The sequence below is a fragment of the Aotus nancymaae genome, unplaced genomic scaffold, assembly GCF_030222135.1.
Source record: "Aotus nancymaae isolate 86718 unplaced genomic scaffold, 86718_ANA_hifiasm-v0.15.2.pri h1tg000020l, whole genome shotgun sequence".
Taxonomy (NCBI): domain Eukaryota; kingdom Metazoa; phylum Chordata; class Mammalia; order Primates; family Aotidae; genus Aotus; species Aotus nancymaae.
In genome coordinates, this window is record NW_026988432.1 from 49,203,662 (window position 1) to 49,275,750 (window position 72,089).

The 72,089-nt window shown below is 37.2% G+C and overlaps 1 pseudogene; it reads left to right on the top strand.

Annotated features, from left to right (window-relative positions):
• Window positions 1–34,382: 34,382 nt before the first annotated feature.
• Window positions 34,383–44,107, top strand: LOC105713464 (proliferation-associated protein 2G4-like; annotated as a pseudogene).
• Window positions 44,108–72,089: the final 27,982 nt, after the last annotated feature.

Here is a 72,089-nt window from a genome sequence, read left to right on the forward strand (position 1 = left end):
ATTCTGGTCCAGCCTTATCTCCTAAGAGAAAAAGAAAATTCTTCTGTCTTAACATAAGAACAGAAAAGGATCATAGAATAGTCGAACACTGTTAATATAAATGATACAGGACAGAAAGACACAGCTGCAGAGCAGTTAAAGTTCTGAGCCTAATATTTGAATATCCCATAAAAATTAAGGAAATGATAGATATAAAAACTTTGGATAAACAGAATAAATGACAATTAGAAAAGTTCAGAATACAATAATTTGGAAAAGAAAATTTTAAAGAGAGATCTGTCAAATCTCAAGGATGTAGAAATAAAAGAAAAAAGTCACATCAGAAATGATCAACGAACTGGAAAGGAACTCAGAACTGGACAAACTCCACAGATAATGCCTTAAGAAAAACTGATGATTGACAGAAAAAATTAAAACACAGTAAGTAAAGAGAAATACAAAGAATGAAAGAGAAAGTGAAAAACATAAAACACAAAGAACTCCTATGCATACAATAGAAATTGCCAAAGAATAATCAAAGCAAAGGAATAGAACAAACACTAGAAATCAATAAATATTTCCTGAGATAAAAAGACCAGAAGCCAGAAACTGAAAAGGGTTAGTGAATATCCAGGAAAATTGACCCAGAATGGTCAGCATTGATTCATATTCTAGTAAAGCTATTAGACTTTAAAGAAAAGGAATATAGAGTCTCCTTTGAACATGCAGTCAAAAGGACCAAGTAAATTATAAGGGAAAGAATATCAGAGTTTTTGGCTTTTATGCCAGAAAGCAGACTGAATAATATATGTAAGATACTCAGGAAAAAAGACATGACCCAAAATGATCTTTATCTTATAAAAGCTAAATGATTCTGAACTTCCAAAAATTCAAAAAATATTGTTCCTATGAGCATTCTCCAAAAAGTCTATTAGAAAAGAAACTTCAAACAGCCAAAATTGTTGGAGTGACATCTGCACAAGGAGTGGTGATGAGCATTAAATCTATGTTTTGTTGTAGAACTGGGACTAAATAATGCTTATAAAGAAAACTGTGTAGCATACAGGGATTGTATTCTCTGACAATCAATAAAATATGGAACAAGTCTGAAAAGATTATATGAAAAAATAGAGTAGGTTCACTAATAGTGTTACAGGTTTTAATAGGGAATAAGAGAATATGACCTGAAGATAGATGCTGGGAAAAGAATAGCATCTTTTCCCAGTGGGGAGGGGAGAAGGGAATACTGGATCATTTCACTGTTACTCATGATAGGAAACCAACAAAGAGAACCTTTGGGTTACCCCAAAAAGCTGGAACTAAGGATATTTCACAGTATAATGTATATCTTCAGAACAAAAACACAGTACTCTAAATACTCTAAGGTATACGATGCCAGTTTTAAGACTCCATCCCAAAGATATGCTGCCAGTACTAGAAAAAAATAAAAATCTACCCAAGGCCATTTATTGTAGCACAATTTGTAATGGCAAAGACCGTAAACAACCTAAATGATCATCAATAGGGAAGTAGTTGAATAACGGTGTACTTACACAATCAAATATTAAGCAGCTCTAAAAGGGAATATACATTAGTTTTTATACTTCTATACTTTATAATTCTATACTTCTTTAAAAATATTATGGGTGGGGCATGGAGGCTCATGCCTATAATCTCAGCACTTTGGGAGGCCGATGCAGGCAGTTCACAAGGTCAAGAGATTGAGAACAACCTGGCTAACATGGTGAAACCCTGTCTCTACTAAAAAATACAAAAATTAGCTGGGTGTGGTGGCACGTGCCTATAATCCCAGTTACTCAGGAGGCTGAGGCAGGAGAATCGCTTGAGCCCGGGAGGCAGAGGTGGCAGTAAGCCGAGATTGTGCCACTGCACTCCAGCCTGGTAACAAAGGGAGACTCCGTCTCAGGAAAAAAAAAAAAAAAAGTTATGATACGGTTTGGATTTGTGCCCCTGCCCAAATCTCATGTCAAATTAGAGGAAGGGCCTGGTGGGAGGTGACTGGACCATGGCAATGAATTTCCTTCTTGCTGTTCTCATGATAGTGAGTGAGTTCTCACGAAATCTGTTGGTTTAAAAGTGTGTGGCACTCCTCTCTTCACTCTCTTTCTCTCCTGCTTCACCATGGTAGGACAGGCATGCTTCTCCTTTGCTTTCTGCCATGATTGTAAATTTTCTAAGGCCTCCTAGCTATGCTTCCTGTGCAGCCTACAGAACTGTGAGTCAATTAAACTTCTTTTCTTTATAAATTATCCAGTCTCAGGTAGTTCTTTACAGCAGTGTCAGAACAGACTAATATAAGTTTAAAGACTAAACTATGGCCGGGTGCGGTGGCTCACACCTGTAATTCCAGCACTTTGAGAGGCTGAGGTGGGCAAATCTCAGGTCAAGAGATTGAGACTACCCTGGCTGACATAGTGAAACCCTATCTCTACTAAAAATACAAAAATTAGCCTGGTGTGGTGGCGGGCGTCTGTAGTCTCAGCTATTTGGGAGTCTGAGGCAGGAGAATTGCTTGAAGCCAAGATTGTGACACTGCACTTCAGCCTAGGCAACAGAGACAGACTCTGTCTCAAAAAAAAAAAAAAAAAGACTAAAATATAAAATAATTTTGTAGTCTAAAATCTATGCTAATAGAGACTGTTTATATCTATAATCCTGAAGGTTTTTGCACTAGTGCCCTCCCTTAATCTTCTAGGGTTTTCTCTCTGAATTCTAAAGTGTGTGAAAGTTGAGCTAAGGACCAATATATAAAAAAAAGTATTGGCTGAAGCAATTTACTGACACCAGTTTTAATAGCAATTGTGATAGTGCTATTGCCAATTGGCAGAACAACAATGAAATCCAGGGTAAACCTTTTCTTAAAAATAATTGTGTAGGATGTTGAAGTTCAAAAAGACTGTGGGTAACCTGAGGCCTTAGCCATACTTGGAAATTGAAAATGGCAGTTGTACTATGGGGGAAAACACGTTTGTGTAATTTTCAGGCTGTGAGAAAGCAATTATTTTTATTGGTCAGAAAGATTACACTCAATAGTTTTTCATTCCTATTTTTCAAGCTAATAGCTTCCAGGTTGTTTCACCAAGTCACCTAACTTTCAGGACAGCAGGCCTTAAAATACCATAATATTGTAATACTTAGTAGAGAGTGAAATGCTTGAAACTCTGGAACTCTCAGGAATATCCATTGGAAATATTTTAAGAACAAGGTTAAGTTATGAACAATTCGACCCTGCGACAGCACTTCTCAAAACAAGTTTCAAGAATCACCGAAGTCAGACTCTTTAGGGCTGGGTCCTAAGAAGGTAAATATTTAAGGAGATGCTGCTGCACACAGAAGTCAAAGTCTACTGATTACTTGTGTAAACATACAAAAGCAAGTGAATAGTATCATATCAGCTCTAATAAGAATGATACTGATAGTTTCCATTTACAAAATATCTTTTGTGTACCAGCTTTGCCCACGTTATTTCATTTAATACTTGTTACAGCTCTAAAAGGCAGGTGGCAATTCACTATTTTACAAATTTGGAAACTGAGAGGTAGAGACCCTGGGTAAATGGCAGAGTCAGGCTTTTTACTCATGTTGATTCTCATCGTAGTATATTCGATGGTCATTTAAAGTGGCTCATGTTTAATTTTAATGGTAATGCAGCTCTTCCAGTGATCAGATATTTATAAAAGCTACTTAAGTATTGAGTGATCAAGATCTCTAATGCCTAGATATGTTGGCCCTTTGAAGATAAATAGAAGTATAAAACATTATGCCTTTCTTCAATGAGCTTACAATTTAGAGTGAGAATGAAAACATAGGGCATAGATGTAAACCAACAACGTAGGATAGCTCGGAGGAGGAGGGACCCTTCGTAGTGCTGGACTTGGGAAGGTGTCCAGAAGACATCTACATGAAGAGTAAGTAGGAGGACATTCCAGACAGTTAATATTTAAGACAGTTAAATTTTGCAATCCTGCTTTAAGTCACTTATATTTAAATCATGAATCCATTTGTCATCCTAATCTTTAAGAGGTCTCCAATTAAAACTGTAATGTCATATACAATGGTGTATATAAATCTGTCCATAAGAAATTACCCGGCTCTATTTGCTTGACATTTTGGCGGATCTTAAAGGTGGGTGAGAGATTACCTTTTCCAACTCCATTTTTCACAGATGAAGAAACTCAAGTTTAAAAGGTAAAGGGACTGTCCAAGGTCATTCAATTTGCCTATCACAGTTCAGTGAAACAATGTTAGTTATTGTCAGCACTGGAATTGGTTTTCAACTTCTGCTCATTGCCCTTTAGCAAGAAAAACCGTAACGGATATATGCTTTAAAAGAAAACACATTCCTAAAGTCTTCCAGGAACACTCAGTGAAATGTGTTATATTTTTTTATCACTTCGGATTATAGATTGCTTTGTTGCTTCCAGGTCACAGTAGCATGGGATTTATAGTCACGACTAGGGAGAGAACAGAGATGTCACATTACTGTCTACATAACACAATTCCATAGCATCTTGATTTTGAAGAATTCAATAAGCTTTGCAAATATGGTTTAACTAAGCTTCATTGCAGAGCAATCTGAGGTAGAGGAAGGTGAGAAGGATTTTTAAAAAGAAACGTGATGTTTGGAAAATGAAATAGTTGAGGAACTTCTGGATTTCATTGTCATTTATTGATCTCGAAGGTGGGTTAGCATCCTTCTACAAGTGATGCATTTCACAAAAAATGACCTTTTTCTCAATGATGCCATAATATATATATATTTTTTTTTTTGAGACGGAGTTTTGCTCTTGTTACTCAGGCTGGAGTGCAATGGCGCGATCTCGGCTCACCACAACCTCCGCTTCCTGGGTTCAGGCAATTCTCCTGCCTCAGCCTCCTGAGTAGCTGGGATTACAGGCACGCACCACCATGCCCAGCTAATTTTTTGTATTTTTAGTAGTGACGGGGTTTCACCATGTTGACCAGGATGGTCTCGATCTCTTGACCTCGTGATCCACCCGCCTCGGCCTCCCAAAGTGCTGGGATTATAGGCATGAGCCACCGTGCCCGGCCGATGCCATAATATTTTTAAGTCAAAGATATGTCTTGTCTTTAAGTGATTGTTTCATTCTGTTAATTCAGAAAACATATACTAAGTGCATATATAAGGCACTTTGATACATATTGTGGATTAAATTAGTAAACTAAAAATGAATCTTATAGTTCCCGATAACAAGGAACCTACACTCTAGTAGGGAAATAAGAAAATGTGTGAAAATCACTGTCATTCACAGTATAGCATAAGTGTTATATTGACTCTATGAAAGAATAGTTAAAAGCTCTATAACAGAGTAACAACTTTAACAAAGAGCAATCATTTTTGGCCTTATGTCAATTAAATTCATAAGGTTGAAGCTTAGGAATCTTAATATTATCTTCTTTTTTTATCCTCTGTTTTTACAAATGACTTGGATAAAGATTTAGATTATATGACAATCAGAATTGTGAATAGTATGAGGCTTGGAGGGATAGAAGAGAAGTTGGATGATAAATTTGGGATCTAAAGTGATGTTAATAATGTGGAAAGATTAGCTACATTTAATAATAAGACGTGAAAATAAATGTAAAGTTCTGTATTTTATGCAAAAAAAATCAACACTATGAGTTTGCAAAGCTATAGCTTCATTTGGAAAAGAAAACTGTAGTAATAATAATAACTTGCATTTATTGAATTTAAAATATGTGCCAGACACTCTACTATATGCTTTATATATCATCTCACTTAATCTTTACAATAATCCTATGCAATGGGCCTGTTATTATCCTTGTTTGATAGATGAGATACTAAGCTTTGGATAAGTTAAATAATTGGCCCTAGGTCAACTTGGCCACTGTGTCTGTATTTGAAGTATGGTCTGATTTATAGCAGAGTGAGGACTTTCCTTAATTTCTCAGTTATGACAAGTAGGAGTATCCTCTGGGCACTCAATTATAAAATAATAATAATAATAATTTGATTCTGAGCTTCTTATACACCATTTTTGTGTAAAATGCTAGTTAATAACATACACATGAATAACTTTATGTGGTTTTTTAAAATAAATTGTAAGTACTTTATACAGAATCATGTATTTAATATGTTTCATGAGTTATGTTTTTCTAGATGTGTTTGATGGACAGAAAATTTTATGTCATTAACATTTTTAATGAACATGATCCTTGATAGAGTGTATTATGATTTTTAAGTAACCACTATTATTATTTCTGCTAAGTGACCCTAACATCTTCATTAGCTTGCATTGCATTTCTAGAGCTTTTACCTTCTCATCCATTTGTTCTTCTATCCATGGGACAATAAATCCTACTTAGGTTGCGTAACATCAAAATATGTTTTTATAAATCTCACTAAGAAATAGGATCTCTGCTTGGCACTGTGATCATAGAGTCAAATATATTTTAAAGTAGAATTTAAAATCACTTTCCTGTGTTAAAAATAGCATTTAAAATATCTAAGGACCAAGCATGTAAAATATTGCAATCTATTAATAACTTTCATGTGGTTATCTGTCTCTCCGTAGTAAGTCTTGCATTGCCTTCCTACTAATGAGCACATTTATGCTTCATTTGTATAAACAAATACTTGTTTAAACGTGACCTTGGAAAACAAGTTCAGGAAAGATGATACATCTTATGTGACAGCAAAACATAGACTTAAAAAAAACTTTAGTATAGTAAAACACAATCTACTAACTTTCAATGCCCAATTGAAATAAAGACTAACTCTTGTAAAAAAAAAAAAAAAAAGAAAAAAAAAGGGACACCAAACATCCCAGTTATAAAGCCACAGAAAACTAAGTTAGTAGCAACAGGTCCAAAGCAAAGACCTCTAAACTTTGCTGTCAGTAATGATAGCCCTGGAACACTCCACAACCCACTCTCTCAGGAAAGAAAGAGATGTTTATGGTGATAGTCTAAATCACCATTTGTCCTTCATTTTTCCTGCCTCATTCCAAACAGAGATTTGGGCCAAGGCCGAATTCTTAAGCTGTTGAAAAAGAATTTCCTTCCCAGATTTGGCTATCTAAAACTAGCACAGTCCCGAGAGAAAGAAAATATGAAACTATCTTAGATGGAGAACAGAGATCTTGAAGCCCTTGGATTGTGTTGCCCCATTTCTACACACATCCACAGGAATGTGGCAACATTCAGAGATGCCAGAAGAATGGTGTCTCTGTGAGGCAGGACCACATGCATTCATTCATCGAAACTTTCTATTTGCCAAGCACTGATATAGACACTTGAAATACATTACTACACAAATAAAATATCACTGCCTGTCAAGAATGTATACGCTAGTTAGAAAAGACAGTTAATAAACAATGATAGTCATAGATACAAATAGAGCATGTTCAAATGCAACAATTGCAATAACAAAAACAAGGTGATAGGGACTGACAGGGACAGCTGACAATTTCAAATAGAATCAATACAATAGGCCTCACTGAGCCTTCCTCTCTTTGAAAAGGTGAAACTTTAGTAAAGACGTTAAGGAGGCAAGTTGCTTAGCTATGGAGATGATCAGGAGGAAGAGTGATTAGGCAAAGGAAACAGCTAGCAAAAGGACCAAAGAAAGGAATGTTTTTGAAGTTGCTGGTTTTTTTTTTTTTTGGAGACAAAGTCTTGCTCTATCACCCAGGCTGGAGTGCAGTGGCATGATCTCGGCTCACTGCAACCTCTGCCTCCCAGATTCAAGTGATTCTCCTGCCTCAGCCTCCTGAGTAGCTGGTACTACAGGTACCTGCCACTATACCCAACTAATTTTTATATTTTTAGTAAAGATGGGTTTCAGAATGGTCTCAATCTCCTGACCTGAGCTGCCCAAAGTGCTGGGATTACAGGCACGAGCCACCATGCCCAGTCTGTTTTTGAAGTTTTTGAGGATGAAAAGGAGGCCTAAGTAGCAAAAGGAAGTGCATGTTTGTGGGAGAGAGTAGTGAGGCAATGCTGGTCTTGCTGCCATTGTAAAACTTGGTTTTTATTGAATGAAAGAGTTTAAAAGGGTTTTGACCCAAGGAGTGGTGACATAATCTTTGTTTTCAAAGGATCCCAGTGGTTACTGTTCTGAGAATAGACACTGGGAACATGGGGAAACAAGGGTCGAAACCAAAGGACTAATTAATAGATAAACCAGGGAATATATAATTGCAGCTTGAACCAGTCCATAGCAGTGACGGTAAAGAAAAATGGTTCAATTGCAGATCTAGATTGAAGGTAGAATATTGAAGGATTGCCTTGGATATGAGATGGGAGAGAAAGCCCACAATTGATAATAAAGACTCAAATATCTCCGCTATAGGGCTCTTAGTGTTGTAGAAAAACCATACCAGTTTCACATGCAAGTAGCAGTGCCTGAAAGGAATACGCTAATCCGGAAAATGAGGACGTCATTGGTAACAACCCAAAGATAAAAAGTCTCTTTTTGATTTTTCTGGGCACCATAGAAAGCCCTGAAATTTGTACATGACCCAAATGTGGGAGAGGAAGGAAACTTTAACAAATTAAATTGCCTTTCCCTATAAAATGTCTAATGTAAGTAGTCCAAGTAATACACACTTGCACGTGTCATAAAGGCACAATTTGTGAAAACATTCACAAACTGAGCACACCTGTGAAACATAAACAGCTCTTTGAAACCATTGCTTCATCTTCTCTTTCATTTACTACCCTGGTCGACTGTAACCACCAAACTGACTTCTAAGACCATAGCTGAATTTTGTATGTTTTTAATAGCAGGTATGCTTTGGGGTATCACTTCTTTGGTCAACATGTTGTTTGGGGATCTATCCATATTGTTGCTTGTCGTTATTGTTTATTCATTCTCTTTGCTGTACTCAGGGAGAGCAAACTTTTTTCTATAAAAATCCAGACAGTAAATATTTTAGAGTTTGCAGGCTGCATAGAGCCCTCGGTTTGCTGTTATTCTTGTTTGTTGGTTGTTTTTTGTTGTTGTTTTTAAAACCCTTTAAAAATGTAAAATTTATTCTTAGCTCTAGTGCCAGTAATAAAACAGGCTGTGAGCTGTATTTGACCAGCAGGCCATGGTTTGTCAACCCTGCTCCACAGCAGTGTGATGTGGCTACACTGCCATGTACTTATCCATTTAACTGTTGAAGGGCATTGGGAAAGCTTCCAGTTTGGGGCTTGGGAACATTTTAGTGCTTGCCTTTTGGTGCAAATATATACACATTCTTATTAAGTACATACCTAGAAATAGAATTGCTAGGTGTATAGTGGGATCTCATTGTGGTTTAATGTGCATCTTCTTAGTCATCAATGAAGTTAAGCACCTTCTCATACTATTTTGTTGGCCATTCATACATAAAAAACAAATGAAAGTAAATAAAAATATGAAAATTATGAAACATAATTTTTAATTTGGAGTGGCTCTGATTATTTAATGACATTCCAGTGGCTTCCATTTCACTTAGAATAAAATCCAAGCACCTTATTTTGGATTGGAAACCTTGACAGGATCTGATCCCAGTCCCTGCTGACCTCACAGACCTAATTTCATGTCAGTCTCCTTTAGATCAAAATCTTCAGCTATTATGACCTTTAAAAAATTCTTAAACATGTCATGTTCCTTCTTGTTTCAGGGCCTGTGCACTAGCTGTGTCCTCTGCCTGGAATAATCTTACCTTGATCTTCCTATGATTAGCTCCTTCTTTTCATTCAGGTGCCTGTTTAAATGTCACTCGTTCTGCAAATCCTTCTCTGTTCACCCCATCTAGCCAACCTGCCAGTCACTCTCCTTCCTGTCCATCTACTGTAATTCTCTGCCTGCCACTCATTATTACTGAAAAGTTTAGGAATCATATTTATCTTATTCACTAGAATAGTGCCTACACAGAGTATGCTCTCAATAAATGAGTGTGCATATGAGATATGTCAGTTATGAGTTTGAACCCTTCTCCAGCATTTATTAGAAAAGCATCTCTACCAATAGTCCCAGTGCATAGTCACCGGGTCTGAGATATGACTTGTTACCAAGGTGGACTGACTTGAAAAGATGACTTTGGCTTCTGATCAGGTTTCCTTCAGGAATCTAAGCCAGGAAACAGGGAAAGAATTGCCAAAAAACAGTGAAGTCTGCCTCTGAAAGATCATGAAGCAGGACTGTGGTTGGGGACACTGTGACAAGGAGTAAGGAGGGAAAAAACTAGAAGTCAACAGAGGAAGGCAACTGAGAGTGAAAGAGAAAGAAGCATTCCTACTTGGAGTAGCTGGGAAGCAACTGCAGGTCACCAGAATGAAGTTCTCTAACAGCCTAGTTCTCTATAGTCATTTCGGGTCTAGAGCAAATCCCCAGATCCCTGAGACCCACACTATTGTGGCTTCTCCACTAGAGTTCCATGGGATTTTGCTTGGACTTAAAACAAGTCGTCCTTTGTTGGTAGTAGCTTAAACAAATCCTCATTCCTTTGATGCAAACAGAGTCTGACTATAATATTACAGTGGCCTATGGGTGAACACTTAATTATCAGTTGATTAATATTTATTTATTGAACATGAGATCAGTTCTCCAATAAGAAGGAATTGAACCATGCTAAGTTCAAGCTATTGGGTATAGGAAACTGGGACATGGCTTTATAACAAAGTAAGAGAGTACAGCTGCAATATTTTGTTTGCTGAAAGTTCTTCCCCTCTTAGCAGTCAGTAGGCACCTTGCATTTCAGTGATAATCTGCAGCCCCCTGCAGTGAGCACAGCAGCCTACACCTAATCAGGGACAATCATAAGTAAGGATATTTTGCACCATTTGGCTATAATTAGACCAGCTTTCTTTTTAGTGATTCATTAGTATGATACTTTGCTTTCAGAACTAACAAACTCAATCTAAATTCCTCCGTAAGTAGTGGCAGAGTTGTGGACCAAAATGAGAACTATTGATAGCAATAAGAACGACCAAAAAGGAAACAGAAAGGCATATTGCTCAGTTTTTCTCCATTCCCAAATTGCAAATCGGACAAATGCAGCCAACTGTCTACCAGTACTGTTTAACAATAACCTCTGTACACTCTGCTCTCAAAGAAGAGTCGGGTGACAATTAGACTCTCACAGCACTGTTAGACTTGCTCATAAAATTATTTTAATCCCAATTTCTCCTTTCTGTTTCAAGAAGGGAAATATCATAAGATGAAATCCACACATCCTTCACCTGGCCATCATCTCCTGTTGTTTTTAGTGTATGAATCATATGAATTTCTTAGCTTTTAATGGAGCCAACTTTCATATAGAGAGTATTTGTAGCCATTGCCATTTCAATATGAAAAAAGCAGTCCCAGTAATAAGAAAAGGAATATCTATTTATTTATTGAAATAAAGATTAAGTATTGAATAAGCCCTCAAATGAAGGCATATTGTAGGTGCTAAGGAATGAGGACTGCAAAGATATGGAGACAAAAGAGAGTAGTGTCTGCATTGAAACTCTCCTCAAGTCCAGAAAGTTCTTCAGCTTTCATTATGAATACAAATCGCTTGGGCATCTTGTTATCTGATTCAGTAGTTCTTGAGTGAGGCCCAAGATTCTGTGTTTCTCACAAAACCCTACTGATGCAATGCTGCTCATCAGAGGAGCATGCCCTGAATTGCAAGGGTCTAGGGATGTGCTCTCCAATGGAAATATAATGTGAGTCACATTTAAAAAGTAAAAAGAAATAAACGAGGTTAGTTTTAACAATATATTTCATTTAACATGTATCTAAAATATTTTAATATATAAACGACATATATTAATGAGATATTTTTCTCTTTTTTTAATAATATACCTTCAATATCTGGTGTATAGGTTACACTTACAGCTCATCTCAATTTGGATGACTCACATTTCAAGTGCTCAATAGCTTCCATATAGGTGGTATGAGTCTAGAGGATAATTCTTACTTTGAACTCCAGGAACATGCGTGAACCTATAAATCACTGGTCAGTAGCTCCCTATCCTAGTGAGTTCTGTAATCTATCACAGCATGAATTTGGCTCGCTGACTTTTATGTGAAGCTGAATATTCAAATTTATCCATGAGAAGTTATTTAGTGGGTGTGCGAGGTGAGTTTAATGAATCATTAGTACTCTTTGACATCCTATAATTAAGGGAATTAACATTTTTCAGATTGCTAAATCTTGAAAAGCAAAGAGAAGGACCAGCCTAGGTATATTTTTATAGGAAATATTGGAAATACGAAGGAACTGAGAAATGGTATGAAAAATAGGCCAACTGATAAAAGTAATATCACATGACATTTCATACTAGGGCTCTTTGGACAATGGACTAAGTTGGAAAGGGCTGAGGATGTTATCTTGAGTGGTGAAAGGCAAATAGGCATGGTGAGCTACACAGCATACTTAGAGTAAGGTGCCATGTGACTTCATTTTGAAATCAAAGAATCAATATGCTATAGCTATCATCATTGTTTAAATTTAAAGTAGTGCATCTAAATCCAGAGTGGGAGTGACTAGTGTCTAAGAATCGTCAGGGAGGACTTTTTCAATGACATGCAAGCCTACAGAGATTCTAATTACTTCCTCCTCCCAACCCAGCCACATTACAGAAAGCAGTGATGACTCACTCTTTGTAATTGTTACACAATGTATCTCTAGAGTCAAAAACCATATATTTTCGTGTATTCTTGATTAGATTTTATTTATTGTAACCAATAGTTTATTCAGTCTTTGGGGGTAGAACATACACCAATACTGAAATTGCATTTCTGTTTTCACTTATAATTGATTCATCAATTCCTTTTTCAAATTATTTATATTTATTTATTTGTTTATTTATTTATTTATTTATTTATTAAGACAGAGTCTTGCTCTGTCTCCCAGGCTGAGGTGCAGTGGTGTGATCTTGGCTCACTACAACCTCTGTCTTCCGGGTTCAAGCAATTCTCCTGCCTCAGTCTCCTGGCCTCATGCCTTTTTTAAAAAAAACATATGGCTGGCCGGGCGCAGTGGCTCACGCCTGTAATCCCAGCACTTTGGGAGGCCGAGGCGGGTGGATCACGAGGTCAAGAGATCGAGACCATCCTGGTCAACATGGTGAAACCCCATCTCTACTAAAAATACAAAAAATTAGCTGGGCACGGTGGCGCGTGCCTGTAATCCCAGTTACTCGGGAGGCTGAGGCAGGAGAATTGCCTGAACCCAGGAGGCGGAGGTTGCGGTGAGCCGAGATCGCGCCATTGCACTCTAGCCTGGGTAACAAGAGTGAAACTCCGTCTCAAAAAAAAAAAAAAAAAAAAAAAAAAGGCTGGATGCATACTACATAGAGTAAATCGGTTACTCTTCACCATTTTAAGAAATTTATTTTCCAAACCTTTGAATTTAGATATAATTTAAAGATCTTATTCTGTTAACTTTCCTCTGCCTTCCACCCTTGAGAATTTTTAGGGTACATAATTTCATGTTGTAGCTAGATCTCTCCCCGCAGCAATTAGAAGGTACAAATACCCATGTTCAGTATAATAAAACCTCATGAATGCCAACCATGCAAATTTAGAATGTGTATGAATTCAGACTTAGTTAGAACTACCATTTATTCTTGTGACACCGTGCGTTCTTATTGAATGCACACAAATTTAATCTTCAGGTTTAATCACACAATTTAAATCTATTTAAGCATCTTGATCATACCAAATTTTATATAATGTACTTGTTCATAAATAGTCTTCTTCCTTATATTAAGGCCAGTGTGGAAGGACCTCTATTTTTCTGCATTCATTAGCCATTAATTGTATGCATATATAACTCTGGGTCAGGAAATGAAATTTAATTTAAGACCTTCTATAAAAGCGATATTCTATTAATTTACCACGGTCTCCTTTCCAATTGTGTTATTAGAGAAATTTTATCTTTTCTGAAATTTATTGTTCCATACAACATGGATTGGAAAGACATCGCCTAAAGGTTCTTAAAAGTACACTGACCACCGAAACCCACACACAGTAAGGGTGTTAAGTCTTTTCATGCATTAAATGCTATGAGGCTGGAGTTGAGGGTCTTAATGTCTTATGCCTAAGGTTTCCTGACTTTTTCTTTTTATTCAGCTGAAATGTTCTATAGAAAACAAACAATAGCGGGCTGGGCACGGTGGCTCACGCCTGTAATCCCAGCACTTTGGGAGGCTGAGGCGGGTGGATAACGAGGTCAAGAGATCGAGACCATCCTGGTCAACATGGTGAAACCCCGTCTCTACCAAAAATACAAAAAAAATTAGCTGGGCACGGTGGTGCGTGCCTGTAGTCCCAGCTACTCAGGAGGCTGAGGCGGGAGAATTGCCTGAACCCAGGAGGCAGAGGTTGCGGTGAGCCAAGATCGCACCATTGCACTCCAGCCTGGGTTACAAGAGCGAAACTCTGTCTCAAAAAAAAAAAAAAAAGAAAGAAAAGAAAAAAGGGGCAGAAAACAAACAAAAGCAAAGCAGGAAACTAAAGAAACTATGTTATATAGAGCTTTATTGTCTGTGCTGACCAAAAAATGTCCTAAATTGAAAGCTCATTCCGTAAAGACTAGGTCTTTTAAATAGACTCTAGTCAGTAATTAGCCTACACATCTTCATGCTTTTGCTCTTAGGCAATCTAGAGTCTTAACTTCCAACTTCCTTTGCTTAATGGAAAATACCCAAGTAGTCATTTTTTACATGTTCTTTTATTCGTATCATCTATTTTTGATTATGAATAATTTCATCTAGTATCATGGGTCACTATATAATTTCTTTTCTGCTTATGTGTCCAGTTCCTGAGGTTTATAAAAATCACTTTTAATCAAGGGGTCTGTTGCTTGCCCACACTAGGGGAGCTCCAGGGTTATATAGCATTTGCAGAATTTGGTTGCTTTCTTCACTTCTACTGTGGCTTAATGGTTTATGTTTTACAAGTTCATTCTCCTCCCACCTAAGTTATACACTATTAAATGAATTTATTTTAATTACCTTATTCCCATTTTCATCACGTTGTCTTAATTTCTCTTCATGCTTAATTTGTTAGCTACTTTAATGGGAGAAAAAAGCATTCCCTGGTCTTTCTAAGCATCAGAATTGGATGGGTTATGGTAAAGATGCTAACGAAGACCAGCTGATGGCGAGTTGTTGATTGTGAATTGGTGAGCCTGCTAAAAGAAGGCAGAAAAAAAAATCCATAGCTTCAATATTTTAGAGATGGAGTAGTCGAATCAGAAATTGAGGCAGTTTTCAATATAAGCAGAAATGTAACAACCAGAATGACTTCAAACCGCTTATTTTTATTTTTCCAATTGATATTGTCAGAAAACCGTATCACTATGCTCTTACCTAATAGTAGTAATTTTGATATAGCTATTTTTGACAAATGGACAAAAGATAAGTAAGTTGAGCTATTTTAATAAAACTTGCATTGTTTCTCTCATACATGCATAAATATTTTGATTATTGTTATTTTCTTATATTTTGTCATTTGGTTTTTATCTCATTATATCATCTTGATTATGAGGGATTTTTTTTCTAAATGAAAATAGATAAAATTAGTATATGTTTTTCCTGTGTTATAATGTAACCATTATAGATATATATGTGCAAAATCTATGTCTGAAAAAAATGTAAAAAGCAGATTCAATGACTCTGACAGATGTGGTTGGAATTTTGGTCCTGGTGCTTTGATCTGTGTGGCAATGCCTAGTTTTCCTCACTTCTGTGAGCCTCACCTTTCTTATCTTTGAAACAGACATATGTCCTATCTGACACAATTGCCCTCTCTGCTTGAAAATCTATGTGCCAAAAACATTTAGTTGCTTCATGTTCTTTTTTTTTTTTTTAATTTTAATTTTTAGTTCTGGGATACATGTGCAGAATGTGCAGGTTTGTTACCTAGGTAAACGTGTGTCATGGTGGTTTGCTGCACCTATCAACCCACCACCTAGGTACTAAGCCCTGCATGCATTAGCTATATTTCCTAATGCTCTCCCTCACCCCCTGACAGTCCCCAGTGTGTTTTGTTTCTTCCCCCATGTGTCCATGTGATCTCAGTGTTCAGCTCCCACTTATGAGTGAGAAGATGCAGTGTTTGGTTTTCTGTTCCTGTGTTAGTTTGCTAAGGATAATGGCTTTCAACTTCATCCATGTCCCTGCAAAGGACATGATCTCATTCCTTTTTATGGATGCATAGTATTCCATGGTGTATATGTATGACATTTTCTTTATCCAGTCTATAGTTGATGGGCATTTGGGTTGATTCCATGTCTTTGCTATTGTGAATAGTGCTGCAGTAAATATATGCATGCAAATATCTTTGTACTAGAATGATTTATATCATGTTCTTTTTCACTTCTTTTCCTTTAAGCTGTGTTCTGCCTGGAAGGCTCTCCTCCACTCTTCCACCAATTCCATGCCTGGCTCAGTCCTAAATCTTTTAGAGCTCAGCTGTTTCTTTCTACAAGAAAGCTTTGCTGTGTGCTGGTGACCCCTTCCCCTTCTGCTTAGGCCTCTATGTTCCAAGTGCCTTTGCTGTCTTCTTCCCACACCTCCAGCACCATTACCATCATTGGACCTAACAGAGCGTGCTGCAAATGTGTTTATGTGTCAGTACTGCTCAACAGCCTGAGACTACCTGTGCTTTATTCATCACTTTCTCCTCTTTGTTTAGCCCGGTGCCTGATGCATGGGCTAAAGCTTGTTAGAAACCATCATCTCCCTGCCAGAGCTCCCAAGTCTCTCTAGATCCATGCAACCGTGTTGTGTTCCATGGTTTCTAGGTCACATTCATCATAGTGCCCCACACATTTTATGTCTTTTCAACTTGCCTCCTTATGTATGTTGCAAGATCTTCGAAATTCTAATAATTCCAATTCTAATTGAACAATTCCACCTCACTCATCCTGCTGTCTTAAGAGCCTTATATAAGATCTAGCATAGAATGGTCTTATATAAGACCCATGCAAATTGAGCCAGGCACAATGGCTCACACTTGTAATCCTAGTGCTTTGAGAGACGGAGGGAGGTGGACTATTTGAGCATGGGCAGTTCGAGACCAGCTTGGGCAACATGGCAAAACCCTGTCACTACAAAAAAAAAAAAAAAGAGAGAGAGAGAGAAAGAAACAGAAAAGAAATTAGCCAGGCATGGTGGAGCATGCCTATAGTCCCAGCCACTCAGGAGGCTGAGGTAAGAAGACTACTTTAACCCAGGAGGTGGAGATTGCAATGACCTCAGATCGTACCACTGCATTCTATACTGGGTGACAGGCAGAGATAGAGAAAAGAAAAGAAAAGAAGCAGAGAAGAGAGAAAGAGAGAAAGAAAAAAAGAAGAGAGAGAGAAAGAAAAAGAGAAAGAAAGAAGAGCAAATTGAAATGAATATTTTGAAAGTTCATCCCTTAAAGACTAGGCCTTTTAAGGCCTTATGTTGATAATAATCATTACCAGTCTCCAGTTGAGGGAAGTTAAACCACATTCTTGTTTGTAAGAATCCAGCAATAGTTAATTGATAAAGATACTATAATATCTTTACATACATTATATGTGGACATCTCTATGTACATTAGAAATTCATTGAAATAAAAAAAAGCGTATTATTTTTTCTGTGAAAACAAAGTATAGCTTTTAGATTGAATGTTAAAATTATATTCATTGGTCTGTAAATGATCCCTGTTTAAATGCTGTCTGGAGGCAGCACTTAATGTTATGAAAGGAACTTCAGATATGCTTTCAAAGATTAACTTCCAACTCAATGATCCATTGTGAGGTCTTATTGCTCCACATAATAATAGACTCTTCCTTATTGGGTCATTTGTTAAAATCATACCACTTAATTTGGTGCAATGCCATGTGTAGTTATTACTCAACCTCAGCCAGGCCTTCCATGAGTTTATCATTCCTCTCATTCACTCCTACTTTACTCCCTAGCTTATTCTTTGTAACAGATAATCTGAACATTTTACACTCATTGCAAATTCATAACTGCATTTTGGAGCTTGCACGCTCAGCTGACTTTGCCTCCTACTTCAGTGATACAATCAATGGCAACTAATGTGGATTTCTGCCCTTTGTAAACCTCTCTGACTTCACATATTATTCCTGCTCACCCTCTCTTCTATCTCTCTTCTTCTCTTTCTCCCCCCACCATGCGACCATTCCATCTTCTTCTCTCCTGACAACTTTCTAGAAAACATTCTATTTTAACACCATATGTAATTCCCAGACTCCCTTCTCATTGGAAAGGTCACTTATGACCATTTTGTTAAAGTCAACTGTGGTCCTTTCTTATTTTCATACAACTCACGTTTGCCAATGAATAGCCTTGGCATCAAATATGGCTTGGACAAGGCTTTTAGTCTCTCCCACCATGATTTCTGCTACCACCCCTCAACCGGCTCAAGTTATACTCAACACAACGCAATCTAAATAAAATTGTTTTCTTCCTCTAAAAATACAGCACAAAGGCTAATGTGTTTACTAGGTTTCCTTCTTATTGCTAAGCACCTGGTACATGAAATTCTGTAGGCATTAGAACTGCAGTATTTGAAATTGATGGACATCTACTTCTGTGAAATCTTTCCTGCCCCCAAGATGAAGCTTTCTTCTATTTCTCCTCCTGTGCACTCTCCTTCTATGACTCTTTTGTCTCTGCTGGTCCCCATATTCAGGATTTCTCTTAGGATCTAGCCTGGGCTCTTTGCTCTCCTAGGGTCATTTCATTCATTCCTTTGGCTCCAATTATCACTTTTCTCCTAATCACTCCTACATTGTCAGCTCAAAGTTTGAACTCACTTTCTTTTAAATTAACTCCTAAATTCACACAGGAGATTATGTAACTATAGGTGTTCTTTAAAAACATACATGACATATGTGAGTATCTATAAAAGAAAATAAAATATATTTTATGTAGCAATGCTCTCCATGAATTTAACCTAGTTCTCATTTTTATTCAAGAGTGATTGAGTTTGCATCCAAGTATTCTCAAAATCTTCTACAAACATCTGGATTTTTTTTTCTTCAGGAATCCCTAACATAAAATAAAGAAATCCACTTAAAGTGTGTGGGCTAGGTACCCTCATGTCCTGTTGAACCCAGAATATGGTAAATATTGTCTATCTTGCACCACTACCCACATGAGTTAGAACTGAAGAGAATAGAACTTCTGATATCTTAAAGAAAGAAATCGTTATTTTGATAACGATAACAAAACTTTCCTTCATCTCTAAACAGGGAGCAAGTTTCACTGCAATAACCTTGTTTTGAGATTGCTGGTTAACTGATTTGTCGGACATTAATCAGTTTATTTTATCTTTTATACAGAGAAGTGAACTTATTGCTCCTGTCTGAATGAAGAGAGTACCTAACAATAGTAACATCGATGACTATTACTATGATTTATTATTGCTGTTATTATTATACTTTAAGTTCTAGGGTATATGTGCAGAATGTGAAGGTTTGTTACATAGGTATATGTGTGCCATGGTGGTTTGCTGCACCCATTAACCCATCATCTACATTAGGAATTTCTCCTAATGCTATCCCTCCCCTAATCCCCAACCCGCTGGCAGGCCCCCGTGTGTGATGTTCCCCTCCCTGTGTCCATGTGTTCTCATTGTTCAACTCTCACTTATGAGTGAGAACATGTGGTGTTTGGTTTTCTGTTCCTGTGTTACTTTGCTAAGAATGATGGCTTCCAGCTTCATTAATGTCCTTGCAAAGGACATGGACTCATTCTTTTTTATGGCTCCATAGTATTCCATGGTGTATATGTGCCACATTTTCTTTATCTAGTTTATCATTGTTGGGCATTTGGGTTGGTTCCAAGTCTTTGCTGTTGTGAACAGTGCTTCATTAAACATATGTGTGCATGTGTCTTTATAGTAGAATGATTTATAATCCTTTGAGTATATATCCAGTAATGGGATTGCTGAGTCAAATGGTATTTCTGGCTCTAGATCCTTGAGGAATTTTCACACTGTTTTCCACCACAGTTGCACTAATTTACACTCCCACCAACAGTGTAAAAGTGTTCCTATTTCTCCACATCATCTCCAGCATGTGTTGTTTCCTGACTTCTTAATGATCGCCATTCTAACTGGCATGAGATGGTATCTCATTGTGGTTTTGACTTGCATTTCTCTATTTTGACTTGCATTTCTCTAATGACCAGTGATGAAATTTTTTTCATATGTTTGTTGGCTGCACAAATGTCTTCTTTTGAGAAGTGTCTGTTCATATCCTTCACCTACTTTTTGATAGGGTTGTTTTTTTCTTGTAAATTTGTTTAAGTTCTTTGTAAATTCTGGATATTAGCCCTTTGTCAAATGGGTAGACTGCAAAAAATTTCTCCCATTCTGTAGATTGCCTGTTCACTCTGATAATAGTTTCTTTTGCTGTGCAGAGGCTCTTTAGTTTAAGTAGATCTCATTTGTCAATTCTGGCTTTTGTTGCTATTGCTTTAGGTGTTTTAGTCATGAAGTCTTTGCCCATGCCTGTGTCCTGAATGGTATTGCCTAAGTTTTCTTCTAGGGTTTTTGTGGTTTTAAGTCTTATGTTTAAGTCTTTAATCCATCTTGAGTTAATTTTTGTATAAGGTGTAAGGAATGGGTCCAGTTTCTGTTTTCGGCATATGGCTAGACAGTTTCCCCAACACCATTTATTAAACAGGGAATCCTTTCCCCATTGCTTGTTTTGTCAGGTTTCTCAAAGATCATATGGTGGTAGATGTGCAGTGTTATCTCTGAGGCCTCTATTCTGTTCCATTGATCTATATATCTGTTTTGGTACCAGTTCCATGCTGTTTTCGTTACTGTAGCCTTGTAGTATAGTTTGAAGTAAGGTAGTGTGATGCTTCCAGCTTTGTTCTTTTTGCTTAGCATTGTCTTGTCTATGTGGGCTCTTTTTGGGTGATTTGTTAAGTGCTAAATGATGGCACAATATTGGGATCTTTAAATATTTTCTTATTTAATCCTCACACTAATCCAACAAAGTAGACTCTATTATTATCCCTAATTCATAAATAAGGAAACCAAGATTAGAGGAGCACCAGTAACTTGCCAAAAGTTATCCAGCTAGTAAGTAGCAAAGCCAGAATTTGAATTCAAATCTGACCAATTTCAAAAACTGATGTTCTTATCTAGTTATGGTATAAAAAGCATAGAATTATATATCTAAGAAGGCTCTCATTTCAGCTCTGCCATTATTTACTGTGTTACTCTGAGTGAATTACATAAACTCAATAGGCCTTAATGTGTATACACTGAACTAAGCATCCCTCATCGTTCTAAGTATTTTCAATTTCTTATTTATCTCAATTCTTATTCTTCAGATCTGTAGAAATAGAGTAGAAGTTCAGGCCAATGTCAATTCATGGGTGATTTATAAAGAAAAGCTGACTCTATACCTTGTACACACAATGTGATAAGCCTTGGATATACAATGGTGAGTAAAATAGGTATGATCTTAAACACACACACACATATATATATATACCACAATCATAATATGTTATGATATGTCATACCATATCATTCTCTATGTTAAAAAGTCAAATCATGGGCCCCTGTACTTGTTGGTCTAGTAATAGCCTGACCGTTAGCTGCAACCACCTTCCTAGATTATGTGTTTAGGAGTTTCCTTACATTTCAGCATTAGGTTTCTGAACATATCTTCAAAATAAGTGAGCAAAACTGAGTCTGTGGTACTAGAACCTTGTCTGGGTCATGCCCTCTTGAAAGTTACACTGACCACATTTTTTCTCATTTAATGGGGAAGAATAATTTTCCTCCTCCCTGCCTCACCATCTTCATTTAATGATAATTTTGTTGTCTTTGGGCAGCTTTGTAATGATGTATTCCCTATTCAAATGATTAGAAATTATTCAAACCTTGAAAATATGTCACGTGATAAGTTCATTCCTACCAAATAAATTTAAACATTTTGTATAAAATTCTATAAATGTTCATTTATCTTTCCTTCAAAAAATGCTTATATTAAAAATTGTTTATAATGTATATAAAAACTATCTAAATTTTCTAGAAATAATTTCTTTACTCTTTAATTTTAGTACCTATAGAGGAAAGAAGCATGAAATATTCCTTTTTAAGGAAATAATATAAATTTTTAATTGTTATTTTAGAAAATATAAAATTATTAAACTGATCACACTCTAAGATTGAGAGCAATGCAGAATAGCTTTTGTAACCTTTTTTTTTAACCCATTAGAAAGCTAAACAAGAAGAAAGCTAAATGGTGGGATGAATAATTTCAAGGAGAGCAATCCCATGGCTGCTTTTATTCCCTGGGGGTAATGGTAATAAGGAAAAGGAGAAATCATCCAAAATTTACAAAGTTTTACTAACAGTGTATGGGCTTGGCATGAGGGAGAATACTGAAGAGATCTAGCTACGGAGATTGTCAGCACCCAATGAGCCACAATTCTCATGGAACTGCACAGAGCCTTCTGAAGTATGTGAAACCACCCACTGAGTGCAAGGCAGCAGCTGGCCTAAGACTAAGGGCAGAGCAGGAGAGCAGAGAGAGCTTCCTACCCTCAGGAGGCTTAGGAGGTCTGCATCACTGCAGGGCCAAGGCCTGCTGAAGGCTGTGATTGGGTGGTCAATTTCTGCCTCTCTGCAATCTTTGCCAATTACTTTGCAGAGGCCTGCTGGAAATGGGCAGGGCCACAAGGATGAGGAATCTTTCAAAGACAGAAAGCTCTTCTTTGGTGGGTAACAACTTCATCCCTGATTTTTCTGCTTCTATCTAAACACTGCCTTGAACCATACATAACCATGTGATGTATTTAATGTTAACTAGCTTCTTAGAGGCCTTATTTCCAAATATAGTCACATTGAGGATTAAGGCTTCAACATACAAATTGGGGATTGGGGGAAGACACAGTTCAGTCCATAACAATTGGGGTTGCCATCCTCATTTTCTCTCCTTCCTGGGACACCCTTTACTTTTGCAATGGCCATACGTGCCCTTAGTCTATCCTCTTGTAACCTAGACAGTAAAATGCTGAGTTTTGCATAGGGGCTTCAACTTCCTCAAGTCATGCTACAACTGCAGTCCACACTTCAGCAAAAACAGCAAAAGTAGGGAAATGACACTGCAACAAATTTTACTCTCTCTCAAAATATTTGACATTTTTTTTTAACTTTCCAGAGCCTTTAGAAGGTTGTTTTAGTTGTTCTTGTTTTGTTTGCCATTGCCTCAAGAGTTGATCATTTTTATTGCTACTGATCGATATGGTGATTGTTTTGTTAATACCCACTTTATCTATTCCTCTAGCTTAGGGCATCTCAATCAAGGGAAATTTTGCCACACAGAGAATATTTCATAATGCCTGGAGTCATTTTGATTGTGGCAGCTTGGTGGGGAGGTGCTACAGGCATCTAGTAGTCAAGTATGTTGCTAAACCTTCTACATAGCACAAAACAGTGTCTCACCCTCACCCATGACAAATACCCATGAAAGCAATTAAAGAGGATCAGATTAAATGAAGATAGATACTATGTTCTTTGTTTGGAAGATACAACATTGTTGTCTGCTCTCCCCAAATTGGTCTGTAGATTCCACAGAATTCAAAGTCACAACAATCTCTCTTGAAAAACAAAAAAGATAAGCTGATTAAAAATATACATGAAAATGAAAGAATCAAGAAGAATCAAACACCTTGTATAATAAGAACAAAGTTGGAGGGCTCATATTATCTGATTTCAAGATGTATTATAATGCTATGGTGTGGTATTGCCATAAATGTAGGCAAATAGACCAGTGGACGTGAATAGGGAGTCCAGAAATAAACCCAGCTATGTACAGTTACTTAATTTTGAAAGAGGAGATAAAACTTCAATAGGGAGAATAAGGTATTCAAATATATCCTATTGGGACAGCTGCATATGGAAAAAAATAAACAGTGTCCCCTATCTCATTCCCATATATACAAATAATTCTTGGTTAAATTACAAAGTTCTTAAAAGAAATATAGTTTTTCTAAACATTGCCGGATTGCCAAACAATGTGATTTTACTAATTTACACTCTCACCAGAAGGTATGAAATTCTATTTCCCCACATCCTCGAGAATACTTTGTAATTGTCAAATTTTAGATGTTTGTCAATTCTTTCACTGGTTTCTGAAAATAAAATCTTCAGTGCCCCAAATACTCAGACCTACGTTGACTTTCTCAGGTATCTGTGCCCTGACAAAAGGGGATTATTCAAGCATTTCAAAGATTTTTGGATGCAGGGTCTGAGAAGATATTAATATCCAGAGACCTAAAACATGATTATGTCTCTCCTGTTAAGAGTAGGACTTAAAGGACTGGCTAATTCATAGCAGGTATAAATCTTCATGACCTTGAATATGGCAATGGATTCTTAGCTATTGTGGAAAAATCTCAAGCACAAACAACAATAAAAGTAGATAATTTGGACCTCATCAAATTAAAAAGTTTTATTCTTCAAAGGACATCGTCCAGAAAGGGGAAAGATAAACTATAGAAACAGAGAAAAATATTTGCAAATTATGTATCTGATAAGGGTCTACTATCCAGAGATATAAAGGACTCTTACAACTCAACAATAAAATCACACAGTCCAGTTTGAAAAATGGGCAAGGGGATTGAATTGACATTTCTCCAGTAAAGATACACAAATAGCCAAGAAGCACAGGAAAAGATACTCAGCATCATTAGTCATTAGGAAAATGTGAATCAAAACCACAATGAAATAGTATTTCATGCCCACTAGAATGGCTAGAATCAAAAAACTGGAAAATAAGTGTTGGCAGTGATGTGCAGGATTGGAACAATTGTGTATTGCTGGTAGGAATGTAAAATGGCTCAGCCTCTGTGGAACACAGTTTGGAAATTCACAAAAAGGTTAAACAGAGAAAAACTAACTACATGGAATCCAGTGATTTTACCCATAGGTATATACACAAGAATTCAAAACAAGTATTTAAACAAATACCTGCTTAAATACACATGCAAATTCGTAGCAGCACTATTTACAATAGCTGAAAGGTAAAACAACCCAAATGTCTATCAGTAGACAAAATGATAAATTGTAGTATATACACACCGTGAAATATTCTTCACTAGCAATGAAATAATGATCCATGCTACAACGTGGATGAAACTTGACACTTTGGGAGGTCAAGGAGGGAGGATGGCTTGAGACCAGGACTTCTAGACTAGCCTGGGCAACATAGCAAGACCTTTTTTTCTACAAAAGTAAACATTATAAAAATTAGTGCACCTGTAGTTCTAGCTACTTGGAAGGCTGAAGCTGTAGGATCCCGCTAGCCCAGGAGTTCTAGGTTACAGTAAGCTACAATCATACCACCACACTCTAGTCTGACTGGCAGAGCAAGAGCATGTCTCAAAAAAAAAAAAAAAAAAAATTGCTAAATCTGTTTTGTGAATTTTGTCTCAATATTTTTTAATGAAATAAAATGGAGAAAAAAAAATCTCTACTTAATAGGTCACTGAATATGGCTCTCCAGAGTTGCAAGATGGCTTTCTGCAACTGAAGCAATACCCAAAGTGACTAAAAGCTGATAGGTACTCATTCATTGCACACTCAGAAGACAAGACAAGCCCTTCCTTGAAACAGAATCTGAACAGCATATCTCTCTGTCTACCACACATAAGATTACTTATATTTTTCTGTCTTCTTATGTCCTTTTTTTTTTAAAGGAGGCAAATGAAATTTTACATAAATGTTTCAGTACTTCAGCTCAGTGTAGAATCTGAATTATGAAAGATCAACTCAGTAGATACAGAATTCCAGGAGTGTTTAGAGATATAATCTCATTATTTTTCAACCTTTCTCTCTAGGTGTCATTTACACCTAATTTTTTTTATTGCATTTTAGGTTTTGGGGTACATGTGAAGAACATGCAAGATTGTTGCATAGGTACACACATGGCAGTGTGATTTGCTGCCTTCCTCCCCATCACCTATATCTGGCATTTCTCCCCATGCTATCTCTCCCCAACTCCCCACCCCACGCTGTCCCTCTTGTATTTCCCCCAAACAGACCCCTTTTTTTCCTGAGATTTTCCCCCTTTGCTTAAATTATCAAATTATTTTTATAAAGTTGTTCATAATATTATCTTTTTACTTTCATAAAAATATGTAGTGTTCTCTCATACCTTTCTGATATCATATTTGGTAGGGGAGAGCGGGAAGGAGGTGAGTGTGTGACTTTTATATTCTGGAACTTTATCACAATAAGTTTACCAACTTTGTTTTTCAAAGGACTCACCGATGGCTTTGTGGAGCCTATCATATTTTTTCCACTAATTCTATTCTTAAAGTTATTACATTCTTTTTTCTAATTTCTCTGGTTTTAATCAACCTATTCTTCTAAATTCCCAAAATGCATGCTTCCTATTGATTATTGAGCTGTTTGTTTATTTACCTATTTTGTCTAACCTATGTATTTAGGTCTATATGTTTTTCTCTCAGCAAAGTTTTAGATTTATCCAATAAATATTGCTATATTCTATCTTAGTTATGATTAAAGTAGTTTCTAACTTCCATTGTGATTTCTTTTCTGCTCCATGTGTTATTTAGAAATTTCCAAATATGGTTTCTAAGCTTGTAGATTTTTTTACTTACCTGTTTGATATTGATTTCTAGCCAAATTGCAATGTGATTGAAACATACTGTGTATGATTTAGGTATTTTGAAATTGAGACTTACTTTATATTCCAGCATATGGTCAATTTTTATGAATGTTTCATGAGTACTTGAGTAAAATATATGCTCTAGTATTTTGTTTTAGTAATCAATATATATCAGGTAGATCGTGATTATTAATTATGTGCTTCAATTTTTTATTTTAGTTTTTGTTTGCTTTTAATCACTTACTGAGAGTGGTATGTAAAACTCTATTCTTAGGAGTGAATATTTGTCTATTTCTCCTTGTAATATTGTCATATTTGTTTCATACATTTTGAGGTAGCGTTATTAGACAAATTCAAATTTAGAATATCTGTATGTGATAGATGAGTTGAACTAGTCACTGTAAAGGATATTTTGTATTCGTAGTTTTGTTGTGTGCTTTGTCCCATATTAACACAGATATATCAGATTTCTTGTGACAAATAATTACATGGCAATTTTTCCATCATTTTACTTTCCACCTCCCAGTATTTTCATATTTTAGTTGTGTCATTTGTAAGCATCATAGAATTGGACTTTTGTGTCTGAGAATATGTCTTATAATTAGAGAATTTAGTTCACTCACATTAACATAATTGCAGATTTAGTTGCTTATAAATATGTACTTTATTGTTTGCTTTTCATTAGTCTTATGTTTATTTAAAAAAAGATTTCCGTCTTATTGTTACTTGATTATTTTAATTATTTCATTTTCCCCGTACATTAACCTAGAAATTGTATACTATTTTCCTTCCAATGGTTACATTCAAGATTCAAATATGCATCCTTGAATTATCAAAATCTAATTTAATTGGTGTTTGTATCTTCATTTGATCATTTCATCTAACTTTATATACTTCCTGATTTAGTATATTTTTAAATGTAATTTAATCTATCTCATTCCCTCTTTTTCCTTCTTTCTATATATGTATGTGTATATATATATATGTATGTTATATTTATGTATGTGTATATTTATATAACAGCTATATTGAGATAAAATTCACATACCACAAAAATCACCCATTTAAGGGTATATAATTCAGTAGTTTTTAGTATATTAACAGTTATGTAAACAACACTGTAATCAGTTTTAGAACATTTATCACTCCAAAAAGGAAACCCTATAGCCATTAGCAGTCAGTCTTCATTTTTCCCAAACCTTTCACCCCAGACAACCATTAATCTACTTTGAACTTATGTAGCTTTACCTATTCTGGATACTGCACATATGAGAATTCACAATATGTGGTCTTTTGTGACAGGTTTCTTTCATTTAGCATAGTTTTCAAGGTTCGTTCAATCTATATCATGCATTAGGACTTAATTCATTTTGATGACTGAATAATATAGTATGTATACATTGCATTTTGTCTATTGCTCATTCATTGATGGGTCATTTTTGTTTGCTTCTATGCTTTCAGCTATTATGAATATGCCTCTGTGAACATTTGTGCATAAGTTTTTGTGTGAACATATATATGTAATTCTCTTGAGTACATGCCTAGAAGTGGAATTTCTGGGGTATATGGTAATTCTGTTTAACTTTAAGACCTACCCAACTATTATCCACAGAAGTCAAGTCATTTTACATTCCCACAAGCAGTATACAAGGGTTCCAGTTTCTGAATGTTCTTGTCAACCCCTGTATTCTGTTTTTTTGTTTGTTTGTTTGTTTTCTAGACACCTCAGTGGATATGAAGTGATCTTTTTTTGTGGTTCTGATTTGCATTTCTTCAATGACTAATTATGTTGGACTTTTTTTTTTCATCTGCTTTTTACCTGTTTATATATATTCATTGGGGAAATATCTACATAGGTTCTTTTCCTGTTTTTCAATTGGGCTATTTATCTTTTTGTTGTTGAGTTGTAAGAATCCTCATTTATTTTGGTTACTAGATTATTTTCAGATATATAATTTGAAAATATTTTCACCATTTTGCGGGTATTCTTTTATCTTTCTTGATGATATCCTTTGAAGGTTTAATTTTTATTAAACTCAATTTAATTACCTTTTCTTTTGTCACTTATGGTTTTGCTGTTATAGCTAAGAAGGCTTTGCTTTCCAAAAGGTCAGGAAGATTTATGCCTACATTTTCTTCTAAAAGTTTAATAGTTTTAGCTGTTACATTTAGGTCTATGATCAATTTTAAGTTGATTTTCATACATGATATAAAGAGGGTTTTTTTATTTTTGCATTTTAGGTTTTGGGGTACATGTGAAGAACATGCAAGATTGTTGCATAGGTGCATACATGGCAGTGTGATTTGCTGCCTTCCTCCCCTTCACCTATATCTGGCATTTCTCCCCATGCTCTCTCTCCCCAACTCCCCACCCCCCGGTGTCCCTCCCCTATTTCCCCCCAACAGACCCTAGTGTATAGTGCTCCCCTCCCTATGTCCATGTGTTCTCATTGTTCAACACCCGCCTATGAGTGAGAACATGCGGTGTTTGATTTTCTGTTCTTGTGTCAGTTTGCTGAGAATCATGGTTTCCAGGTTCATCCATGTCCCTACAAAGGATGCAAACTCATCATTGTTGATGGCTGCATAATAGTCCATGGTGTATATGTGCCATATTTTCCCTGTCCAGTCTATCATCGATGGGCATTTGGATTGGTTCCAGGTCTTTGCTATTGTAAACTGTGCTTCAATGAGCATTCGTGTGCATGTGTCCTTATAGTAGAACGATTTATAATCCTTTGGATATATACCCAGTAATGGGATTGCTGGGTCAAATGGTATTTCTATTTCTAGATCCTTGAGGAATCGCCACACTGTCTTCCACAATGGTTGAACTAATTTACACTCCCACCAACAGTGTAAAAGTGTTCCTATTTCTCCACATCCTCTCCAGCATCTGTTGTCTCCAGATTTTTTAATGATCGCCATTCCAACTGGCATGAGATGGTATCTTAATGTAGTTTTGATTTGCATTTCTCTAATGATCAGTGATGATGAGCATTTTTTCATATGTTTGCTGGCCTCATATATGTCTTCTTTTGTGAAGTATCGGTTCATATCCTTCGCCCACTTTTGAATGGGCTTGTTTATTTTTTTCTTGTAAATCTGTTTTAGTTCTTTGTAAATTCTGGATATCAGCCCTTTGTGAGATGGATAAGCTGCAAAAATTTTTTCCCATTCTGTTGGTTGCCGATTCACTCTAATGACTGTTTCTTTTGCTGTGCAGAAGCTGGGGAGTTTGGTTAGGTTCCATTTGTCTATTTTGGCTTTTGTTGCCAATGCTTTTGGTGTTTTGGTCATGAAGTCCTTGCCTACGCCTATGTCCTGAATGGTTTTGTGTAGGTTTTCTTCTAGGGTTTTTATGGTGTTAGGTCTTATGTTTAAGTCTTTAATACATCTGGAGTTAATTTTAGTGTAAGGTGTCAGGAAGGGGTCCAGTTTCTGCTTTCTGCATATGGCTAGCCAGTTTTCCCAACACCACTTATTAAACAGGGAATCCTTTCCCCATTCCTTGTTTTTGTCAGGTTTGTCAAAGATCAGATGGTTGTAGATATGTTGTGTTGCCTCCGAGGCCTCTGTTCTGTTCCATTGGTCTATATCTCTGTTTTGGTACCAGTACCATGCTGTTTTGATTACTGTAGCCTTGTAGTATAGTTTGATGTCCAGTAGTGTGATACCTCCCGCTTTGTTCTTTTTGCTTAGAATTGACTTGGCTGTGCGGGCTCTCTTCTGGTTCCATATGAAGTTTAAGGTGGTTTTTTCCAGTTCTGTGAAGAAGGTCATTGGTAGCTTGATGGGGATAGCGTTGAATGTGTAAATTACTTTGGGCAGTATGGCCATTTTCACGATATTGATTCTTCCTAACCATGAACATGGAATGTTTCTCCATCTGTTTGTGTCCTCTCTTATTTCATTGAGCAGTGGTTTGTAGTTCTCCTTGAAGAGGTCGTTTATGTTCCTTGTTTGTTGTATTCCTAGGTATTTTATTCTCTTTGTAGCAATTGTGAATGGCAGTTTGTTCTTGATTTGGCTCTCTTTAAGTCTGTTTTTGGTGTATAGGAAAGCTTGTGATTTTTGCACACTGATTTTGTATCCTGAGACTTTGCTGAGGTTGCTTATCAGTTTCAGGAGATTTTGGACTGAGATGATCGGGTCTTCTAGATATACAATCATGTCGTCTGCAAATAGAGACAATTTGACTTCCTCCTCTCCTAATTGAATACCCTTTATTTCTTTTTCTTGCCTGATTGCTCTGGCTAGAACTTCCAGTACTATATTGAATAGGAGTGGTGAGAGAGGGCATCCTTGTCTAGTGCCAGATTTCAAAGGGAATGGTTCCAGTTTTTGCCCATTCAGTATGATATTGGCTGTTGGTTTGTCGTAAATAGCTTTTATTATTTTGAGATACGTTCCATCAATACCTAGTTTATTGAGGGTTTTTAGCATAAAGGGCTGTTGAATTTTGTCGAAGGCCTTCTCTCCGTCAATTGAGATAATCATGTGGTTTTTGTCTTTGGTTCTGTTTATGTGGTGAATTACGTTTATAGATTTGCGTATGTTGAACCAGCCTTGCATCCCTGGGATGAATCCTACTTGATCATGGTGGAAAAGCTGTTTGATGTGCTGTTGTAATCGGCTTGCCAGTATTTTTTGAAGATTTTTGCATCTATGTTCATCATGGATATTGGCCTGTAGTTTTCTTTTCTCGTTGAGTCTCCACCGGGTTTTGGTATCAGGATGATGTTGGTCTCATAGAATGATTTGGGAAGGATTCCCTCTTTTTGGATTATTTGGAATAGTTTCAGAAGGAATAGTACCAGCTTCTCTTTGTATATCTGGTAGAATTCAGCTGTGAACCCATCTGGACCTGGGCTTTTTTTGGGTGGTAGGCTCTTAATTGCTGCCTCGACTTCAGCCCTTTTTATTGGTCTATTCAGGGTTTCGACTTCTTCCTGGTTTAGGCTTGGAAGGAGGCAACTGTCCAGGAATTTATCCATTTATTCCAGGTTTTCTAGTTTATGTACATAGAGTTGTTTGCAATAATCTCTGATGATGGTTTGAATTTCTGTGGAATCTGTGGTGATATCCCCTTTCTCGTTTTTATTGCATCTATTTGGTTATTCTCTCTTTTCTTTTTTATTAATCTGGCTAGTGGTCTGTCTATTTTGTTGATCTTTTCAAAAAACCAGCTCCTGGATTTATTGATTTTTTGAAGGGTTTTTCGTGTCTCTATGTCCTTCAGTTCTGCTCTGATCTTAGCTATTTCTTGTCTTCTGCTAGGTTTTGAGTTTTTTTGATCTTGCTCCTCTAGCTCTTTCAATTTTGACGATAGGGTGTCAATTTTAGATCTCTCCTTGCTTCTCATGTGGGCACTTATTGCTATATATTTTCCTCTAGAGACTGCTTTAAATGTGTCCCAGAGATTCTGGTATGTGGTGTCTTCATTCTCGTTGGTTTCAAAGAACATCTTTATTTCTGCCTTCATTTCATTGTTTATGCAGTCAACATTCAAGAGAAAGTTGTTCAGTTTCCATGAAGCTGTACGGTTCTGGGTTGGTTTCTGAATTCTGAGTTCTAACTTGATTGCACTGTGGTCTGAGAGACTGTTTGTTATGGTTTCCATTCTTTTGCATTTGCTGAGGAGTGATTTACTTCCAATTATGTGGTCAATTTTAGAGTAGGTGTGATGTGGTGCTGAGAAGAATGTATATTCTGTGGATTTGGGGTGGAGAGTTCTGTAAATGTCTGTTAGGTTTGCTTGGCCCAGGTCTGAGTTCAAGTCCTGGATATCCTTGTTAATTTTCTGTCTGGTTGATCTGTCTAATACTGACAATGGGGTGTTAAAGTCTCCCACTATTATTGTGTGGGAGTCTAAGTCTCTTTGTAAGTCATTAAGAACTTGCCTTATGTATCTGGGTGCTCCTGTATTAGGTGCATACATATTTAGGATCATAGCTCTTCTTGTTGCATTGATCCTTTTACCATTATGTAATGTCCTTCTTTGTCTCTTTTGATCTTTCTTTCTTTAAAGTCTGTTTTATCAGAGATGAGAATTGCAACTCCTGCTTTTTTTTGCTCTCCATTTGCTTGGTAAATCTTCCTCCATCCTTTTATTTTGAGCCTTTGTGTATCCTTGCATGTGAGGTGGGTTTCCTGGATATAGCACACTGATGGGTTTTGGCTTTTTATCCAATTTGCCAGTCTGTGTCTTTTTATTAGGGCATTTAGTCCATTTACCTTTAGGGTTAATATTGTTATGTGTGAATTTGATACTGCCATTTTGATGCTAGCTGGCTGTTTTGCCTGTTAGTTGATGCAGATTCTTCATTGTGTTGATGCTCTTTACCATTTGGTATGTTTTTGGAGTGGCTGGTACTGGTTGTTCTTTTCTATGTGTAGTGCCTCTTTCAGGAGCTCTTGTAAAGCAGGCCTGGTGGTGATGAAATCTGTGAGTACTTGCTTGTTCACAAAGGATTTTATCTTTCCTTCACTTATGAAGCTTAGTTTGGCTGGATATGAAATTCTGAGTTGAAAGTTCTTTTCTTTAAGGATGTTGAATATTGGCCCCCACTCTCTTCTGGCTTGTAGGGTTTCTGCTGAGAGATCTGCTGTGAATCTGATGGGCTTCACTTTGTGGGTAACCCAACCTTTATCTCTGGCTGCCCTTAGCATTTTCTCCTTCATTTCAACCCTGATGAATCTGACAATTATGTGCCTTGGGGTTGCTCTTCTAGAGGAATATCTTTGTGGTGTTCTCTGTATTTCCTGGACTTGAATATTGGCCTGCCTTGCGAGGTTGGGGAAGTTTTCCTGGATAATATCCTGAAGAGTATTTTCCAGCTTGGATTCATTCTCTTCGTCACATTCAGGTACACCTATCCAAGGTAGATTAGGTCTTTTCACATAGTCCCATATTTCTTGTTGACTTTGTTCATTCCTTTTTACCCTGTTTTCTCTAATCTTGCCTTCTCATTTTATTTCATTGAGTTGATCTTCGACCTCTGATATCCTTTCTTCTGCTTGGTCCATTCGGCTGTTGAAACTTGTGCATGCTTCGCAAAGTTCTCATGTTGTGTTTTTCAGTTCCATCAATTCACTTATATTCCTCTCTAAGTTGTCCATTCTCATTAGCATTTTGTCAAATATTTTTTCAAGGTTCTTAGTTTCTTTGCATTGGGTTAGAACATGTTCTTTTAGCTCATGGAAGTTTCTTATTACCTACTTTCTGAAGGCTGATTCTGTCATTTCATCATACTCATTCTCTATCCAGTCTTGTTCCCTTGCTGGTGAGGAGTTGTGATCCCTTGTAGGAGGAGAGGTGTTCTGATTTCAGGTGTTTTCATCCTTTTTGCGCTGGTTTCTTCCCATCTTTGTGGATTTATCCACCTGTCAACTTTGTAGTTGTTGACTTTCTGATTTTGGTAAGTTTAAGTCTGCAGCAGCAGATCTCATAAACCCCCTTTTTTTCCCCCAGATGTTCTGTCCCAGGGAGTTAGGGCTTTATGAGTTTCCACTGTGCTGCTGCCGTTTTCCCTGCCTACAAGGAGGCAGCCTAGTCACTCTCAGTCTGCAGAGGCTTCGCTGAGCTGCTGTGGGCTCTGCCCAGCTGCTGCATGAACTTCCTTGCAGTCCTGTTTATATGGGTGTAGTTAGAACTGCTTCCACTATGTTGGCCCGCCTCTGTAGTGACAGACTCTCTCTGTAATGGCGGGTTGCCTTCATGACGGCAGGTTGCCTCAGGAACTGTAGGCTGCCTCTGTAATGGCGGACGCCCTTCCTCCACACAGCTGGACCATCCCGGGTTCAGTTGTGCTTGCCGTGAAAGTCTCAACCCAGAGCGTTTCCAATTGCTGTTTTTTTGTTTTTGTTTTTGTGGGGGTAGGACTGGCCGAGCCCGGTCACCTGGCTCCCTGCCTCAGAGCCTTTTGTTTTTCAGTTGAACGGTCGGCTCTCTACTAGGTGACCTGGTCGCCTGTTGAATAGGCGCCGGGATCTGTGTGATTTCCCATGCGGCAACCCACTGTGCCAGCTGAAACCGCGGCTCTGAGATTTGTGGCTCTTTTTTGCCTGGGAATCTCCTGGCCTGGCTTCCTGCTTCAGCTCCCCTTGCTGGCTAAGGGTGAACACAGTCTTGTTTACTCTGCACCGGGAGCCACTGAGCCAGTTGAAACCGTGGCTCTGAGATTCATGGCACTTTTTTGCCCAGGAATCTCCTGGCCTGGCTCGCTGTTTCAGCTCCCTTTACTGGTTAAGAGGGGACACAGTTTCATTTACTCTGCACCGGGAGCCGCTGCGCCGGCTGAAACTGTGGCTCTGAGATTCATGGCGCTTTTTTGCCCGGGAATCTCCTGGCCTGGCTCCCTGTTTCAGCTCCCCTTGCTGGCTAAGAGGGGACACATTCTAGTTTACTCTGCACTGGGAACCCCTGCACCAGGGCGCAGGCCAAACAGCCGGGCCGGCCAAAACAGCCGCGCTGGTGACCCGTGGGCCTCCTCCGCCTGCGAATCTTCTGGTCTGTGGGCAGTAAAAATCTGTCTGGAAATGCAGCGTCCACTCACCCTCTGTGCTTTCACTCGGACCTGCAATCCTGAGCTCCTCCTAACTGGCCACTTGGATCGCCCCCCATTTTGTAGGATATTTTAAAACTATATAGCAAAGCATTATTATTATTACTGTTTTCAACATTTTCATAGTATCTTCATTGTCCTATAGATTTCACAGTTTTTGTTGAGATACCAGCTGTCAGTCTAATCTTATTTTTTTCTTGCAAGTTAATGTTACATTTGGCCTTAATCATGAACATCCAAATTTCATTTTTATTTTCTTCCTTTCTCATTTATGATTTATCTCCATGAGTTTCCAATTCAAAAACATTTCATGATTCAGTAGCAATATTTTTAAATGTAAAAGGAACAGCAATATTTGTAAAAGATACAAGGAACTATAAGCTCTGGAAGGAAGAAGAATGTCCCTGATTAACATGCTTAGACTAGGATAAATTGAGAGGGTTTAATAGAATGAAAATGTATTGGGAGGGTGTAAGAAAGCCATGAGGGATGTAGTGCAGTACTCCCAGGGCTGGTAACTGCAGAGTTGTTACCACCCTCTGTAACCAGGAGGTGGTTACAGGAATCTTAGAGGATTGAGTTCTGTTGAGATAGCTACCTTGAGAAGAACACAGCTTTCCCTGTAGAAGGATATAACTAGCTTGAAGGTATCCCACAGGGAGAAAGACAGAGTAAATACAATCTAATCTTACAACTTTGAAGATCATTTGCCATTCTCTCTAGTTTCCTTTAGGTAATTTTGTTTGTTTTATTTTTATGTTTTTGAGTGTTCTCATAAGTGTGATTTTCTTTGTTTGGATGCTGCTTGGAGTTTACAGAGTTTTGTTAATCTTTAACTTGATGTCATCAGTTTTAGAAAGTTATTTGTTCACATATTCCTTATGTCTCCTCTATTAATTTTTCTTCTGAAGTTCAAATTCTTATATTTTATACCATAGTTATTAATATAGCCCCTACACTGCTTACTTTCTTTTGTATATTTCCCATTCTTTTGTTTCTCCCCCATTTTAGATATTTTATTTTAACCAACTTTTCTCTTTACTTATTCTCTGTTTATCTGTATCTAAACTGTTGTTAAACCTATCTCCTTAATCTATTGAGATCTAAGTTATTGTACCTTTTAGTTCTAGAATTTTCATTAATTTCTTTATGATTTTCAGTTTTTTGCCAAGTTCTTGAATATCCTATGTCTTTTAAAGTATGTGTTTGGCTGGGCACAGTGGCTCACACCTGCAATCCTAGCACTTTGGGAGACTGAGGCAGGCAGATCACCTGGGGTCAGGAGTTTAAGATCAGCCTGGCCAACATGGTGAAACCCCATCTCTTCAAATAAATACAAAACTTAGCCAGACATGGTAGCACATGCTTGTAATCCCAACTACTTGGGAGGCTGAGACAGGAGAATTGCTTGAACCCAGGAGGCAGAAGTTGTAATGAGCAAAGATCACACCACTGCACTCAGCCTGGGCAACAGAGCAAGACTCTGTCAATCAATCAATCAATCAATCAATGTATGTATGTATGTATGTATGTATGTATGTATGTGTTTGATAACTCCATATTCTGCATCCTCTATATTTTTTATTCTGTCATTTTCCATGACTTATTATTTCTCATATTTTTACCACATTGTCTTGTCTCCTTTTTTTCTGATATGGCACTGAATATGAAAAGTTATTAAAAAAAAATTGAAGCCTAGGATCATGTCATCTTAGTCTAGAGAAAATTTGCCTTTGCTTCTGGTAGACAGTCTGAGCCACTAGCAGTCATAGATCATTTTGATCAAATTTTAGGAACTGAGACTTTTTGAAGCTGAGCTTTAGTAGGTTTCACAGCTGATTTCTTTCTGGTTCACACTTACACAGAAGATATAGTCCACCAGAATCTCAGGCTAAAGTTGCACTTTTTATTAGAGCTCCCCATCCTTGGCAGATACTGAAGAGCAATGTTTGCTTTCTTTTGTTTTTTATTTTATTTTTTTATTTTAGTTTTTTATTGCATTTTAGTTCAGAAGACTTTAAAATGTCTACTCAAAGTCTCACTCTCCCAAATGCTACTTCTGGCTTAGCAGATGCTTCTTGCAGAAAACCTAACCCAGATGTCTCCCTTGTTTTCCTGGGTTTTCTTCCTCCAAAGGGCTTAAAGACCTGAAATTTCTTATGCTTTGCTAGCTCTGTTAGGTATTCAAGCAGATGATTTTTATATCTTGTTCACCTTTTTGCTTTATGATTTTATTTTATTTTATTTTTTTGAGACAGAGCTTTGCTCTTGTTACCCAGGCTGGAGTGCAATGGCTTGATCTCAGCTCACCGCAACCTCCACCTCCTGGGTTCAAGCAATTCTCCTGCCTCAGCCTCCCGAGTAGCTGGGACTACAGGAATGAGCCACCATGCTCAGCTAATTTTTGTATTTTTAGTAGAGATGGGGTTTCACCATGTTGACCAGGATGGTCTCAATCTCTTGACCTCATGATCCGCCCGCCTCAGCCTCCCAAAGTGCTGGGATTAAAGGCGTGAGCCACCACGCCCGGCCTAACTATGATTTTATTTTTTTAATTTCCAACTTTAATTTTATGTTCAGGGAGAGGGAGAGGATCAGGAAGAATAGCTAGTTGTCCTTTTCTTGTTGTGCTCAGCAGGGTGGTTATTCTGTAACATGTTGTTAGCCATTCCTGCAATCTGCTTTCCAAACTCAACATAAGCAATACTTTTAAAAACCTAAAAATAAATTAACAAAAAAATCAGTGGCTTCATGATACATTTAAAATGAAATCCAACTACCTAATTAATATTTCTACAACGTCCCACAAAAGCTGGACACAGCCTACTTATTCAAACTTACCTTAACTAATGCCCCCTAAACTCACTGACTCTTACAAGATCAGCCTTTCTGTCCTCACACACAGCAAAGAACCTCAGACTTTGCATTTATTGTTCATCTTAGAATGCTATTACCAGAGCTTTCCAAATAATCTATTCCTACACATCCTTATCTTTGCTCAAACAGTTCTTCCTTAAAACAACCTAGCCTGCCCTTCCAACTTAAGAGACTTCCCTACTCCCCACTCTCTGTTGTGAACAACACCATCTTTACTTGTTATACTGCATTTACTACAATCTGCAAATTACCTTTACTTTTATTAGATTTTTATTTTAACAGTGTCAGAACTTTGTGAATCATTGTTGTGTCTTTTGAATAACGCCTGGTGCGTAGTAACTACTCATTAAATATTTATTTAAATAAATGAATTATGGCCCATGACTATACACAAATTCATTATCTTCTTTGACCCTCTTTTCGCCTTTTATTTTAAGTGGTGGTGATCATCATCATAATACCTGGTATAACTAGTTAATAAAATATTAAACGTGAAAATATCTGATGCCTCCGAGACATCCAATAAATTTATTTTGTCTTCCCTCTTTTTTACTCTTTCCTTTCTCCAAGTAGTTACTGAATGATAAAGTAAGCACCATTTTATTTTTTGGCATAATCTATTATTCCCCTGAGGAATCTAGTAAGGAGTCATTTCTAATGCAATGCATTTATAGAATGGGGCTGGGGGCTTTCAAATTTCCCTGGGAAAATATGGGCTTTTTTCTTTTTGATGATTTCTGTGTAGTCTTGATAAAAACCTCCTTAGTCCTTGAAAATAAATGTTTACATAAATTAAAAAAAAAATGAAATAAAATGAATATTTATCTGATTTGAGTTTGGCATTAATTTGTGTATAGCAACTGCATTGGAAATATAGCAAAATGCTTGCCTTTGCTGTGAATCCATTACTGACTGTCACCTCCTATTCCCCAGTCACTATCTAATTAAGGCATTGCCTGGATTTTATGTCCTAGAAGTGAGGTGGACAGAATTTATTTACTGCAGGACCCCTAGCTACATGATGGTTAAATGATCTGAATATATGTGGCTACTTATTAAATATGATTTGACTGTTATTTATTAGTGTTGAGACATTTTGGAACTTCAATTCCCATGTATCACATTATTTCTGTTCTTAGGTTTTTAATGAACAAGCATTTCACCAAGTAGATCTCATTAGCACAGACATATCAGGATTGGTAGAGTTGTTCTATACTTCATTCTGTGGGGAGCAGTATGACCGAATTCTGCAGAGGTTGGCAGGGCTCTGGTCTGCTGCCATTGAGTTATAGAATATAAGGTATTGCATGCATAATAGATTAGCAATTTGAAACATTTCCTTCTTGATTTTATATATCCATAATACGTTAAACCTTGCTCCAGAAGTCTTGCTGTTAAGGAGGACTCAATTTATTCCATCAAATTGTCTTCACTACCTGTATCCGGCATTAGGAACAAGAAATCCTTACTTATTAGGATCTCACACTAAAATTCTATGCATTCTGGTTTGCTTGTAGATAGCCAAGTGACTACAAATTTCTCATGTTTAAATACTTTGTGACACCATTAGAGAGAGAGCAAAAAATAAAAATATTAAATGTGTCATAAACATAGTCATTATTTCTAGCACATACTGAAAATTACCAGTATCAACAAGGATATGAAAACTTCAAATTAAAGTCACAAGCTAAAACAGAGTAAATAATCACTCTTTTTACAACAAATGTGAGGCTATGAGTCTATCAAATGAGAAACTGTAAGAACTGTATACACTGTGAAGTTTAGTATGTCTTGAGACTTTCCCTTCAGGTAGACACATTGCTTATAACGTGTTCACTAGAACCACATTATAATTAGAAACACTTGAAAACTCCAGCTCTTGATGGAGGATATATCTAATAGTATGAATTGATTTTGACATTATTAATGAATTTATTCTGCTAAAGCAAATGCTGCTTTTTGAGATGAAAGATATAATGTTTAAATTTCATTAGTTCTTTTTAGAGACACACAAAATTGGCAAATCCAGATGCCTTTGAAAGTTCATAATCACATAATCTGAGTTATTAATTATGTCGTCTTTTTTGAACAACCTTAGATTAGTTATTGTTTTGTAGACTATATTTCATTTTCTGGCTGCTGTATTGGTTTGTGTTTTAATCACAATTGAACAAGTATTTATTTGTGAAGCCTCTCGCTAGCAATGTGTTTCACAAAAATTCTCTTATGCATTTAAAATGTTTGATGTCGTTTCCAGTAAACTGTAGTTATTAAATCCAAAATAGTGACTGAATTGCTTATATTTATCTCTTTATCGTTCCTTCATTTATTCTAGTCACTAATTCATTTATAATAACATTCTCTACCTCTTGTGGTTTTTAATCACATAAAACATGTATATGGGTTTAGAATAGTACCAGCATGTAATCAAAGCTCAGTAAACATTAGTTATTATTATTTGTATTAATTTAATTATTCAATCAATTGTTAGAATCCATTACAGACAGGTAGGTGCTATGCAAAAATGATGAGTAAGGCACATAAGTATTCACACTTATGAAACATATTCCATGGATAACCAACTAAAGAAACATAAGTGTGTGCTGGGTAAAATGCTTTCCTAGTAATCACGCCAGCAAAATGTATAAACATAAAATGTCAAGCCCTTTTCAAAAACATCTCCTTAAAAGTATCTTAGTAACTTGTCTCCTTTTCTTAAAAACTAAGAATTCAGTGATTTAACAAAAGTTTTAGAGCTATTTTCAATCATCATAGTTCTCTATAATAGAAAGAAATCTATAGTGTGAGCTAGGAAAGTTAGTTCCAGCTGATAGCAAGCTGTCTGCATGGCCTTGGGTAGGTCATTGAAACTTACTTGGTCATGATAATGAAAAGCAAATGCCTGGAAGTTAAGGCCCAGGAATCTGTAGTTTAAGAAAGCTTCTTAGGTGCTTCTATTACTAAAACCTAGCCAGCCAGTGTTACAAAGATTGCTAGCAATTCTCCTAATTCTTTTACACTGACAAGAACTTGAAAAGCCAGTGAATGAGTGGATGATATGGTTCTACGTTTTTGTGCAGTATATAAACATTGCATCTAAAATGTCCCTAGTCTTAAGATGAGTGTTATTAATGCATTTTGTCAATTAGGCATTACTTTGGATTCAGAAAGGCGTCAATTAAAATGACATCCATGTTGTGGCAATTAGACATGTCAGTCCTGCAGCTTACTATGAATGACTTTACAATCTCATAATTTTAATATCAATCTCAAAACAATAGGAAGCTTTGCCCATGAGAGGAGGAAATATAATTTTGAACTACAGAGTACAGATGAGTTTTTTGGAGGCATTGTGACAACCGGGTATCCAGGTACTTGATAGACAAAGAAGAAATTTTTGAAATTGAGACTTGATGCCAGAAAGAAGATGAGAATGCAGAATCTGTTTATCTGTTCATTTATTCCACAAATGGTTACTGAATTCTGGCATTATGCTGGCCACAAGTTTGCACTTGCAAATATAATATATTCCTCAGTTTTAAAGTGATTAGAGCTTACTGACCAGCAATCTTTTCCAATCTTTATATGATCTAGGCAAATAATTTTGCCTAGATCATGATTAAACTGTTAAGCGCCTTTAAAAATTATCTTACCTTTGTAATTTGGTTAGACTAATTTATTCAAAAGTTTAGTTTCAGTGATGGTATTTTTCATGACCTTTGCCAGATCACATATAATCTCTGATCATTTACTTTATATATTTTTCTTTGTGTCAACTGGTTATTTATACCTAAACACAATTGAGATAGCCAGGTGGGAGAGGGTCCCTAGAGAAACTCCAACCAGCCTGCCCACTGAGGTGGAGCCTCAAGAAGTTCATGCCCTTTGCAGTGGGAGGAGCCTGGCCCCTCCTCTTCCTATGTGAAACCTGGGATTCCAATGGCCTAGCAGGAAGTGCTGTAGTGGAGGGACTTGACCTTGGGAGAATCCCTGTTTCTCCCTCTTTTTTCCCCCACTTTTACCCAATAAAATCCTGCTTTACTCACCCTTTAAACCATCTGGGAGCCTAAATTTTCATGGCCATGGGACAGACAAGAACCCCATCTTTAGTTGAACTAAGGAAATGTCCTGCAACACAATTATTTAAAATATAAAGTTTAAATCAGTACCATAAGTAAGAAATCAATACCATTTGCCATAAATGTTTGGTAACCATAAAAATAAATACAATGAAAGCAAAACAATACTGTGACGTATCATACTTAGATGCAGTTTCCTGATCAGTGGTCAATAATGGCTTTCATGTTATTAAGAATGGGTATTAGCAATAGTTAGAAAGGTGTTAAAATATATTTTCAACAAATTGTTGCTTTCTCCTTAATCCAAAGTTCCCCAAAACAACAAAAAAATTATCAAGTTACTAATGCTGATTCAATAAAACTTTATGCATAATAGGGAGAATAATAGGTTTAACAAATACAAAAATTTCCTAACAGATTCTAAAAAATAAACATTGATATTAAAATATATCCCCATATATAGGAACCCCCCAAGCCTTCTTGATCTTGCCTGCCTGCCTGCCTGCTCTCTTGCTTACTTGCACCTTCACTCACCTCCTCCTCAAAGATCGAAGGTGCTCTGACCACAGACTGCTGCTGGGATGGGAGACAGAGGAGGTGGCTCAGGGAAAATGAGGCTGCAGTGGTGGTGGTAGGAAGATATTGGGCAAGGACAAGCAGCAGGAGCAAACTATCGTCGAGAACCTGGTCATGACCAAGTATCAGATGTAGGGGTGGCATCGCCAACTGGGTACTTTGGTCCTTACTGGAGGCATTCATTTCAGGTGTATGGGTACTGAGCCTGTGTGAGGAAGGTGATGCCATTATTATGGCAGAAACAGAGAAAATTTTCAAGAAAGAAAAGGAAATGAAGAAAGATATTGCTTTTCCCACCAGTATTTCAGTAATTGTATGTCAATTCTCTCCTTTGAAGAGTGACAAAGACTACATTCTCAAGGAAGGTGACCTTGGAGTCCATGTGGATGGCTTCATCGCTAATGTAGTTCATACTTTTGTGGTGGATGTAGCTCAGGGTGTATGTATGTTCATACTTTTGTAGCTCAGTTCATACTTTTGTAGCTCAGGGTGTATGTTCATACTTTTGTAGCTCAGGGTGTAAGTTCATACTTTTGTGGTGGATGTAGCTCAGATCCAAATAACAGGGTGGAAAGCAGATGTTATTAAGGCAGCTCACCTTTGTGCTGAAGCTGCCCTAAGCCTGGCCAAACCTGGAAACCAGAACACACAAGTGACAGAAGCCTGGGACAAAGTTGCTCATTCATTTAACTGCATGCCAATAGAAGGTATGCTGTCACACCAATTGAAGCAGCATGTCATCAATGGTGAGAAAACCTTTATCCAGAGCCCCACAGATCAGCAGAAGAAGGATCATAAAAAAGCTGAATTTTATGTTTTTCTCAGCACAGGAGAGGGCAAGGCCAAGGATGCAGGACAGAGAACTACTATTTACAAAGGAGACCCTGCTAAATAACATAGACTACAAATGCAAACTTCATACACCTTGTTCAGTGAGGTGGAAAGGCATTTTGATGCTGTGCCGTTTACTTTAAGAGCATTTGAAGATGAAAAGTAGGCTTGGATGGGTGTGGTAGAGTGTACCTAGCATGGACTGCTACAACCATTTGATGTTCTCTGTGAGAAAAGGGGTGAATTTGTTGCCCAGTTTAAATTTACAGTTCTGCTCATGCCCAATGGCTCCATGCTGATAACCAGTGATCCCTTTGAGCCTGACCTCTGCAAGTCTGAAATAGAGGTCCAGGATGCAGAGCTAAAGGCCCTCCTACAGAGTTCTTCAAGTTGAAAAACCCAGAAAAAGGAAAAAACGAAAGCCTCCAAGACTGCAGAGACCACCACCAGTGGGGAAACATTAGAAGAAAAGAAAACTGCAGAATCGGGTGGGGCCCATCTCCCCAGATTGCTGCTCCTGCCTCATCCCCTTCCCACTGTACCCCAGGCTCTGTGAAGTGCAGTTATTCTTCTCCACCTGGGACCACTGGCAGAGCAGGGGTCTCCCTGCCCCCATCCCAGTTCCCCAACCCACACGCTTCCATCAGCAGCCAGCTTCAACTGACTCTGGTCTTAGGAGATGAGGGTTTCCAACCAGAGAAGACTACTTTAAATGAAAAAAAAAAAAAAAAAAAAAAAAAAAAAAAAAAAAAAAGAAATTGAATAATAAAATCAGGAGTCAAAAACCAAAAAAGAAAGAAAGAAACTCCCACAGAATCAACAACAAAAACATCTCTTGGAACAACATAAAAACTTCTTGCAACTAGTAAGTGATTATAGCAAGGTTGCAGAATACAGGTAAATAAACAAACATCAATCACTTTCCTATACATAAGCAAGGAACAAGTGGAATTTCAAACTAAAAATATATCATCTACATTAACAACCAATACCATGAAACACTTAAGTATAAATCTAACAAAATATGTTCAACATCTGTATGAAGAAAATGACAAAACTGATGAAGAAAATCAAAGAACTAAATGAAGGGATAGTCCATGTTCATTAATAGAAAGACTCAATACGATTTTTCCCAACTTGGTCTCTAGATTTAACATAGTCCCAATCAAAATCTCAGCAAGTTATTTTGTGGATATCAAAAAACTAATTATAAAGTTTATATGAAGAAGCAAAAGACCCAGAATAGCCAACACAATATTGAAGGAGAACAAAGTTGGGACTACTTGACTTCAAGACTTAGTATAAAGTTAGAGTAATCAAGACAGTATGCTATTGCAAAAAGAAAAAAAAAATAGCCTCGTGCAGTTGCTCATGCCTATAATACCAACACTTTGTGAGACTGAGGCAGGAGGATTGTTCGAGTTCAGGAGTTTGAGACCAGCCTGGCAAGATAGTGAGACTCTGTCTCTACACAAAAATTAAAAATTAGCCATGTATGGTGGCTTTCAAGTTTAGTCTCAGCAATTCAGGAGGCTGAGGTAGGAGAATAGCTTAAGCCCAATAGTTTGAGGCTGCAATGAGTTATGCTCTTGCAATCTCACCACTGTACTCCAACCTGGACAAGACCATGACACTCTGTTTCTAAAAAATAAAAAAGACGTAATTTAATGGAACACAATATAGAGACCTGTTAGAGACAAGAAATAAGCCCACACAAATGTCAACTGATCGTTGACAAGGAAACAAAGGCAATACAATAGAGAAAAGAGAGTCTATCAACAAATAGTGCTGGAGAAACATGACATCTACATGCAAAATAATTTTAAAAGGGAATCTAGGCACAGACTTTACATGCTCCACAAAAATTATTTTGAAATGAATGATAGATGTAAATGTAAAATGCAAAACTACAAAAAGATAACAGGGGAAGATTTAAATGACCTTTGATTTGGTAATGACTTTTAATATATAATACCAGAGACACAATCCATGAAAGAAAGAATTGACAAGCTGAATTTCATTAAAACTGAAAACTTCTGCTCTGCAAAATGTGCTATTAAAAGAATTAGAAGATAAGCCACAGACAAGATGAAAACATTTGCAAAATTTACATCTAACAAAGGACTATTATCCAAAATAGACAAAGAACTCTTAAACAATAAAAAAAGAACCACTGAGTTAAAAATGGGCAAAAGGTCTCAACAGAGACACCTCATAAAAAAGATACAGAAGGCAAGTAAGCATATGGAAAAGTACTCAACATCATATGCCATTAGAAAGTTACACATTAAAACAGCAATGACATCCCACTACTCACCTATTAGAATGGCCAAAATACAAAACACTGACAACACCAAATGCTGGCAAGGATATGGAGCAACAGGAACTCCCACTCATTGCTGATGGGAATGCAACATGGCACAACCACTTTGGAAAACAGTTCGGCACTTTCTTACCACACAATTCAGTAATTGCGCTCCTTGGTATTTATCCAGATAAACTGTAAACTTATGCCCACAAAAAAACTTACACATAGATGTTTATAGTAGCTTTAATTTTCATGAACTCTAAATTTCTGTGAATATAAATTTCTGTAAATTTCAGTTTAACTTTTATAATTCTTATAATTCAGTTTAATATAATTTTAATTTTTGAAAGCAAGCCTGATGTCCTTTATTAGGTGACTAGACAGATAAACTGATAATACAATTTAGCAATGGAATATTATTCAACACTCAAATGAAATGAGCTATCAAACCATGAAAAGACATGGAGGAAATTTAGAAGCATATTACTAAGTTAAAGACACCAATCTGAAGAGGCTACATGCAGTATTATTCCAACTACAGGACATTCTAGAAAATGCAAAGCTATGGAGATAGTTAAAAAAAAATCAGTGATTGCCAAAGATTAGGTAGAAAGGAGGGTGAATACATGGAGGATAGAGGATTTTTAAGGCAAGAGGTTATACTCTATGATACTTTAATGGTAATCATGTCACACATTTGCCAAAACCCATTAAAATATACCACTACTATGTATCCATAGAATTTTCTTAAAACATACAGAGAATGTACACCACCAATAGAAAACCCTGCTATATAAAGTATGGACTTTTGAGTAATAATGATGTCAATACAGATTCATTGAATATAACTAATATATCACTCTGGTATGGGATGTTGATTACAGAGGAGGCTATGCAAGTGTAGCAACAGCCAGTGTATGGGAACACTGTAATTTCTGCTCAATTTAGCTGCGAAAGCTAAAACTGCTCTAAGCAAATAAAGTCTACTTAAAAAAAAAGATACAGGAAAAAGATGCATCCCCATTACATTCCTCTATTTAGTTTAAAATGTAAATGGATTTGTCTTATTTTGTGGAGTTTCAGTAACTGATCAATTTATGGAGAGGTTGTGTTCCCAGGTCAACTTGTATGTCAATTGTTGGACTCAGACCAAACTTTTCCAAAGAGACAACTGTTAAACCCAACTAAATATGGCCTGAGAAGGACTATGTACTTTTCTATTTGAGTCCTTGTGGAGGAACTGCAACCTAACTTAATATAATAGGTAGACAAAATTGGGAACCTAACTTGGGAGAGTGCACCTGTAACAGTGGCTGAGTCTTGGCCAATCCCAGCAGCCATACTTCAACAGCTCATACTCTGTCGAGTGTTCAAACTGCATTCAAATAAGGCAAACGCTGAGCTGTAACCAATCCAGTTATTTCTGTACCTCACTTCTGATTTCTGAAGGTCACTTCCCTTTTTTGTCTATAAATCTTCTACCATGTGGCTGCGCTGGAGTCTCTCTGAATCTGCTGTGATTCTGGAGGCTGTTCGATTTGCAAATTGTTCATTGCTCAATTCGACTGAAGTTTTTCTCTTAACACAGTGTTCTCAGAGTGATTAAATTCCTATTCTCATCTACAAAAGCTTTTTCAGCTCAGTGTATAGCTGAGCATCTGGACTCAATATTTAAAAATTCAACATGTTAGGTACATCAGTTAGAGCTTTGTACTCATTCTCATAAAAGTAGAACTATACGAGTTCTGAGTTGCTTTTATTTGGATCTCTGCCTCAGCGTTTTTGAAAAAAATAGATAGCATAAGAATTCTAGATTTATGGAAAAGGAGGGGAAGTTTCTTGGATAATATACCATACTTGGATGCACAAAAGGTGGTGGTTTTCAGGGGAGACTATAGATGGGTATAAATCTCTGGAGGTTACAGGTTGTAAGTTGGAGAAGGCATTTACGTATGGATTACTGGTAAGTCTTTTTTTTCTTTAGCTAAGAGTTTCTAACTTATACCTGTATTCTTCCAAATATGAGAATCGTAATCATGGCCAATATTTAGTGGGTGGTTTCATGTGCAAGAAATTAAACTAAAGACTTGGTATGGATTATCCAGTTAATCCTCAAAACAACCCTAAGAGATAAGTACTGTTATTATCCCCATTTTACAATAAGGAATTTGAAGCTTGGATAGCTTCAATAACTTGCCCCAAATCTCAGATTTAATAATTGGCTATGTGTGGACTTAAATTGACTTAGTTTGCTAGTAGAGCTCAAACATCTAACTGCTGCTTAAGGAAGTGGCTCAAATAAAAAAAAAGAAAAAGCCTTGCTATCGGACTTGTTTAAAAATCAGACTTGTTTAAAAATCAGATTTGTTTAAAACTCAGCCTTGTTTAAAAATCAACCTTGCTATCAGACTTGTGTCCATAAACACATAATGTGACCAGAAAATACACTAAAATAATTGAGGGCTCTGAATAATTCAGGTCACAAAATATTATGCTAACCTGAAGAATCCAGGTAGGTCTCCAAAGGTCAACATGAGTCCATTTACCTGAAAAATTGTGCATACTCACCTCAGTTTTTATTTAAAGAACTGAAAGAGGATGCAAAAATGTGTTGCCTCCAAATTGACATGTGCATAATAATTTTCTATCTTACATCCACTGTGCTTTCACTTTTACTAAGCAAACCTTAACTGAAACAATACTTTGTTTCCTGTTTGATTATTTTGTAATAAGCCTGGGCTAAATACTGGAAAGAGTGCTGTGAAGAGAAGAGAGCAATAAGCAGAGAACAGAGTAAATGACCTATCTGAGTAGTAGCCTCTTCGATTCTTTGATCTGGGGAACCCTCTGAACAATGCAGCATGCCGAGGCATGGGTCAGGGTTTCCCTCTGCATCCAGGGGTGAAAGAGATGCTTTGCCTAACTGCTACTCAGGGGAAACAATTGGGCTGAAGCTGGAGGAGCAGAAGAGAGAGGGAGTGAGAGAGACCCAGTAGGGAGCCTGAACAGAAGCATTCACTTCATGGGCTATTATGGCATGACCCGGAAGGCAGTGATGCAAAGTGTATCACAAAAGCAGGACTAGCCTCATAAGCTTCTAAAACTGAGTTTTAAGCATCTGTGACCTGCCTCCTGAACATTTGTATCTCTCCATAGGAAGGAGGATGAAACAGCTGCACATGTTTTCTCCAGTGCTGTAGACCTGTCATCAGCACTGCATTGTTTACATATGGCTATAAGGTCTTTAAGCCCAGGATCCCTTAGCTATACAGCAGGGACAGATATTTACATGACAGCTGTGTCAACTGGAAGCAGCCTTGTGAGCTTGTTTGTTTCACTGAAGCTTCAGTCACCACCACCTGCCCCCTCCCCCACTGCCCCAAAGACACAAATCTAATTCTTCCCTCTTTTTAAAATGAACTCCATGTTAATAATAGAACTGCAGTGCAGATGCTCAAAATGGAAATAGCTGGCATTTCCCTAACAAGACTCATAATTCTGCTAGAAATAATGGATTTCAAGTGAAATAGCTTGAGTCCAAGAAAAGTGGTTATAATTCATGACCAGACGCCCAAATGAAATCAAAATCTGGGAAACATGCAAAGTGCTAATTTTCTACATCAGTGGCATTTATCAAGTTCCTACTGATTAATTTGAACAGTGGCTTGGTTGTTCAATTGATAGAGCTTTGTTTGCCTTGCAAAGACATCTGAATGACATTGATTTAAATATTATTGCAACTTCCCGGTTTTTGCGAAAAGCTTTTAGCACTGTAAATCAAAACCCTCTGAATAACAAGTGGCTAACATTAGGTGTTTTTATTTTTATTTTTATTATTCTTTACTATTTGAGGCAAGATTCTTACTTACCTCACCAATGAGGTGAAGTGTACTGTATCTTTGAAGAACAATTCCCATATGTATTACAAGAAAGCAGTTTTTAATTTATTACTGTTGATTTAGTTTATGATTAGTTTTTCCAGATAAAGTACTTATTATGTAATAATGACTATTTACAATTAGCTTAGTTGAAAAATAAACCACTCCTAAAATGTTTACAAATAGTGAAATATGGATAATATGCCCTGATGTGGTTTGAATGTGTCTCCCAAACTTCATGTGATGGAAACTTGAAGCCAGATGCAGTGGCTCATGCCTGTAATCCCAGCACTTTGGAAGGCCAAGGCAGTAGGATCACTATATCCTAGGAGTTCAAGACTAGCCTGGGCAACATAATTAATTAAAATTATTAAATAAAATTAACAATTAGCTGGGTATGGTGGACGTGGTGGCACATAACTTTAGTCCCAGCTCCTCAGGAGGCCGTGGTGGGAGATCACTTGAGCCTAGGAAGTGGGAACTGGGGCCTAATTGGGAGCTGTTTGGGTCATAAGAACACTACTCTTATGAATGGATTAATGCTGTCATGGTGGGAATTGATTTGTTATTATGGACTGGATTCTTTCTAAGTCAAGTCTGGCTCCCATCTTTCTCTCTCTCACCCACTGTTGCTCTTCCATTTCCACCATGGGATGAGGCAGCGAGAAGGCCCTCACAAGATGCTGGCACCTTATTTTTGGATTTCCCAGACTCTAGGACTGTTAGAAAATAAACTTCTTGTTCTTTATAAATTATCCAGTCAGTCTATGGTCATTTGTTACAATAACACAAAACAAACTAAGGCATGACCTAAAACTTCTTTTCTACTATCTTACAACGTAAAATAGAAAAATGTTGTCTGACTTGGTAGATTAGTAATACCCTCTTCGCCCACACTAAGATGTCTATGTCCTAACCCAGAACTTACGAATGTTACTTTATCTGGCAAAAGAGACAATGCAGATGTGATTAAGTTAAGGATCTTCAGAAAGGGAAGTTATTCTGGGTTATCTGGGTTGACCTGATACAATCACAGGGGTCCTTATAATGGGGAGGCTGGAGATTAGTGTGACTAAAGGCTACAGAATACTGGAAGCAAAGAGAGACTTGAAGGTGCTCCACTGCTAATTTTGAAAATGGAGAAAGGGGCCACGAACTGAAGAATATAGTTCTAGGAATTGACAAAGGCAAAGAAATATATTTTCCCCTAGAGCTCCTGAGAGAGCCCAGTCTTGTCAACACCTTGGTTTCAACCCATGTTGATTTCATAGCTGTAAGATAATAAATTTCTATTACTTTAAGCAACCAAGTTTGTGGTAATTAGTTATAGCAGCAATAGGAAACTAATAAAATAACACACTGAATAACCCCAGGACTTAGAGCAATTAATGCCATTAGATCTGTGGAAGGAGTGACTGTTTCATTAGAACTAGACAATATAGATTAAAATTTAGTATATTCAATTAAGGTAAAAAATTTCTAGTCATTTTAAAGTGAAACACAATCATACTACTCTGAAGCCATATTAGGTGATTTAGGATTCTGTTCAGCTGAACATGGCTGGTCCCAAAAGCAGTGTGCCTTTGGAATACTCAAAGTGTGCTGAAAGGACTAAGATAATGAATGAGCTGTCCAATTATTCAGGAAATTATTAACAAGTGTTGTACAATTCATGTTCTATCATTATACGTCATTCATCAAGTTAACAGCTTCAAATTGTTAATTGAGGCTCATATTTCTCTAAGTCTTTTTTAAAATTTCAATATATCAATACACAAATTTTGTTACCTAATTGAAATAGAGAAGAGATTTTCCAGAAAGGCAGTAGCCTAGAACTTGGGTTTTGAAGTCAGAGAGAATGCAGGTTCAAATCCCAGCCCTAACATTTATTGACTTTGTGACCTTGAGGCTGCAACCCAATCTCCCTGAGCCTTGGTAAATGGGGAAAGAATCCTTTCTGTGGGTTTGTTGTAAGATTTAATGAGATGAAGATGATCAGTAATGATTATCTGAGAATATCATCAAGGTGGCATCATCTCCAGCATTGAAAACCTCTTATACACCTCAACCCAGAGAGTCTTGTCAGTCCTGAAGATCTAGGGCTTGAGATCCAAAATCTTCATTAAATTTCATATAGAAAGAAGACTGATCTGGCTGGGAAAATATATCTCGTCTGTCACTGAGGTGTAAAGAATGTGAAGTCCAGATATAGACAAATTTGAGGCCATAGAAGCTATATTGTTCTCCTGATAGGATCTTCCAACAGGCCAGCACCTCCTATTTCTTGCTTCTTAGTAACAGAAGATAGATATTGCTATAGAAAGGTCTTATTCTTCTCTAGAAATCTATGATTTAAAATTATAAGTTTTGGGAAACTCATAGAAAATTAGGATCTTGGGTGAAAAAATAATCTCTAGGCTTTCACCATTCTACCCAGAAGGTGCTTTAGAAACCACAATAATAGCTGGCCATGCTGGCACACACCTGTGGTCCCAGCTACTCAGAAAGCTGAGACTGAAGGATCCTTGAGCTCAAGAGGTCAAGGTTGCAGTGAGCCATATTCACTCCACTGCACTCCAGCCTGGGTGACAGAGCTAGACGAAGACAAAGACGAAGATGAAGAAAAAGAAACAACTGCAATAAGTCATGTCTAATTATTTTTCCTTGGCTAGGTAACATAATCTAAATTAGAAAACAATTAGGTGATTATTTACTGCTGTTTTTCCTCCTAATCAACTATAACTACAAGTCAAACAAGGTTTGAAAATAAAATGTTTCTTATGTATTAATTAATGATGTTTCATTTTTGTTAAACTAGTTTTCAGAATGGTTTGAGAACCTCTGTTGTGAAAAGAACAATAAACTAGACACAAAGATTCCTGGAATTTGATTTTAATTTTGCTACTTTCTATATGTAGAAACTCTGTGTATACAAATCTATGAATTTCTAGTTTCTTCATTCAAAAATTAAAAACTTATCCTTTTCAAGATTACATAGACAAAAGTACCTGGCATGTAGTATACCTAATTTTCAGAGCATTTTCTCTACTTTTGCTTATAAAGCAAATACAGACTTTAGTCCACAAACACAAACCTGTAAGAAATATGTAAATTTATTGGTTTGTCTAATACTCAATGCTGAACTCAAGAGTATTGAGTTCCTGAGGGATAAAAATTATAATCTGAGTTCATCCTGAAGGCTTACTTCTCAAACAATGAAAATATGTTCTTGTGGGAATCAAATTGCCTGAGTTTCAATCTTGGCTCCATCCGTAATTATTTCTAAGATCTTGGGCAAGGTATTTTACCTTTTGTGCTTTAGGGTACTCATGTGTAAAGGGGGTATAATAGTAATAGTTCCATCATAGATTTGTGTGAAGATCAAATGAGTTAACACATGAAAACCACTTACAATGGAACTAACACATAGTGAGCCCTTAATAATTTCTAGCTATTGTTTTTGTATTATTATGTGACATTACCAAGTTAGTAGTTGGTAACTGAATGTTGATGGAGTTAGGACAGGGAAGACATGTGTAGCTCTGCATCTCAGATGTTGATTCTCCATATGGCTCTGAATTTGGCTCCTGGACTTTATGATGAATTCCATAATCTCTTCATATTACTGGGCCCAGCTTTTACCTGGAATCTAAGTGTTTGCTCTGCCTCTCAGCTATGCCCACACTTAGTCCAGAGATACTCAGTGAGATTGCCTGAAACCGTACATGCCTGGACAAGCCATGTAAGGAGTTCTTCTCCAGGGGCTGTCTCTACTTTCTAAAGCTCCACCCAGATTCTGCTCTTCATCCTTTGTAGGGATGTCAACTGAGATGGAAAAGCAGACCAAGTGGCTGGGTTCAGGGTACTTGGCCTTTAGGGACTCATCATTTTCTAAATTTTTATTGCTTCTCCTTCATTTATCCTCCTTTTTCCACAAGGCATCAAAGCTTTATGGGATGACAGCTCATGTTTCCAAATATACTGTTAAAGGTATCTATATTTTCAGATCATCTCATACCTAAAGGTTATGAAGGTGTTTTTCTGCTATTGTTAAGAATCCTTATTTCACTTTTTGTATTTATACCTGAGTCAATCTGAAATTGAATTTTTAGTGTGCTGTGAGGTAGGATGTCCAGATTAATTTTTAAAAATATGTCCAGCCAATTGACCCAGCATCATTTAATGAAAAAAGACCATCTTTCCACTACTGTGGTGCAATGTAATGATTACAGTTCTGTTCTATTTCTACTATAGTGATCTATTTGTCTATGCTTGCACAAATACTACATTATTTTGATTGCTAGAGTTATAAAGAAAATACTGATATTTGGTACTGTAAATCCTCTAGTTTTGTTCTTCAGTATTACTCAGACCACTCTTAGGTCTTTGTATTTCCATATACCTTTTAGAATCAGCTTGTCATTTTACACACACACACACACACACACACACACACACACACTTACATACACATGGTACTGATAGGAGTTTGATTAGGTTCCATTGACTCTATAAATCATTCTGGAAATCATCTATAGCTTTACAATAATGAATTTAGTCCACGAACATGATACAACCCTCCATTTACTCAGGCCTTTAAAATCTTACTAATTTTTGTTACATTATGGAGGTTTTCATTCAACTGATTCATAAATATTTGATGTTTTTGATGCAGTGTAAAAATGTTAAAATTTTATTTACCATTACTTTGTTGCCGGTATATAGAAATGCAATTGAATTTCATATAATATCTTACATCCAGTGGCCTTGATAATTTTACTTAATTCCAATAGTTGTCTGTGAAATTTTTCTGCATTTTTGATGCACACTGTATACTAGCATGCCATTTGTAATTAATAAGCATTATATGTCCTCCTTTTCCATTTTTATGCTCTTTATTTCTTTTTCTTGCTATATTGCACTGCTTAGAATGTCTAGTACAAGGTTAGAAGATATGTTTTGACATCCTCTACCAGTTCACTAATCCTATCTTTTGTTGTGTCGGTTGCTACTAACCCTTCTAAATAATTCTGGCTAGTGTTCTGTTCAGCCCTACAATTTCCAACTGATAATTTTTAAGATTCCAACTTTTTGATAAAATTATCTTTTCATCTGTGTTTCTTTGTGTCTATTTCCTTGCACATATGAATTATAATTATTTTTAAAGCCAGTCTATAAATTTTTATTCATTTATTATTGTACTAGGGCAGAATGTCTACTAACTTTAATATCTGGATAGTCACAAGTCTCTTTTCATTCTCTTGGTTAAATGATCTCATTCCTTGGCATTCCTAATAATGATTTTAAATATGGGTTGTAGACATTGGGTATAAAAAAAACTACAGAGATTACAAATTATACTACCTTCTTCCAAAGAGAAATAACATTTTCTCCTGCCCAGCAGGTGAGTTTAGAGAGCTAATCACCTTAGTCCAATCAGGCATGATGATAGTGATGGTTGGTGGTGATGCCTCAGTCTCTTCTCCATCCTGATTCCTAGGCCATAGCCCACCAGGTTTTTCAAATAAGGGCTTGACTATTTATTGAGGTCCTTTCCCCTGACAGATTCTGAACTCTAAATCTTTTTCTTCTCAATACTATAAGATTAAGAAAATTTGACTCTGCTTCTCAGAGCTCTGTGGCTTAGCTACTTATTCTCCCTCTTCATGTACCTTCAGAATTCAGCAGTTTTGCCCCTTAAGTTAGAGGATAGAGGTCACTCAACTATGCAGTTGTATCACCCCACTCCATAAACCCTTTGAGAGCCTTCATGGTTTCTCTCTCCCCTGCATTGACTCTCTACCCAGAGAAATCTTAGAGGCACAGCCTCTGAGATTTATCCCACACTCAAAATGGGCAAGTGCCTCCATTTTCTTCTGTGTAGAATCTTAACTCCCCTCATACTCCTTGCTTAGGGAACTCTGGTACCTTTTTGAAGATGACTTTGGGGCTGGGTGTGGTGGCTCACGCCTATAATCGCAACACTTTGGGAGGCCAAGTTGGGTAGATCACTTGAGCCCAGGAGTTCAAGATCAGCCCGAGCAACATGGTGAAATCCCATCTCTACAAAATTTAGCCAGATATGGTGGTACACACAGGTGATCTCAGCTACTCTGGGGGCTGAGATGGGAAAATCATTTGAGACCAGGAAGTTAAGGCTGCAGTGAGCCATGATCACACCACTGCACTCCAGCATGGGTGACAGTGCAAGAACTTGCTTCAAAAAAAAAGAAGATGACTTTTGCATTTTGTATTTATATATAGTTGTTCAAAGTGTGTGTATTGACCTGCCACAAACAAATCCATCTAATAAGGAAATACACACTTCTTTGAATTTTGAGAGCTACTCTTAGACCTATTTTAGAGAACAGTTCTTTTAAAAAGTAGATTGAGGAAGGGAGTGGGCAGGGCACTCAGGCATGATCCATCCTATGGAAGAGTAACAAAAGTAAAATAACTCCAAACTCTAAGGATAAATAAGACTAATCTGGAGGCTGGCCACTGTGCATGATCACGCTAGACCTATATCCAGCTGAGTTTTATGTTAAGGTTCATTTTTAGTGATATTATTTCAATGCCTATGTAGGATCTTCTGTGGGGTTAAGACCAAAAATTGCCCTATTTTCTTCCTTCCCTACTTGTCTCTTAAGAAAGTATTGTCCTGAGCATGTATTCTATTGCCACTGAAAATGGCCAATTCATATAGTATGCAACCATTTTATCTGGGGCACAATCTTCAAATTTATAGGGCTTGCTAATTATACATTATATAACGCAGTTGATCACATAGTTTTTTTTTCCCTAGGAGTCATTCATTATTACACATTTTACCCCATTTTTTTATCCCCTCAAAATTTCTCTCCTGTCTGGGTTTTGAAGTTCTTAGACAATGTAAAAACATAGTATGCCACCTTTACCAACCAGTTGATATGGTCAGGTTTTAATTTTTATGCACCAGCCTTTTCATAAATTACTACTTTTTTGTATGTTCTATGTCCTGCCTTTAAGCTATCGAATTCTGACTGTCAGGGACATTGAATGATGCTGGCTGTATGCATAGACTAGCTGCCCAAAGCAATTCCCATATAATTCTTTCCCATCACATTATATCTTGGCATAGTGATAGCATGTAAAAAGTAGATTTATAATGGCTATTAATGTCATTTGAGGAGCAAAGTCAGTGTCCATGCAAATGAGGGATTAATGTTGATCTCTAAATGAAGTGTTGGTGCAGCCAAATGCTGTGACAGCATTGCCTTGCAACCCCTTTTTAAGAGGCATTTCAATCATGATATGATAAATTTCCTCACACTGGTCTATGTAAACTCAATAAAGCAGGAAAGGCCATTCATCCAAAACATATAAGCCATTTGGGAACCTGAAAACCTTTTGTTTAGCTTCTAAGAGAAAAGTCTACACTATTTTGCTTAGCTCTTTAAAGAAGAGATTTGGCCCCTATCACTAGCAGTAAGAAATAGTACTTAACTTTCATGTTTAAGTAATTTTAATGATGGCCACAGTCACGGTTAATCATATACTTTTCGTATTCCAGGTTTGGCTGCAAATACTTTGCCAGTAGAATAGTCCCTAGGTATTTATGGAATTGTACTGTATAGCACATAGGAAATTTGTACTTGGAGCAGGAGTCTCTCCGGCTAGTACATTGTTTAGGAAGTATTGAATTTATATAAACAAATAGGTCAATAGGATTGGCCCCATCAAAGTAGCAAGCCTTATTTCTAATTCATTTTTGTGATACATTACAGTAACTTGGAAGCAAAAAAAAAAATAGACTACTTACTTGAAACTGTCAAATGCAATTATCACTTAGTGATTTTTCACTTTTAAGGGTCACAGAGAATACCTAGGACCTGGAGTAATTTGTTCTCGTCACTGTTGCCATTTTGCTTTGAGACTCTGCTGTGCTTTTATGACCAAATAAAATGCAACAAATCTCTCTCTTTTTTCCCACCTCCCACCTTCTGTCTCCTTCAAGCTCATCAAAGATACCCTTCAGTCATTTCAGGCAATCCAAAGCAAATAGAAATCTGAGACGCTCCCTTATTTAAACCTTTAATTACGGTGACGTTTGGTAGATCCTAAACTGTCTTTATGACGCTAATCATAAACACAAAGAGTTTTATAAACGGCCTATGTTTAATCTACATCTTTGAGTTCACATATTTTTCTTCCAATCTGTGAAACAATTATCCCCTATTATAATTTAAATAGGAATTAATTCAACCAGAGATCCAGCCTCTCTCTTAGAAGACATGGTAGATTAATGAGTAAATATGTATTAGCATGTCTTCCAACTGCACATTATTGACCTGAGAGACAACAGGGAGCTATAATGACTGATTATGTAAATCCTCAATTGCAAATTGTTGCTAAACTCCATAATGTCATTAATTTACATTAATGTCAGTCTTTCTTTACCAGACAGTTATTAATTAGCTGTTCCTTGACTCATGCTTTGATGTAGACTTTTTGTGAGTCATTAAAGTCCTTTGTGTAGAGACCTTCTTGAAGACCTTTTCGTTTGCGTATAATTGACAAACCAGATGACAGCTTTTACTGTTGATCGTAAAACTGGAGCTGATTCACTCAAACATTGAATTTATATTTTGAAACCTTTCCTTTTAACGTTTTTATAGAGAAAAAGTATAAATGCAGGCACGTTTTATTTATTAGATAGTCTAAAATATGCCCTTTTTTGCAAGGTCAAGCTTACAGGAATTTTCTAACCAAATGCACAACTCCTTTTAGAGATTTTGTAATTGGAAATTCTTCTCAGAATCACCCACCATGTATAAATTCTCTATAAAAAGTCTTGTGTTTTAAATTAGTTTTTTATACTAGTACAGATTTTCACATGTTCAGTATGCCACCTAACTGAATTCAGCCCCCTGAACATCCAATGACTGACAGCAGCTACCTCCTGGAAAAGGCCAATATCATTTAGATTCGAGGCAATGTTTACCAACTAAGGGTACTCCAGGTAACAGATTGTTTCCATTTTGTGTTTGTTTTATTTGAACTAATTATATTGTTATTCACTGTAATTCATTCATTTCTTTATGCATTCCAAAATACATATTAAGCACTAATACTTCTACACCCATAATTATATAGACAACAGTGAATAAAAGACACATTCTTGCCTTCATTCAGCTTACTTTCTAAGGTGTGGGGAGCTAGACAATACACAAGAAAACCACAAAGAACTTTAGAAGATAAAGTAGAGAGAGGTACAGGTGAGTATAGGAAGTGCAATAAAAGCAAGGATCACTATGGGGACAGGGGATTGTGGGGAGAGGGGAGTGCTGTTGGGAGAGAGGAGGAGTAATTTTAAGTCAGGTGATCAGGGAAAGGTATCGGACAAAGGTTTGAATGAGAAGAGGGAGGAACTCTTACAGACATCTCAGGGAAAGGGGTTCTAGGTAGAGGAAACTGTGCCTGGAACTTCAGGAAGGCTTGAGTGGTGGAGCGGAGTCAGTGAGGATATGAGGAGGAAACAAGCACAGAGAGGAGGTAGGAGGGGTGTAGGCAGAGCAGGAGGCCTGGGGGGCCTCTGAAAAGCTTCCCGCTTTGGAGGGCCTTGGGGCCGTTGAAAAGATTCCAGCTTTTACTCAACGGTGAGGAGCCCTGGAGGGATTGGAGCAGGATCTGAATATATTAACGGAATCTTTCTGCTTTATATTAAAAAATAAGCTGTTTAGGATAGGTGAGTAGGCAAGGGCAAAAGGAGGGAGAACTCTTAAGAAGTTATTGCAATAATCGAGGCTAGGATCAGGTGATAATAATGCTGGGTTAAGAAGAGGACAGAGCCTAAATACATGTGGCGTATGCAATACAATATGTATAATATAATATATAATCAAGATTCAGGATTTGCTTTTTGATTCAGTGCTACATACAAGAGAAAATCAAGGATGACTCAAGCTTTTTGGCCTGAGCAAGTGAGCTATAGAATTACCATTAACTGGCTAGGCATGGTAGTTCATGCATATAATCCCAGAACTCTGGGATGCCAAAGTGGATGGATCACCTGAGGTCAGGAGTTTGAGACCAGCCTGGGCAACATGGTAAAACTCTGTCTCTACTAAAAATAATTATCTGGGCATGGTGGCACGTGCCTGTGATCCCAGATACTTGGGAGGCTGAGGCAGGAGAATTGCCTGAACCCAGGAGGCAGAGGTTGCGGCGAGCTGTGATGGTGCCACTGCACTCCAGCCTGGGTGATAGAGTAAGACACTGGAAGAAGAAAGAAGAAGAAAAGAGGAGGAAAAAGAGGAGGAGGAGGAAGGAGAAGGAGGAAGGAGGAAGGAGGAGGAGGAAGGAGGAGGAGGAGGAGAATTGCCATTAACTGATATGGGAAGAAGCATAGGAGAAGCAAGTTGAATGGGATAGAATCAAAATCAGGAATTTGTTTTTTTAAAACATGAATTATGTCATTTCTATTAGATACCTTTTGGAGACAGCCAGTGGCAGTTGAATATTCAAAACAAGAGTTTAGGGGAAAGTTCCATGCTAGAAACGTTTGCTCAGAAATCATGAGAATGAAGATGGTGTTTAAAGTCATAAAACTGAGAAAGATCACCAAGATACAGAGGACAGAGTAGAGAAGACCCAAGAATGATCACTAGAGAATTCCAGTGGTAAAAGATTAACGTGGATATTGCAGAACCAGCAAAGGAGACTAAGGAGCATTGACTCGTAAAGTAGGACAAAGACCAGGAAAGCATTGTGGAAGCTGGTGAAAAAGTGTTTTACATATGGAATTCCATACTGCCGATGATAAGTCAACTAGGAAGATTAAAGGTTAGCCACTGAATTATGTAACATGGAGGTCATTGGTGACTATGGTCAGAGAGCTGTAATGTAATGGGAGTAAAAGTCTGATTGCAGTCAGTTTAAAGAGGATGGGGAAAGAGGAGTTGGAATCCATGATTATAGGAAACTATTTTGAGAAATTCTCTTGTAAAGGGAAGTATATAATCCAGGATAAGATCTCGTTGATTACAAGAAATGATAGGGTCTTGAACATGGATGTTGATGTAATATTTTTCTTGAACATGGGTGTTGATGAAATATTTTCTTGGTGTTAGAGAGAGCGCTATCACAGATATTTCTCATCCTGTGTTCCTCCCATGCCCAGAGTATACCTTCTGAATGTTTTAGAAGTAACAAAAACACTCATGTAAGAAGAGATTTAGAAAACTACCTTAAGTATTAGGGTCATGCACTTCCTAAATAACCACCCTTACCTCTAGGAGCCAGAGATCACCACCATCCTGGGTGTTGCTATCAATGAACAGTGCTTGAAAACTCCAGGTCCTTCGTCTGGTTTTATTTTTGACTCTCAGAATAACCTTAGGTACCCTTTCAAGTTTCAGTTGGTTCAAATTAAAATGAAGGGGCCCAACTAGATTGACTCTGTGGTTCCTGTGGCATTGATATTCATGATGTTGGATGTTAATAACACTGTAGATTTCTAAATAGTGTGAACAAACTGCATTTTTAGAGAGGCTAATGTTGTTTTCCTTTCGTAGTTGGAGCCTGGATCTGAAAATTATGACATCTGGAAAGTGATATTTGAAAGGTTTTAGGCCCTCAATTTATTCTAAGAGCAGGTCTTTAGTCATATTCATAAATTTTTAGGTAAAAAATATTCATTTGCTTTATTCTCAAATAACTCCTGGGAAAGCCCCAAGTGAGGAAAATGATCCAAATGTAGATGCTTAAGATGAAAGTTCAAAGTACCAACTTTAAATCATTCTCCATAGATTTAATTGTATCAGGGCATTTCTGCATGAATTTTTATAATGGTAACTGTTTTGATCTTCTTTTGGCTAGGGTAGAAAAGGAAAAATGGAGTTTTCTAGGCTTAATGAAGAAAGATCATGGGAAAGGGGCTTCCACCTCTACATGATGATCTGACCTCTGCAATGTGATGTGAAGCAGGAAATTAGCAGAAAGTTATGCAAGGAATAAGCACTTAAAGGGACATGGCTACTAGACTCTAGGAATAGTGATGTCTGATATCTCACTAAGATCTTCATTTCTGAGCTGTAAGATTCGTACATTAATTCAAGCCTCAGTTAAAGCAAACAAAGATTTAAACTATAGACTTGTGTTAACTATGCTTTGAAGAAATCGATGGAGAGAAACTGTGTACATGTCTGAAAAAGCAGCTATGAACTAGTTAAAAGTGATGAAAAGAGAAATCTCCAGACAAGGTCTATGGTAAAAGACGACCAAAATAAATCTGCGAAAAAGATCAGTGGTCTTGTGGGATTCTCAGAAATGACAATAGAAAACAAATTCGCAATGGAGAATGTAGAGTTTGTGAAGTCATTTCCTATGAGATTTAGATTGTTTAGTTAGACATTAAATAGGAAGGTAACACCTGGGGGCCAGAAAACTTGGAGTCTTTGGAGTTTACTCCCATTTGGGTCTCTGAGCATATGACTCACAAGAGAATATAGATTGTAAAATAATTGGAATACATTAGTCATTGAAGAAAATATATTGACAAGATTCCTATCTTGTTTTTGATAGACACTATTAATTGTCTATCCCAAATCCTTTCTCTTCTTCCTCTTTTCTAAGTGACCCTACATATTTTCTTGGGCAGGATTACCACCAGTGGAAGAACCAAGCTTCCCAAGCTGTCCAGTGAGGAAGCCATGTGGCATGTAAGTTAAAGTCACCAGATGGCACTTGTGGGAAATTCCTTAAATGAGGGACACTCATGGCATGCACCATTCTGCATTTTGCCCTTTGCTTTTGCCCTTTGACTTTTAAAATATCTGTAGGGACAGATACCTGGGGATATAGCAGACACCTTGCAATCATGAAGATGACATCTGCTCTTTAAGGGTGGAGAATCAGGAAAAGAACAGGAATCTTGTCCCTTATAGTGTTCTGGAACCACCATGCAAACTTTGGACTTCCAACTTCTGGCCATCTCATTGTGTAAGAAAAATAAACTTCTGCCAGGCGCAGTGGCTCATGCCGGTAATACCAGCACTTTGGGAGGCTGGATCACTTAAGGTCAGGAGTTTGAGACCAGCCTGACCAACAAGTTAAACCTGTCTCTACTAAAAATACAAAATTAGCCAGGTGTGGTGGTGCACACCTGTAATCCTAACTACTTCGGAGGCTGAGTCAGAAGAATCACTTGAACCTGGGAGGCGGAGGTTGCAGTGAGCTAAGATCACACCACTGCACTCCATCCTGGGTACCAAGAGTGAGAATCCATATCAAAAAAAAAAAAGAGAGAGAGAGAAATAAACTTTTTTCCTACTCAGTTAAGACATTATTTGTGTTTCTGTTACATGAAGCTAAACAGAATCCTAATGTTATAATTTTTATTTTAATGTTTTTTTTTAAGCCTCAAACTTCTACTTGTTTCCTTTTCTTTCATTTCCAAAGGGAGTAATCTTGGTCTGGCATTTCTGATGTCTGCATTTAAAGTTGCCATCTAAATCATCAATGTGTTTTCTGCTGCGATCACAGAATATCACAGACTGGGTAATTTATAAACAATAAAAGTTTATTTGGCTCACGGTTCTGGAGGCTGGCAAGCATGGCATTGGCATCTGGTGAGGGCCTCATCTCATGGTGGAAGGCAAAAGTCACAATGCAAAGGACAAGCAATCAGGAGAGACAGAGAGAAAAAGTAGGCAGACCCCTGCTATAATTAGCCTCTCTTGAAATGAAAGCATCGACCATCTCATGAGAGCTCTGCCTCTAAAATGTCCCATCTCTCAGTACCATCACAGTGGCAGTTAATTTCAGCAAGAGTTTTCAGGGGGGATGTTTAAACCATAGTAATCATGATAGAAGATTTTTTTTGTCTGTCTTTATTATACGTATGCAGCCCCCTTGCTAGTAAAAGTAAGACGGCCCCCTGGTTTTAGCAGGACCGTGGGGATAAAACCAAGGTGACTTGCCTACCGAGAACTGTGTCCAACTGGCTAATTTCATTAGCTTTGTTGCTTGACTTTATGAAATGACTGGTCCAAGATGAAACTCAACTAATTTTTCTCCTTGATTATGTTTATATATTAGTTGTTTTACCACTCTTTCAAAGTTATAAGCTTCTGACTCTCTAATCTGATTTCAAGGATCTAAATTCAGTTACCTCCAGGTAGTTGTACTTACACTATCAAAAATTTGTTATTTTCTAAGTAGTTGATATGTTATTGTCTTTATGCTGATAGAATGTGTTAATGAGCAGAAATGGAGGTGAAATAAGATTAAATCCATGATAAACTGAACTAAGCCCATCTTTAAATTTTCAAATTTGGAGAACAATTGGATTGTTGAACAGGCTTATCAATCCAGTTTTGTTTCATGTCACCGCAAGAGATTCTTGGGGAAATTGTGTGAGCTTTGATTAATGTTTAGGATTTGATCTCTCCAGGACATAAACTTTTTAAGCACACCATCCTTCAGCACCATTTTTATAGTCTCAGTGATGAAATACAGCTTTGCATTTTATTTTAGTATGTTATCACTGAAGTACCTGTCAATTGTCTGAGTTGGGTATTAGTCTCTTTGATGGGTTATTATCTACATTATGTATCAGATTATGTTCCAAATTATTTTGTGATAAATTTCATTGTGTAAATTTAAGTTATACAGCATAATATTATGGGACATATAGATAGTACAAAGGTTACTATAGTGAAGCAAATTAGCATATTCATCAAAATTATTTTTCTAATAAATGTCATTGTATAAATTTAAGTTATAAAACATATTATGGGATACATGTAGAGAGCAAAAAGGTTACTGTACTTAAGCAAATTAACATTCATCATCTCACATAGTTACCTAGTTTTTTGTTTTTGTGATAAGAGCAGCTAAAATCTACCATTTTGCATAAATCCCATATGTAATAAAATTTTGTCACCTGTACTTCTCATGTTATACATTAGATCTCTAGACTCGTCCATGCTACATATCTGCTACTTTGTATTCTCTGAAATATGTTTCCACTTCCTCTCTTCACTTCTGATAACCACTGTTTTGTTGTCTATGTAATTTGGAATTTTTCTTAAGATTTCACATATAATAGAGATCATGCAATATCTCTAGCCACTCATGAAACTAAACTGGAATAATTGAGTAAATAATTATTTTACTTTTCAATTAATCTTTCTTAAATGTATGTTTAACTCACATTTATTTCAATGTTTATTAGAAGTGTTTGGAGTCTTCATTTAGAAGTTTGGTGATGCTTTTGTAACTAGAAATATGCCATAGGAATTTAACTCTTGTTTATATCAATTAGTCCATGTTAAAATTGTTTTTTTAAATGTATCATTTATTTTAAAGTCAGTTTCCAAGAACCCATCAATGACATTAAATGAGGACTTACTGTATTTTAAGCTAATAACAAATTAACTTATATCACATACAAAAACCTTAGACCTTTACCCCTCACACACACAATTTATATTTTGTAAATGTACATTTACATGTAAATGTACATCATCATATGATCCTTCACAACTTATTGTTGTTTTGGACCATTTTTCTTTTTAGCTTTTGTACTTGAGGTATGTATTGTTAACATACCACCATTACAGCACTGGAGTATTCTGGATCTGACTGTGTATTCACGTCTTCTAGTGAGTTTTATATGTATTTAGGCCAGTAATAGTCATCTTTTTACTTATCTTGAAGAACTTCCTTAAGCACTCTTGTAAGGCAGGTCTAGTGGTAATGAATTCTCTCAATTTTTGCTTGTCAATGACTTATTTCTCCTTCATTTCTGAAGAAGAGATTTGCTGGGTATAGTATTCTTGGTAGACATTAGTTGTGTTTTGTTTTTTCTTTCATCACCTTGATTATATAATCCCCTTCTCTCCTGGTCTGCAAAGTTTCTGCTAAAAAATTCACAGACAGTCTAATGGGGACTCACTTGTATGTGACTTAATGCTTTTCTCTTGCTGCTTTTAAAATTCTCTTTGTCTTTGATTTTTAACAGTTTTATTATAATATGCCTTAAAGAGAACCTACTTCAAATGAATCTATTTGGGAGTGTTGAAGCATCATGGATTTGGATGTCTATGTTTTTCTCAAGACTTGAGACATTTCCAGCAATTATTTCATTAAATAAGCTTGTGTCTCTTTCTCTGTCTCTTCTCCTTCTAGAAATAACAGTATAAATACTTATTCACTTAATATCCCATAGGATTTTTTCACTCTTTTTTATTATTTCCCCCCCTCTGATTGGATAATTTCAAAAGGCCTATATTCAAGTCCACAGATTATTTTAACTGCTTTATCTAGTCTGTTGCTGAAGCCCTCAATTTTATTTTTTATTTTATTGATTGAACTTTTCAGCTCTTAGATTTCCATCTGGTTCATTTTGATAATATCTGTCTCTGTTGAATTTATCATTTAGATAATGAATTGCTTTCTTTATTTTATTGAATTGTCTATGTGTATTCTCTTGTATCCAAGTTTCCTTAAGATCATTGTTTTGAATTTCTTTTTATGCAATTTTTAAGTTTTTATTTCTTTGGGATCAGTTATAGGAGAATTATTGCATTTCTTTGGATGTGTTATGTTTCTTTGCTTTTTCATGTTTTTTGTGTTTCTGCATTGATGTCTGTGCATCTGGTGGTGCAGTCACCTATTCCAAATGTTACAAAGTGGTTTACATAGGGGAAGACTTTCACCTGCAGATGAACTGGAGGGTGCACATTGGCCAGGGTGCAGTGATTTTGGTTCCACGTGGGTGTAGTGATGTAGTCTCTATGCAGCTTCTTCAGTGTTAGCAGTGATGGCAGGTTCCTCAGTGATTTAGGTTGCAGGAGTTTGTGGCAATTATGGTGGCTGCCTGGGTTATTAGGGCAAGGGCTTTAGGGATTATCCTGTTCTTGTCTTTCTCATAGTGGTGAATCTTAGCTGAGAGAATCTCTTTGGATTCTGGTTTGCATGGCTCACAGGCAGCCACAGCAGCACTGGGATCCAGGGCACAGGTGCTCACAGCAGCTGTGAATCTCAGTTCCTGGGATCAGTGTCCTGTAAAACTACTAAAGCACCAAGGCCTTGAGGTACAGGCATTAGTGGATGCCATTCTACTAAGCCAGGGTTTGTTGTTCTGAGCCACATCTAGCAGCTTAGGCCTAGGGGGCTGGGATATACCTGTAATGCTGACCTGTAGAGGGCAGGGCATGGCACTGATATGGTTTCAGGGAAGTTCTCTCGAAGCTTGAGCCCTGGGAACAGCTGTAATTCATGATTCAGAACTAACAGGGCACATTAGCAGCTCAGGCTCCAGGGAATGAGATACCATCCAGTGGTGACTCTGGACCTGGGATAGTGGGATATTGCAGCATGTTAGGCTCTGTGAGGCCAGCTGCAGCAGAGGGAAAGACCCAAGAATGATAAGATGTCACTGTGGATTGGACCCCAGTGGTCAAATAGCAGCACAGTAATGACTCCACTCCCAGGAGAAGTGGGGTGCCTCGACAACAGGTATTAGGGGAGCTAGTCCAGTTCTAAGAGGCAGGGTGCTGCAGTCGTTTGTCCTGGAGGGTGGGTGGCACAGCCTGGGAATTGGGGTCTTGCCTCAGCTGTGGCACTGGAGGCACAACTGCTCTGGTAGTTTGAGGCTCTGTGTGCTTGGGGGCAGGGTGCCACTTCAGCTAGGCCATAAAAGGAGGGTGCACCAGTGACTGGGATGGTGGGGAAGGACTGGCACTGTGCACCAGCACTTAGAGAGCTGGCAATAGCAGGAGCTTGGTCTGGGGATGATGTACTGTCAGTGAGCATACTGTAGTGGAGGCTGAGCCTCAGGGACGGAGGGATGCAAGAGCTACTTGTCCCTGAAGCAGGATGCACTCTAGCAGTGGCTCCAGTTCCAAAATGGCACAGAGCAGTAGCAGCACTGGCCACACAAAGCGGGGACACAGCATCAGTGGCTCCTTCTCAGAGAGTAGCTCAACATGTAGACTCTGGGGAACTCCTTAGCTGGGCTCAGAGCCTGTAAGAACCGCGGGTGTCTGCAGGAGTGGTAGGACTTTCTGGGGTCCTCTTGCTTACCTTTTCTCCACAGAGAGAAATCCCTCCTGGTGCCGAGCTGATCCCAACTAGGGGAGTGGGTGGCAAAAGCAAGCTGTTTCCTGCCCGTCTCTATGCAGCCATCCTAGGTTTCTTCTACAGGATTTCTGCTGCTGCTTTGCTATTATTTAGTACCCCTTTAGTCATTTTGGGCAAAATGTAGTTGTTTTTTCATTGTTTTGGGTTATTTCATATGGGAAAAGAGCCCCAGGAGCTTCTGGTCAGGACTCTTGCAGACATCACTGTCAATCCCAAATCTTTTGTGTATTTGATAATTACATGCAATGGGATCATGTAATTACTAAATATAATTTTGTGAAAATGAGCACTATGATTTTTATCACTCAATTGTTCTTTTTACCTTCTATGGATAATCAAGACTGGCTGAAAGACAGATTCATCTCTCTTATTTCCCTAAACATTTCCCCTCTGATTAACTCAATAATCCTTACATCTCCTTGTAATAACCTACCATCTGCTTCTAGTCTGGGCCTCTTTCTAAAAGTAAGTTGAAAATAATATCTGATTTCTCATACTTTTATTGTTGATAATAGATGAGTATGCCACCTTTTTTGTGAGAATAAGGCGTTGTGCTGAGCATGGTTTGTAAAAAGGTATGATATAGTCTCTCTGTGAGTGATTTGCAGTTTAATTAAAGAGAGGGGATGACTACAACAGTGGAACAGAATAAGTGACAAGTTGTACAGTGCCTTCTTCCCAACATGACATTCTCCATGTGGAGTCTGAGGGTGCAGATAAGGTGAGACTCACATGTGCTTTGCAAGAAGGTTATAAATACACCACTAATAGATGCAATGGTACTTTAATAGTAATGACGATAATAGCTAGCATTGATTATTTTCCATGTGCAAGGCATTATATTAAGCATTCTTTAACAATTATCCTATTAAATCTTCATCACATCTCTATGGTTTAAAATGAACTTTTATTATTACTCCCATTTTAGAGAGGAAGCTATTGAGCACTAGAGATGTTTATAGAGATGTTAAGTCACCTTCCCAAGATTACTTAATTAATAAGTGGTGAAGATGGAATGAACATAAGCCCAAGACGGTATGACCCCCAGATCTGTCTCAGTTATAGGCAGGAGGACCTGCAAAAATAAATACGTCTTCTTTGGATCCACTTACCATAATTTAGAATTGTTAGCTTTTAAATTATGCTCAAATTAGTGAACCAATTTCCCTGGATTTCAGTATGATGGCTTTAAAATCAAGGAACTCTATACTTGGGTTTACTTAATGGGCTGATAAACTGCCAGGATTGTGAATTCATTGTTAAACATTAGCCTGGAAGTGAAAGATAAGAATGCACATGCTTTGTCTACAGATGGAGCAAGTTGTCATTCAAAGCTACAAAATACAGCTAAGGAGTTTAAGAACTGAGGGGAACATAAGTTCAAGACCCAAGAGGAGAACATGAGACCAGACAATATGCCAATTAATGGAATTAAACTGAAAAGATTTAAAATGAGGTCCCCTCAGGAGACAATGTAAAAGAAAAGGCAGTTAATTCAATAAGGACAAAAGGATAAGCGAGCTAACTGTGAGAGGATCAGAATATTTAAAGCTGATAGCGTCTTAAGAATTAAAGAACATTGGCTTGTGACTGCTGTGAATTTATTATGCCCCAGTAGTTTGGTCTAATTTGGTCTTCTTCATCCTCTGAACAAATATGCTCATCCTGAAATTCCAGGACAAAAGAAATAATCCTTTTCGTTGCAGTCAAGCTATAAAAGTGATTATGATCAGCAGCCATTCACAGAGGAGCAGATAAAGGACCCATCCATCATGCTAGTAAAGTTTTCTGTCCATCTGCCATGTTGCATTTCAGACTGTTTCACCACATTTTGGTTGTTTTCAAAGATGTACTTAAGAAAAATAAATTTTACATTTGGAAACTCCCCAGGACATTGAGAGTTTAAGTGTACAAATGTAATTTCTCTTGTGCTAAGCAGGTTTTAAAGTGCCGAAGGCATGGTAGGGGGTAGATAATAGGGTGCAATAAAGTGGATCTGTATGTCTCTGTAGCAAATAACTGAAAATATGAATTTAAGAAATTCTGTTATAGAATATATTCTCTAGGAAAGCATTGTGCAGTGCCATTATTCAACCATGTATTAATAAATGTGCCTCCAAAGACCAACATCTAAAGCCCACAGCAGGGAGTAGGTTTAAAATGTCACACCAAGGTATCCAATCCTCTTAACCCAACTTTGGGAAATGCAAATGTAAAGGGACAGCATTGCCAAAGACGTACTATAAGTAGCAGCAAATAATATCTGAGAGGTATATAAACTTGAGGAACCATTTAAGGACTAGAATGGTTTTTGTCAATGGGTGTCAGTGAGGCCGAAACAAGCCCCATCATATTATGGAGATTTCTCATGTGATATTTATACCTGGAGACTATCACACTTGATCACTGTTCTGTAGCTAATAACTCAGTGTTTTATCTTTTATGAAACCTTGGTTTGCACAGATTTCATCATCTGAAAAATTCAGTATAAAACCAGTACAGCTTAGAGTATTTGGGGTGGACTTTTTAGGGGGGTGGAAATGACCTAGATTATTTGGCAAATCAATTATACATTTGAAATATCTGGGCAGGGGGTTCTACTTCATTAAGCCTCTGTACATGTACTAAATAACTAAAATTAGTTTCTTAAAGGTAGCAACAAAAACTGTTGTTAGTTCATAATGAAGTATAGTAGGGCTTTACACTCTGTAGTAATTCTCTGTTGTAAAGCATTTCTTAACATATTTAGTTCAAACTGCAGTTGGAGGATGGGGATTCTGCTCTATTAAAACAGGCATTCCTGCCTCCCCTGTTTTTTGCTAGCCATATTTTAAGAAACTCGCCATTCAGCATACTGGTGCAAATATGTCATGACAGAATTTCTGACACCCATTCATGCTAATAAATTGTAGCACTTAACTAAGAATAAAAAAGGATACTTGTGGGACTCCTGAAATTCCTAAGAACTTCTTAAAGAGGTCCTTCTCGGGACACGTAAGTCTGACATTGCCATAGATTTGCTCTCCTAGAATGTTTAATAAAAGCTTATAAATGTACACCCAAAAGGCCAAGGATGAGAAGCTATAGGTAAACTTCAATAAACTATGCCTGGAATTTTAATACACATTTGAAACACATTTATGTTTGAGGTACAGCTCAATACTTCATGGCACAATCCATAGGTGAATGTCACTTTTCATATTACTTAGAATTTGTTCCATTTCATGGGTAGAAGCAAATTAAGAAAAGGGCCTTTTTGTAATATTGATCTATGGCAACATTTAGTCCAGCACTTCTCTGCAATCCAGCATCATGGTGGAAATGGAATCTGTAGAAATGGATAATTAAAATACACTTTATGGCTGTGGAGGATAGATTGTAGGTACAAAAGAAGAAAAAAAGTTAGAAGACATGATTTTTTTAAAAAATTTTACTTTAGGTGTATAATATATCCAGCATTTCTCCCCATGCTATCCCTCCTCACCCTCCCCACCCACCTCACCCCCCTCACCCTCCCCACCCCCTGTTGTCCCTCCCCTACCCGCTCCAACTGCCCCCAGTGTGTGATGCTCCTCTCCCTGAGTCCATGTGTTCTCATTGTTCAACACTCACCTATGAGTGAGAACATTTAGTGTTTGGTTTTCTGTTCTTGTGTCAGTTTTCAAGAATGATGGTAGAAAACATGATTATGATTCTTAAGAAGCCATAATACATAGATGTGGTACCCTATGCTAAGTGCCAACAGAGAAGCGAGATGGGGAGTGAACAAACAATTTTATGAAGGCTTTAGACTTTAACTCAATGATCTTTTCACAGGGTAGGCTAGAATGTACCAGAAACCTTATAGATTTTAGGTAATTAAATTCCTAGTAGAAATTATAGGAGTTCTAAAAGTTAGTATTGAGAAGATAGAAAATTACTGTGAGTTTGATTATTTGGAGAAGGTTTCATGGGGTAGCTGACCCTACAAGTAGGTCTTATGAGACAAGACAGAATTAATAGATGCCGGAAAAATGTGTGTGGTGGTTGTAGGGGAAGAAGTCATTTGAGATAGATTGATATAAGTAACGCTAGGTGGGAAGAATTGGTGAAGAGTATTTGGGGAATGAGGGCTGTGACAGTTTTGCTGTGCTTATCATTTGTCATTCCAGGGGCACACCATTGATCCAAAGCCTATCAATAATTCATCTGACCTGTTTACTTTGATAGCCCCAGAAACACCT